The 60,948-nt window shown below is 52.5% G+C and overlaps 1 protein-coding gene and 1 pseudogene across 1 annotated transcript; one reads left to right on the top strand and one right to left on the bottom strand.

Moving 5' to 3' along the window:
- Nucleotides 1–5,792: 5,792 nt before the first annotated feature.
- On the bottom strand, nucleotides 5,793–28,404 carry LOC134433340 (serine/threonine-protein kinase pim-1-like). The gene is given in 7 exon segments (XM_063182197.1): nucleotides 5,793–5,899; nucleotides 6,142–6,318; nucleotides 6,934–7,300; nucleotides 7,505–7,555; nucleotides 7,678–7,851; nucleotides 7,854–7,893; nucleotides 28,223–28,404. Coding segments are annotated over 7 exon segments (1,098 nt in total).
- Nucleotides 28,405–48,313: 19,909 nt separating this feature from the next.
- On the top strand, nucleotides 48,314–50,963 carry LOC134433339 (serine/threonine-protein kinase pim-1-like; annotated as a pseudogene).
- Nucleotides 50,964–60,948: the final 9,985 nt, after the last annotated feature.

Here is a 60,948-nt window from a genome sequence, read left to right as displayed (position 1 = left end):
CCCCTCATCCAGCCACGCTGGGGAGGGGCTGGGGCTGCGGGGGAGCTGGGCAGGGGACACAGCCAGGACAGGGGACACCAACTGACCCTGGGCATAGCCCAGACCAGAGCACATCATGCTCAGGGTGTGAAGGGGGGAACAGGGAGGAAGGGGGGAATTTTGGAGGGAGGGCTTTTGCCTTCCCAGGGAACACTTAGGCAAGAGGGGGCCCTGTTTCACCAGTGGGCAGGGTCACTACCAAAGATACAGAAACCAACTGAAGGAATTGTAATTTATATCATGCACAGCTGCAAAGAATTACAAAAGGATAAGCTCAGCAATCCATCATAACTCATCATTACATTTTGATGACCAATCCCTTGGTAAAACACCAGAGGTGTTTGTGGCAGACAAAGATTCTGGCTGACTATCAAGGTACACCTTACAGACATCAGTCGTACTTTAGTGACACCGTTCTTCATTCTTTTTTCTCAATCTCATTCGAATTAGGAACAAGAATTCTGTTGTCCATGGAGCTGGCACCTTTTTAATTCCAGAATAATGCCCCCAGGCCCTTTGCTGTTCAGCTTTCCCATGCTGTCTGTGGCTGACAAGGCTTGGGGGGGCCCTTTCCACTCTGGCTGGAAGGGGCCGGGTCCCAGTCCCTGAGGGGCACCCAGGCTCCTGGATGGAATTCCTGTGCAAGTCCCCCAGTGTCACAGCAGCCTTCACATGGAGCCCCATGGATCAGAGCATTTTCCACAGGGGCCTTTGGGGCAAACAGGGAGATCTGGTCTGGCAGGATGTGTAAAACAATCTCCTGTCAAATCTCCTTGTTCTCACACAGAATCCCTGGCTGCAGGGACACATTCCCATTGTTCCTGCCCAGGTTTCAGGACTCAGAGTTGTCTTTCTTAGGAGCTGCTCCTTCAGCTGCCTCGGGAGGGCCATTTGGCCTCTGGACCCACACTCTGGCTCCATTATTAGGGCTGCTGGATCCAAACCCTTTATCTCCACAAATGGTGGTGACTGGAGGTGGATCTCCCTTTTTCAATATCGTTCTTAAAATTGCAAGATCAGTAATTGTGCTACCCTGTCATGGGGCTGAATAATCCAATCCTGGTCACTATTGTTTACAGAATTACTGCAATTTCTCCTGGATATTCTGCATCAATTCCTCCTGCTATGACAGGAACACTTTGCAAGGCCAAGCTCCAAGGGAGCAGTCACCAAAGCAAAGTGTCCTGGAGGAATCTAAATTCCTGTTTCAGTATTGACAGCTCTCATTTGCTTTGAATTTCTCCTCATTAATTCCAATGCATGAAGGCCCAGCCCTGCAGCCTCTGGGCTGGCCCTGCCAGGGGCCATCACAGCCAGAACAATTTCCCAGGCAGCCCAAGTCTCACTGCCCATGGTTGGATTTGCAAACTGGGGGCAGCCGTGCACAGCCAGGGGGTTTCCATTTTCCCAGTGGGCCATTGTGAAGGGCATGGAGCACATCTGAGAGATGGGTTCTCCATGGGGAAAGGTTCCATCTCCTCATTTTTTCAACTGCTCTTTTAACAACCCATTCAACCAGTCCTGCAGCTTGTGCATAGTCTGGTACATGAAAAACCCTGCAGGCAAAATCACTGTATTTTTCACAGGAACAGACAAAGCACTCTGCATCACAGTATCAGCAAACCCTGTAAAAATAGCCAATTTCCTCCCTTCCTCCTTTTTCATTGTATACAGTCTCACAAAGTTGGCCACTGACATTAGGGTCCTGGCCAATCCAGTTCTGTAGGGTATTTAGTGTTACATCCCTGAACAGCCAAAGCTACAAAATTAGTATTGTCAGCACTACTTCACATTACTATTATAATTTTATACATAGATAGTGATATAAAAATATAGATATAGGTAGATACAGACATGTATAAATATATATATTGAGGTCTGATTATACTATAAATACATATATATTATTATGTATATAGATATTTCACTTGCACAAATGCATCTGAGCTCAAAATTAAAACCTTCTTCTCTTGCTCCATGTGGGAGCATTCCAACAATCATTGTTCCTTCTGAAGGTGCTGTTTCCAATACATCCTTAACAAATTCATCTTTGTCTGCCCAAACCCACAAGGTCTTTTCCATATGCAATTTTTGGATGCATTTAAAGCCATCCAGGGGGGCAGCTTCTTTTACCCGACTGCCCCACTGCTCCCACAGGGCTCCGACATCAGCCCACTCCAGAGCCAGGGAACTCCAGGGAAGGGCTTCCCAGCTGGGAATTTCTGATGGCACTGATTATTCACATTTACATTTAAAAAGTGACATTTTGTTGGGATCTGGCCAGACTGTGACAGTTTTGTTTTACCAGTGGGCAGGGTCAACACCAAAGACACAGACTCCAACTGAAGGAATCAGTGTCATTTCCTGCAGTTCAGAGCAGCAAAGAATCACAAAAGGAGCAGCTCAGCAATGCACCCAACCATCCCCACCAAAGATTGCCTGCAGAGATTAACAAAGATCCAGCAGCATTTACCCTCAGCCTTTACCATCCCCCAGACCCACACAGCAGCTGGGGAAGCTGTCACAGCCAAGGGCTGCAGAGCCACTCCTGGGCACTGGCAATTCCTGCAGGTGCCTCCAGCCCCAGGTGAGGCTCCAACCCCGCTGGGAGAGGGCCCAGCTCTGACAGTGCTGAATGAACAAACTGACAGCACTGCTAGAGTGGCAACATCTGCTTTCATGCTCCTCTTGGGTCCCTCCCAAAGCCTGGCCAGGGCTCAAGGAGGAACCAAGGGAGCTGATTTTGACCATACAGCCCCAAACAAGGCCAGATGTCAGATTTCATGGCCTTGTCTGGCTTCTAAATACACAAAGGTCAATGTATGTTTCACTAAGGAGTGGCTACATCTATCACAGTGTTAATGACCATGTATATTTCAACAGGGAGCAGATACAAAGATAACCTTTGCTTGGAAGGTTCATCCAGAGGCCACCTTTGGCTCAGGGCCTGCTGTCCAGGCCTCACTCAGGATTGGTGTCCAGGCCTTGGCACTTCAGGGACGTGGTTTAGTGCTGGGCTTGGCACTGCTGGGTGAGCGGCTGCACTGGGTGAGCTCAGAGGGCTTTTCCAACAGAAAGGATTCTGTGATTCCATGATTATATCCACTGCATTCAGCTGGGTCTATTTTAGCAGCGTTCCTTTGCTCCAAAAGCTCCCTCTTGCCCAGCTCATGTGGCCTGAGGCTTCAGCTCCTTCAGCTCCTGGTGCTGAGCTGCTCATGCTGAACGAGTCGGCTTGGAGAGAAGAACACAGTCCATGCAATTCCTTCTGGGACACGGAGAGGGGAGGCTGTGCAAACAGGAGCATTGTTTGCTGTGGCCTCCTCTCTGCCCTTCACGCCTTTCACTGCTTTGAACCAGCCAAGAGCTTTCTCCAAGAGTGCAATGGAGCAGCTGCTCCTGCTCCCAGGCCTGGCTCTCTCCAGTCTCTGCCCTTGCCTGGTTCTGTCCCTCTTGCTGTGCCCTCTGTTCCCCCAGGGCTCGCTGGCTGCTGCCCAGGACTGTGGCACTGGCACAGATCCAGTGCTCCAGAGCCTCCTTTCTGTGCCCTTGCAGCTGCCTGGGCACAGCAGCCTTTTCCATCTGGAAGCTCCCCATGGACAGGGAGTGCCCAGCTCCGTTCCTTGCACAGCCTCCAGGAGCCCAGGGCTGCCATCTCCAGTCCCTGCTGGCACTGGGGGCTCCCAGGTGCCTCAGGCTGCTGTGACACCGCTGCACACGGGAGGGAAGAGGGGCAGGGGCTGTGCTCAAAGTCAGCTCCATCTGCTGCTGCTGCTGCTGCTGCTGCTGTGGGGTCATTTGTGCAGCCCTGTCTGCCCAGAGTCAGGGATCAGATCCTGCCAGTCTCTTCCAGCCCTGGCTGCTCAGAGTTTGGGCCTTGGAGCCTCAGGTGGCCAAAGGCAGCTGCTGCTGGTCCCTCTGTGTGCCCGAGTTCAGCAGTGCTGCTCCATCAGTCTGTGCCCAGCAACGGGGAAAAGCCTCAGCCCTGCAGGGCCAGGAGCTGCCGGGCTCTGCCTGAGCAGCTCAGCCAGCAGGAAGGAAGCTGCTCCACATGGGAACCAGGAGCAAAGGACATTCTTTTTGTAGGACATGTTTTCTATTGACAGGAAAAAAAAGGAAAAAGTAATCAAAAACTATATAAAATGTGAAAGATAAAAAAAACCCCCAAGTGTGCAGTGAAAAATCATCTCTAACTTTGAATTAAGAGGCAACTGATCTTTTGAAAGAGAACTCAGTTATTTACTTTGTAAATGTGCTGATGGCATGGATCCATCTTACTGACTTCAGCAGTCTTTTCAAAAAGTTTTTGAGGATTGTTTCCAATATTGTTATTTTAAATTGTGGTCGAGGCAACAGGAAATTGCTTTGTGCACTTCCAGCTTCAAGCAGGACTGGGAATGGAAACTCTGTCAAAGCCCAAATCCTTTACAAGACAACCTTCCTTCTCAGCCTGGGAATGAGCGGAACATTCCCATTGAAACTTTCAGGGATTTCTTAGAGTCACAAAGTCCCACTGACAGCTTTTTGCTCTGGTATGGCAGTGCAGAAGGGCAATTCTCCATCCACCAGCTCCAGACTGCACTGCCTCAGGAGCACAGCCCACTCGCCAGCTTTGGCCCACTCGTGGCACTTCTAGAGGAGGAACAAAGTGCAATTGCACAATTCCAGCCAATCAAGAAGGAAGAACGGGACAGACAAAACATCCTGTACAGATCCAGGCATTCAGCTGGGACTGTGGAGAGTTTGGGTCCTTGCCAGTTGGATGTGTGTCCCCAGCTGCAATCTCTGGGCCTGCAGCACAGTCTCACTCACCTGCCAAAGCAGAAAGCTCAGGCGCTGTGCTCGCAACGGGCTCGTCTGATGCAGAGCTGTCAGAGCAATGTGAGGGCAGAGCCAGCCCAGCTGGGCCCAGGGCTGAGCCCAGCAGAGCCCTGGCAGAGCCCAGAGCAGCCTCAGCACCCGCAGAGCCTGGCTGCAAGGAGAGAAAGCAGAAAGTGCTCATCAGCTGAGGGCTCCTGTGCCCTTGTGCCAAGGCCTGCGGTGCCCAGGACATGTTGGCCGTGCCCAGAGCTGTGCCCAGAGCTGCCCATCCCTGCTGCCTTTGGCAGCAGAGCAGGAGGGCAGGACACGTGCCAAGCCTGCAGCCAGCCAGGGCACATCCAGCCCTCAGCAGCTGCCCAGAGTCAAAAAGCAGCTGGGCAGCTGACTGAAGAATTCATTGCGTCTGCCCCAGCTAAGGGGGAACCTTTGGTGCCCAGCTGTGCCATGCCCAGATCTGGGAGCAACCCCCTGCCTGTAGACTCACCTGCAAATTGGACCTGGAGCCTGGCTTTGAAGAAGGTGCCAGAATCCAAGTCCATCATCTTCAGCTGGCCAGGCCAAGGAAGAAATTATCATCCTTGAGGTTGTCCTTGGTGTCTCCAGCAGCAGCCCCATTTGGAACAGCTTCTCCAGGGGCTCCTTCTCCTTCCCTGGGGTCAGACCAGGCTGTCAGGGCTCTGCCTAGGGCCCCAGCCATCCATGAACCATACAAACAAAACCAGAGGGATGGCGGCCACCAGTGCTTGTCACACCGGGTCTCCAGCTCAGCTCCAGCCCAAGAGCTGCATGCTCCCTTCTGCTGACCCCTGCTCGGAGCTACAGGCAGGACAAAACCAGCCTGGTTTGCTTTGCCACTGATTGCCAAGAGATGCGTGGAGCTGGTACCTGCTAGGTCCCTGGATCCAACTGTGCATGTGGATTTCTTCAGTCTTCTAGGGCAGGGAAACACCCTTCACCCAAGGATGACAGAAAAGCTCTTCTAAGGATGGCCTGTCCGAGGGTTGCATGGACAAACACCTCTTAATAACATCTTGGCACTCTGGGGAGAGAAACCAGAAATCACCAGTCAGTTGGAGAAGTTGCCCTCCTGTTCCCATGCCCAGGTCATGCTGGGTGTGACCAGAGCTGGGCCTAAACTTCCCCATGGATGCTCTGTTTGGAGGACAGCAGGAGAGCAGGACATGTGCCACCTCCTCAGCAGCTGCCAGAGTGGTTTGCCCATGAGCCCGCTGCTGTCTCCCAGCACTGGTATTCCCCCCGTGCCCAGAGATGAGGATCCACCTCGAGAGAGCCATCGTGGGAACAAGATTCGCCCCCGGATGATCTCCTGGCCCCTCCTGAACGGGTGCTTCCCCATGACCAGGTGGCACAGCAGGAGGCCCAGGGACCAGATCGTGGCTGCCTCGCCGTGGTAGCGTTGGTGCTGGATCCACTCTGGTGGGCTGTAGGACAGGGCTCCTGTGGAACACACAGACACAGCTCAGCAGGGGGTTGCTGCTGCGTCCAGAGCCCGGCCCCAGCATCCCTGGGCATGTGGGGGCTGCCCCAGAGGCACACGGGGTGAGCACTGCCCTCTCGCCAGCACCTGGGACTTGTGCACAAACTCGCGGCTGGAAAAGAAGCCACTGGACTGGAAGAGGGCAGCACAATCCCTGGGAAAGCCCAACCATGACACACAAAGGAAAAACCCACTCAGTAGTGGAGAAAACCCACTCTCCTCCCCACCCGCATGGCCCCCAAAAATGTTAATAAGCCAAGGTGAACAAGGAGAGCGGAGCAGTCCAGCCCTTCCTTGCCTGAACACCAAACCATCCGGGGAATGGGGTCAGACCCCCCTCTCTGCTGCCCCCATGGGGGTTTGTGTTGGGCTGGCTGCCCCAGCTCCAGCCCCAGCCCAGGGCACAGTGGGTGCTGAAGGCTGTCAGCAGGGCTGGGAGCCGGCCGCCCTCACACCCCACCCAAATCAACTCGGCTCTAGCATCAATCCCATCCCGGCTGCAATAGGGGGAAGCCCCAGTGCTGCACCCAGGCTGGGCCACGAGATGCCCAGGAGCACCCCCTGCGAGGCCTCACCTGCAAACTGGGTGTAGGCTGTGTCTTGGAGGAAGGCGCCACAGCCAAAGTCGATCAGTTTCAGCTGCCCGCTGGCCAGGTCGACCAGGACATTCTCAGGCTTAATGTCCCGGTGCAGGACCCCGCAGCTGGTGCAGTGCCGCACGGCCTCCAGCACCTGGCGGAACAGCTCCCGCGCCTCCTCCTCTGGCAGGAACCCCCGCTCTGCCAGGAAACCAGAGAGCTCCTGGCACCGCTCCGGACGCTCCAGCACCAGCAGGAAGCTGTCGGGGAGCTCAAGCCACTCCAGGAGCTGAATGACACCGCCACAGCCACAGGACACCTTGGCCAGCAGCACGATCTCCAGGGGTGCGCTGGTGCCGTCGGGCTGCGGGAGGAGCACGACGCCGTCAGTGGGGCCGAGGCTGTGCCAGGGCTCTGGGAGCCCTCAGCCAGGCCGGGATGCTCTGCATGCCCCGCTCAACCCACGCCCGCTCTCCCCGCAGGGCTCACGGCGTCTCCCACCCTGCCGGGCCCCGGCTCCTCGCCGCCCGGCACGGCCCGGCTGCTGCCGCTGGCTCCGCTCACTCACCAGCTCGCCCCAGTGCCGGATGCGATCCCTCGGCACGCGTTTGATGGCCACCTGCGAGCGAGGGAGAGCAGCGGGCTGAGCTCGCCGCCCGTCCCGCCGCACCCCGACCTTCTCCTCCTCCTCCCTCCTCCTCCACCCCCTCCGCCTGCGCCGCCGCCGGCCCCGCCGCTCACCGGGGCGCCGTCCGAGAGCCGCGTGGCTGCGAAGACGCTGCCGAAGCCGCCGCGCCCCAGCAGCGATCCCAGCCGGTACCGCTCCTGCAGGGCCTCCTGCGCCTCACCTGCGGGCGGGACGCGGCTGTCAGCGCTCGGCCCGGGGCCAGCCACGGCCCCCGAGCGCTCCTCACCCGCCCCGGGCCCGGCATCCCCACCCGCCCCCGACCCCGGCGGCTGGGGGCCGAAAGCCGCGCTGCCAAGCGGCGGAGCTCGGGCCGGGGAAGCCGCAGCGGGAGCGGCGGGAGCGGCCGCGCCGCGGGTGTGCTCCGCGGGCCCCGGGAGAAGCCGGGGCCGGGGCCGGGACTGGACCCTGCGTCGGGTCCGGGGCCGGGCTCGGGCCAGGCGGAGCCGAAGGGCGGCGATGCCGCCCCCGCACCAGGCACTGATGCCCGCCCAGCAGCGCCACCGCCAGCACGGCCAGAGCCGGGTGGAGGCGAGACCGCGGCGGGACGGCCGGGACCGGGCTCGGGGCAGCCCCGCCCGGGGCCGGGGGCGGGCCGGGGGCATGGCCCGGCCCATCACGGGGAGAGGGAGGCGGGGAGAGGAGAGGGACGCCGGGCAAGGGACCCCGAGAGAAGGGTGCCCGACAGCGGGAAATGGAGAGAAAGAGAAATAAAGGGACAAAGAGAAAGAGAAAGAAAAATAGGGGAAAGCGTATTTTGAATTATCTGTTTTGCTGCTCTCGCCGCTGCTGCTGACGCTGCCGCCGCTGCAACGTAAGCACCGGGGCCGTTCGTCCCCGTATCCGTTCCCCGCTCGCCCCACGAGCCCCACGTTCGAGCCCCGCGTGCCCCGGGGACAGCCCCTCCGTCTGCCCAAACACGGGAACTTTGCAGTGCTGGGCCCAGATGCAGAGCCCTGACTCCTGCACTCTGGCACAGCGATCCCCTCGCTTGCTGCTGTGCATTGTCCTTGCTGAGGGTCAAACATTGTCGGGGCACCTTCCCCTGGGGAAGGATTCCTACCTGACCCGAGCACTGCACTGACACCTCCAGTGTTGCTTTCCAGTAAAAACAGGGGAAGGAAAACTGTGTGTGGCTCATGGTATTTTAGAGTGTCGAAAAATCACTAAATCATCGATCCTAGAGGTGAGATGCATCTGGAATTACTGGATGCAACATAGAAAAGGGGAGCATAGAAATAAATAGAGGAAAACACCTTGGATTGTTTCTTTTATTTCACATCTGGAAAGCTGTTTCAGTTTTCCAGGAGTCTTCTCCTGTCTGCTCTTCCCAAAAATCTCTCATGGAGAACAAGGTCAAGCTTCTGTCCCAAGATTTGCCACCAGGAAATTACGCCACTGGTGAAATTTTCATTGTGACTGTTTGTGCTGGCTTAGGGCAAATTTGGGGAGGAAACCTCCTAAAGGGGTCTGTCTAGAAAGCAAGTTCAAGCGGCCCCTACCCCTACTAGTTCAGGAAAAGACTTCCCTTGAGAAAAGTGAAAAAAAAAACCCAGTTTTTTTAACGAGTAAAGTATTCACAAGCATGAAAAATGAATAATATTAAATAAAATCTCTGACAGTGCTGAAGAGATGGCAAATTCAGAAAGTCCTTTTTTTGGGTTGTAGTTGGCTCACTCGGTCTCTCCTGAGTCCCTCTGCTGCTGGAATGCAGCGTCCCAGAGCTCGGGGGGCCACAGGTGTGAGCTGCAGGTGTTTGTCTGGGTTTTCAGTCCAGAGCAGGTTTAAACAGTTCCAAGAAAAAGGAAAGTCACAGTCCGAGGAACTTCTCTTCCTGAGGTGGCTGAAATCAAATTGCTGGACCTTGGCTGTGAAGGCATCGGGAAATTTCCAAATCTGGGCACTGGCGGTCCCAGCAAACACCAGATCATGGTGGCGCTGGAGCCAGAACCTGAAGATTTCCAAACTTTGGCTTTCTGTGCCAGCAAATCACTGGGCTTGGGCTGTGCCAGCACCAGGAAGTTTTCAGATCTGGGCGCTGGCACTGCCAGCAAACACCTGATCTGGGTGGTGTCGTTGCCAATGACAGAAATCTGCCGGATTTGGGCTCTGCTGGCATCAGGAAATTTCCAAATCTGGGTTCCTGTGCAGGAAACACAAGATGTGGGCAGTGCCAGACCCAGCAGCAGGAAGTTGCCAGGTTTTGGATTTCTGCGCCAGCAAATTGCTGCACTTGGGCTGTGTCAGAATAGGGAAATTTCCAGATCTGGGCACTGGCAGTGCCAGCAAACACCAGTGAAACCTTCTGGTCCTCGTCTGCACTGTTGACCAGTGGTTTCCCTGAGAACCAGCTCTGGCAACTTTACAGACAGCGACTGCTTTCATCTCGTTGTCTGGAAACAGAACTTTACTGAAGGCAAACACAACAAACAGGACAGCGTACACAGTACAGAGAGAGAAGCAGAAAAAGGCCTGGGTCCAGGGTCTAGCAGGAATATTTATACATTTATTTATGGGGAGGGGTTAAGGTGGGATCTGAGGGAAGGATCCAAGAGGAAGGAAGGATTAAGAATATTACAGTTTTTGCAGTATAAAGTAACCAATGGTAGCAAAGAGAACTCAGAACTTTCTAGTAACAATTGCATAACTGAACAAGAGGATCATGGGCGCGAGCTCCTGCTGACCCCAACTAAAGAGGGCCTTAAGCCGAGGTCTCCCTCTTCTTTTAAACCAACCCCAACACACCAGATCTGGGCAGTGCCGGGTTTTGGCTTTCTTTGCCAGACAATTGCTGCATTTGAGTAGTGCCAGCACCAGGAAATTGCCAGATCTGGGCACTGGCGGTGCCAGCTAACCACAGATCTGGGTGCTGCCGGTGCTATCACCAGAAAATTGCAAGGTTTTGTCTTTCTGTGCCAGCAAACTGCTGGACTTGGGCTGTGCTGCCACTGGGAAACTGCTGGATCTGAGCACTGGCAGTGCCAGCAAACACCAGATCTGGGTGGGGCCAGCACCAGGTATTTGCAAGGTTTTGGCTTTCTTTGCCAGAAAATTGCTGGACTTGGCTCTGCCAGAACAGGGAAATATCCAGATCTGAGCACTGGCAGCTAACACCAGGTCTGGGCACCTGTATTGGCATCAGGAAATTGCCAGATTCTGGCTTTCTGTGCCAGCAAATTGCTGGACTTGGGCTGTGCCAGCCCTGGGAAATTTCCGGATCTGGGCGCTTGGGCAGCAAACACCAGATCTGGGTGGTGTCTCGTAGTGTGTTTTTATACTTTGTAATACTTTGCAATACTTTTGTTTTTGAATCCCCGTATTTTTCCCAAATGGTTCATCCCAGATGGTACCTCCCTCCCTTTACCTGTATAATCCCTTTCCCTTGCTGAGATCATCCCCAAATCCCCACCCTGGCTCTCTGTCAATCACCCAGCATCCCATCCCCTCCGTCTAGAAGCTTTGGTCCAGGATGTCGAGTGATTAGCCAGCGGCCGGGGGTCAGTGCCCCAAACCTTGCCCCATATGCTGTCCTAAATGTCTGTCCCCCAGTCCCCATGCCTTAGGGTCACTTATTGGTTAGTATTGGCAGGGACAGTGTGTGTGCCAGGGACCAGCAGGGAGTGGAGCTCACTGGGCACAGGCCTGGCCAGGGTGGGGTCACCCTGAGATCAGGGACTGAATGTCTGCTGTGAGCCAGGAGAGCTCTGCAGCCCAGGGACACAGCAGGCACAGGGAAAGGGGTCTGGGCACTGACTCCTCTGACCCTCAGGGAGCTCCCCCAGGAGGATCCAGGGCAGCCCCGAGCCCCTCTGGCAGCCCTGGAACAAGGCAGGCACCTCTGAGCCCCTCCATGGCCGTGCAGAGCCTGTGTGGGAGGGGGTCAGTGCAGGGAGCACCATCAGCTGTCTCTGTGTGCCAGGCTGAGCAGCAGAGCCCAGCAGAGGCACCCAGGGCCCCAGGCAGCACAGCCCCCGTGCTCTGCGGAGCAGCAGCCCCAGCTCAGGCTCTGGGGAGCAGGGCAGGGGCTGCAGCAATGGCTGCTCAGGCCAGCGCAGACGTGTTCCCCTGGGAAGGGCTCTGGGGGCAGCTGGCATGGGCCAGGAGCAGAGCAGGAGCCCGTGGGGGTGCAGAGGAGCCCTGGCAAGAGGCTGCCCTGTCCCTGGGCCAGCAGGAGCTGCCTGAGGAGCCCTGGGGCCAACTCTGCGCTGTGCTGGGCAGCAGGGCTGGCCCTGGGACAGCAGGAGCTGCCCGAGCTGAGCATCTGCTGAGCATTCCAGACACAGAGTGGCTGTCCCTGACCTCCAGGGCCTCCAGTTCCTGCTGCCGGGCCAGACCTGACTCTGCTGCTCTGCTGGGCTGGGGCAGGGCCAGGGGCAGGCTGAACTGGGCGGTGCCACGGAGAGGAAAACAATGGAGCCTGTCCCCACAAGTCCCCACAGTGTCAGAATGGTCTCCATGGATCCATGAGGGCTCACAGTGTCACAATGGCCCCTTAGTTCTATGGAGTCCCACAGGGTCACCATGGTCCCCGGGTTACACAAGGCACAGCAGTGTAACAAGGGCCCCTTGGTTCTGTGGAGCCTCACAGGGTCAGTTTTGCCAGTGGGCAGAGTCAGCACCAAAGACACAGACTCCAGCTGAAGAAATTGTGTAATTTATATGATGTATGTCTGCAAAAAATTACAAAAGCAGAAGCTCAGCAATGCACCCAACCATCCCCACCAAAGACTGCCTGCAGTGATTAAGAAAGATCCAGCAGCATTTACCCTCAGGCTTTACCATCCCCCAGACCCACACAGCAGCTGGGGAAGCTGTCACAGCCAAGGGCTGCAGAGCCACTCCTGGGCACTGGGAATTCCTGCAGGTGCCTCCAGGCCCAGGTGAGGCTCCAACCCCGCTGGGAGAGGGCCCAGCTCTGATAGTGCTGAATGAACAAACTGACAGCACTGCTAGAGTGGCAACATCTGCTTTCATGCTCCTCTTGGGTCCCTCCCAAAGCCTGGCCAGAGCCCAGGAGGAACCAAGGGAGGTGACTTTGATCCTTCAGCCCCAAACAAAGCCAGATGGGGCCTTGTCTGATTTTTAAATACAGAAAGATAAATCCACATTTCACCCATGAACACTTACGGAGATCACATTGCTAATAATATTAGCAATATAAATATAAATTTATTAAGATAAATTCATTAATGAGCAGACACAAATATAACCTTTGCTTGGAAGGTTCATCTGGAGCTCAGCTTTGCCTCAGGGCCCGTTGTTCAGGCCTCAGTCAGGGCCTGGTGAGGCCTCAGTGCTTCAATCAGTGCTTTGACCTACAGATGAAGTGCAACCTTCAGAACAATTTCAATAACACCGTTTAGATTTAGGTATTAGGTATAAAGGCATTGCCTCTTGTTCTTCAATTAAGTGCTGTTCAAGTTCATTACTCAGAGCTATAATTTGCATTCCTTTTAAAACATGCCTAATTAGTTGCTATTCTCTGTTCTTTATCAAATGCCTCTGATTTTTCTTGAGACTGTGTCTCTCTTTAGACAAGTCTCAGTACTCCATTTCCAGCACAAGGTGCCACAACAACTCTAACATTAAATCATAACACACCAAGTGCTCACACTGCAATGATCACAGTGACTGCCGCAAATTTATTTCACAGCAGCCTCTAATTTGGGAGCCAATCCCACCAGGAAGAATTTTCTTCCTTCTGCCACTGTTCTCCTGATCTTTCTGTCGAGGTGATTCCTGATTGTTGGACCTCAAACCGAGCACTGATAGACATTCCTGCCACATTCCTGTCCTGGAATAGCCCAGGTTCCTCCCTGGCCAGCAAGCAGATAATCCAAGGCCGTGAGGTTCTGCAGAGCCCCATTTGTGTTTGTTGGAGCTCACAGCATGTGCTACTGAATATCTTAACAGCATCACTTATTATTTCTTCTAATAATTGATTTAGCTCATTAATGTAAATTGGGTGCAGCCATGCAGGGGGTTTCCATTTCCCCATGGGCCATTGTTAAGGGCATGGAGCAAATCTGGGACAGGTTCCCATCTCCTCATTTTTTCAACTGCTCCTTTAACAACCCCTTCACCTGTTCAACCAGTCCTGCAGCTTGTGAATTGTCTGGGATATGAAAAACCCAGTAGTCTTAATCACTGCATTTTTCACAGTAACAGACAAAGCATTCCACATCACAGCATCAGCAAATCCTATAAAAATAGCAAATTTCATCCCTTCCTTCTTTATTCCTTGTATACAATCTCACTAAGCTTACCACTGACATTTGGGTCTTGGCCAGACCTTTTCTGTGGGGTTTTCAGTGTCACAGGGAGCGGCTAAAGCTGGCATATTATATTTGTCAGCCATATTTCACTGGGTCAACTTTTAATTACATAGATAAAAATATAAATTACTGTCTTATATATAACTATTAAAATCAATTATAGGTATTGTTATTGTTATTGTTATTACTAGTAGTAGTAGTAGTAGTAGTAGTAGTATTGCTATTATTATTAAACTTGCACAAATGAACCTGAGCTCAAGATTTGAACCTTTTGTCACTCTGTGTGGGAGTATTTCAATAACAGTTTTTCCTTCTATTGGTGCTGTTAATAAAATTCACCCTCGTCTGCCCAAACCCACAAGGTCCTTCCCTTTTCCATGTGCAATTTTCGGATGCATTTGAAGACATCCAGGGGTTCAGCCTCTTTAATCCGACTGCCCCACTGCTCCACTGGGGCTCTGACCTCAGCCCACTCCAGAGCCAGGGAACTCCAGGGAAGGGCTTCCCAGCTGGGAATTTCTGATGGCACTGATTCCTCACATTTACACTGAACAAGTGACATTTTGTTGGCATTTGGCCAGACTGTGCCAGTTTAGTTTTACCAGTGGGCAGGGTCAGCACCAAAGACACAGACTCCAACTGAAGGAATCAGTGTCATTTCCTGCAGTTCAGAGCAGCAAAGAATCACAAAAGGAGCAGCTCAGCAATGCACCCAACCATCCCCACCAAAGATTGCCTGCAGAGATTAACAAAGATCCAGCAGCATTTACCCTCAGCCTTTACCATCCCCCAGACCCACAGAGCAGCTGGGGAAGCTGTCACAGCCAAGGGTTGCAGAGCCACTCCTGGGCACTGGGAATTCCTGCAGGTGCCTCCAGCCCCAGGTGAGGCTCCAACCCCGCTGGGAGAGGGCCAAGCTCTGACAGTGCTGAATGAACAAACTGACAGCACTGCTAGAGTGGCAACATCTGCTTTCATGCTCCTCTTGGGTCCCTCCCAAAGCCTGGCCAGGGCCCAGGAGGAACCAAGGGAGGTGACTTTGATCCTTCAGCCCCAAACAAGGCCAGATGTCTGATTTCATGGCCTTGTCTGGCTTCTAAATACACAAAGGTCAATATATGTTTCACTAATGAGTGGCTACATCTATCACAGGGCTAATGACCATGCATATTTCATTAGGGAGCAGATACAAAGATAACCTTTGCTTGGAAGGTTCATCCAGAGGCCACCTTTGGTTCTCGCCCCCGCCTCTCTGCTACCCCCACCCACGGGGGTTTTTGTTGGGCTGGCTGCTCCAGTCCTGGGCAGAGTGGCTGGCAAAGGCTGCCAGCAGGGCTGGAAGATGGCTGCCCACCCAGCCCCGCTCTAATGCAACTCAGCTGAAGACTCAGTGCCCTGACTGGCAGCAAAAGGGAGAATTCCCGCTTCCACAGCCAGCTTGGGCTGGGAGATGTTGGGCCATGAGATGTCAGCAGCGGGAGCACAGCCCTGCGTGGGCTCACCTGCAAAGTGAGTGTAAACTGTGTCTTGCAGGTAGGTGCCACAGCCAAAGTCATGAGTTTGCCTGGCTGGTGTCCAGGTCAACCAGGATATTCCCTGGTTTGATGTCGCGGTGCAGGACCCCGCAGCTGGTGCAGTGCCGCACGGCCTCCAGCACCTGGCGGAACAGCTCCCGCGCCACCTCCTCGGGCAGGAACCGCCGTGCCCGAATGAAACGCTGCAGGACATGACACTGCTCTGGCCACTCCATGACGATGTAGTTGGGGAGCCTGAGCCACTTCAGCAGCTAGACCACACCAGGGAAGCCAGTGGACACCTTGGCCAGCAGCACGATCTCCAGGGGTGCGCTGGTGCCGTCGGGCTGCGGGAGGAGCACGATGCCGTCAGTGGAGCTGATGCCGTGCCAGGCCTGGGGAAGCCCTCAGCCAGCCCGGGATGCCCTGCGCCCTGTGCTGGCCCCACGCCTGCTCTCCCTCGGGGCGTCCTGCCGTCTCCCACCGTGCCGGGCACTGGCTCATCCCCGGCAGGCAGCCTCGGCTACTGCCGCTGACTCCGCTCACTCACCAGCTCGCCCCTGTGCCGGAAGCAGTTCCGTGGCACCCTTTTGATGCCCACCTGCAAGCCAAGGGCAGCAGCGGGGTGAGCTCGCCGCCAGCACTGCGAGCCGCATCCTCCGCCCTCCTCCTCCTCCACCTGCAACCCCTCCGCCCTCCTCCTCCTGCATCCCCTCCTCCTCCGGCCCCTCCTCCTGCGTCCGCCGCCGGCCCTGCCGCTCACCAGGGCGCCGTCCGAGAGCCGCGTGGCCGCGAAGACGCTGCCGAAGCCGCCGCGCCCCAGCAGCAAGCACAGCTGGTACCGCTCCTGCAAGGCCTCGTGCGCCGTCCCTGCGGGTGGGACGCGGCTGTCAGCGCTCGGCCCGGGGCCAGCCACGGCCCAAGAGCGCCCCTCACCCGCCCCGGGCCGGCCATGCCCAGGCCTTCGCTCCCGGAAGGCGGCACGGGAGGCTCGGGGCCGGCGGCCGCGCTGCCGAGCGGCGGAGCTCGGGCCGGAGAAGCCACAGCGGAGGCGGCGGGAGTGGCCGCGCCGCGTGTGTGCTCCGCGGGCCCCGGGAGGAGCCAGGGCCGGGACCGGGGCCGGGACTGGAGCCTGCCTCGGGGCCGGGGCCGGGCTCGGGCCAGGCGGAGCCGAAGGGCGGCGGTGCCGTCCCCGCACCAGGCACCGATGCCCGCCCAGCAGCGCCACCGCCAGTACAGCCAGAGCCGTGCGGAGGCGAGACCGCGGTGGGACGGCCGGGACCGGGCTCGGGGTAGCCCCGCCCGGGGCCGGGGGCGGGCCGGGGGCATGGGCCGGCCCATCACGGCGAGAGGGAGGCACGGAGATGAGAGGGACGTCGGGCAAGGGACCACGGGAGAAGGGTGCGCGACAGTTGCAAAGGGAGAGAAAATTAAAGAGAAAGAGGAAGAAAGAGAGAAAGAGTATTCAAAACTATCTGTTTGCTGATGCCGCCGCTGATGCTGCCACTGCCGCCGCTGCAACTGAGGCACCGGGGCCGTTCGTCGCCGTGTCCGTTCCCCGCTCGCCCCACGAGCCCCACGTTCGAGCCCCGCGCGCCCCGGGGACAGCCCCTCCGTCTGCCCAAACACGGGAACTTTGCAGCCTTGAGCGCAGGTGTAGAGCCCTGACTCCTGCACACTGGCACAGCGATCCCGTCGCTTGCTGCTGTGCATTGTCCTTGCTGAGGGTCAGAAACTGCCGGCCCACCTTCCCTTGGGGAAGGATTCCTACCTGACCCAAGCATTGCACTTACATCTCCAGTGTTGTTTTCCAGTACAAACAGGGGAAGGAAAACTGTGTGTGGCTCAAGGTATTTTAGAGTGTCTAAAAATCCCTAAGTCAGCGATCTTAGAGGTGAGGTACATCTGGAATTACTGGGTTGCAACATGGAAAAGGGAAGCACAGAAATAAATAAAGAGAAACATCTTGGATTGTTTCTTTCATTTTCATTTTGCTTCTGGAAAGCTGTTTCAGTTTTCCAGGAATCTTCTCCTGTCTGCTCTTCCCAAGAAGCTGTCCTGGAGAACAAGGTCAAGCTTCTGTCACAAGATTTTCCATCAGGAAATTATGCCACTGGTGCAATTTTCATTGTGACTGTTTGTGCTGGTTTAGGGCAAATTTTGGGAGGAAATCTCCAAAAGGGGTCCATCTAGAAAGCAAATTCAAGCGGTCCCTCCTCCTACTAGTTCAGGAAAAGACTTGAGAAAAGTGGGAAAAAAACAGTTTATTTAACAAGTAAAGTATTCACAAGCATGAAAAATGAATAATATTAAATAAAACCTCTGACAGTGCTGAAGAGATGGCAAATTCAGAAAGTTCTTTTTTGGGTTGTAGTTGGCTCACTCGGTCTCTCCTGAGTCCCTCTGCTGCTGGAATGCAGCGTCCCAGAGCTCGGGGGGGCGACAGGTGTGAGCTGCTGCCGGTGTTTGTCTGGGTTTTCAGTCCAGAGCAGGTTTAAACAGTTCCAAGAAAAAGGAAAGTCACAGTCCAAAGAAACTTCTCTGCCTAAGCTAGCTAAAACCAAATTGCTAGACCTAGGCTGTGAAGGCACCGGGAAATTTCCAAATCTGGGCACTGGCAGTCCCAGCAAACACTAGATCTGGATGGTGCTGGAGTCAAAACCTGAAAATTTCCAAAATTTTAGATTTCTGTGCCAGTAAATCACTGGACTTGGGCTGTGCAGGCACCAGGAAATTTCCAAATCTGGGTACTGGGGCAGCAAACACAAGATGTGGGAGGTGCCAGACCCAGTAGCAGGAAGTTGCCAGGTTTTGGATTTCTGTGCCAGCAAATTGCTGCACTTGGGCTGTGCCAGAATAGGGAAATTTTTGGATCAAGGCACTGGCAGTGCCAGCAAACCCCACATTTCAGGAAGGATTGGATCTGGACCCTTCCCTTCCTTTCCCTTCCCTTCCCTTCCCTTCCCTTCCCTTCCCTTCCCTTCCCTTCCCTTCCCTTCCCTTCCCTTCCCTTCCCTTCCCTTCCCTTCCCTTCCCTTCCCTTCCCTTCCCTTCCCTTCCCTTCCCTTCCCTTCCCTTCCCTTCCCTTCCCTTCCCTTCCCTTCCCTTCCCTTCTCTTCCCTTCTCTTCCCTCCCTCAACAAGGTGCCAGAGGGGCTGGACAGCAGCCAGGCAGAAAGGGACCTGCAGGGACTGATGGACAGCAGGCTGGAAATGAGCCAGCAGTGTGCCCAGGTGGCCAAGCAGGCCAGTGGCTCCTGGCCTGGATTAGGAATGGTGTGGCCAGCAGGAGCAGGGCAGGGATTGTTCCCCTGTGCTCAGCACTGCTTGGGCAGCACCGCAAGTGCTGTTTGCAGTTCTGGTGCCCCCAATTTAGGAAGGACATGGAGGAGCCGGAGCGTGTCCAGAGAAGGGCAACAAGGCTGGTGATGGGTCTGGAGCACAAGTCCTGTGAGGAGTGGCTGAGGGAGCTGAGGTTGTTTATCCTGGAGAAGAGGAGGTTCAGGGGAGACAAGGCAGTGTCAGGGCACAGGTTGGACTTGATGATCTCCATGGCCTGTTCCAACATTGCTGATTCTGGGATTCTCTGAAATCACCCTTGGAGCAGTTGCAGGATGAGCCCTGGGCCTCCTCTTCAGAAGCTCCAGCAGCCCAGGTCCCTCAGCTTCTCCTGCCAGCCCCAAAGCCCATCCTGTCAGTCCTGCAGAGCCTCTGCAGCTCCTCCTCACTGCCCAGAACAGGGAGCCCCAGAGCCAGACACAGCAGCCCAGATGTGCCCCCCTGGCCTGGGGTGCCTCTGGCAAGGGAGCAGCACCAGGCATTGCAGGAGCCTGCAGACAATTCCTGCAGCACTTGCAGGATGATCCTGCTGCCCAAGGGACGTTCCCATGGTGCCAAGTCAGGAACTGCAATGGGGAGTGGGGCCAGAGAGGAAAGGGCAAGAAAGAATGGGCTGTTTGCAGAGCAGGGAACAGGGGTGGGCAATCGGAAGACATTTGTACAGGAAGAGGAAAGAAAGCAAAGGTGAAGCCAAGGAAATGCTCAGGAGAGTTTGGGGGTGGCTGCCAGGCAGCCCTGGCTCTGAGCAACAGCGTCTGCAGTGGGACAGGAAACTCCCAGCTGATGGGAACAAACTTTCTGGCTGACTGCAGAGGCCAGGACAAAGCTGAGTGGTTTCCCTGGTGTCCCCCAGCCCTTGCTGGCCCCAGAGGCTGATGGCATTTGTGCTCCCTCAGGTTCATGTCCCCACACCAACAGCATGGGGGTTGCTCCTGCCTGCTGTGTGCAATGCAAACAGGGGCTGCTGAGCCAGTGCTGCCGTGTCTGTGCCTGCAAGGATGGGGCAACTGTGTTAGCTGAGGGAGAGGCCAGGGCTGCAGAGGGGGGATGTTGTTGGCAGCTCCATCAAGACGCTCTGGGATGCTGCCCTGGGCTGTGCAGCGCACTGGGAATAGATCAGCCCCTGCTCTGCTGCTCCTTCCCATCTGCCCCAGGGCCCCTTGCAGAGCCCCAGCCATGCTGTTTGCCCCCAGCCTGCCCATGGCCAGCCTGGGCTGCTCACAGGGGTTTTCTGTGCTGAGCATCGGCCTGGGTGTGTTCTTGAGAGAGCCTGGGCAAGGAGCCTGGAGCCCCAGGGCCTGGGCTGAGGCGTCAGTGCTGCCCCAGCAGTGCCCATGGCCTGTCCCTGCTGCAGCCCCGGCACTGCCACCCCCAGGGCTGTGCCCGGTCCTGAGAGCACTCAGGCCCTACAGCAACACCAGGACCACCAGGGCAGCCAAGGGAATCTAGATAGCCCTGGCAGCTTTTGCCTGGGAGGTACCATTGGAAAACCATATAAAGAATTTTGGAGGTGGATTCTCAATTTTGGCCATGGATGGCTGGACTTGAAAGTGTTTTTTTCAATGGGAAGAAAAGAACGGGCCCCCAGTGTTTTGAAGGCACATGAGGGGTGGCCCCTAAGAGGCCAAGGCCAGCCAGAGCAGTCTGTCCTGTCAGGTTTCATATGGGAATAATCCTCGGATATAATCAAATTTGGGGGAGGAATCTCAATTTCAGCCTTGAACCCCTAGAGGAGAAGGACAGTTCTTTCCCACAGGAAGGAATGCACAGAACTCCAGGGTTTCAGAGGATGATAAGAAGCAACTCTCAACATGCCAAGGCCAGCGGGACCAGTCAAGCAGCCCCCAGGAGGCCCAGCCACCCAGACCTGTTCCATGTTCCTGGATCCTTGGGGCCCTGCAGCATCAAAATTGCCCCTTGGTTTAATGAGGCCCTGTAGGATAACCACAGATCTTTGTTTCCATGAGGCCCAGTGATATAACAATGGTCTCCTTGGCTCTGCAGTGGCACAATGGCCCCTTGCTTTCCATGAGGCCTTGCAGTGTCCAAATGGTTTCCTTCTTGCCATGGGACTGCACAATGCCACAATGGCCCCTTGCTTCCATGAGGTCACAGTGTCTCCAAATGGCCCCTTGGTTCTATTGGGTTCCCCAGGATCACAGTGGCCCCTTGGCTCCAGCAGGCCTGGATGTGTTACACTGGCCCCTTGTTTCCATGGGGACCCACAGTGTCCCAATGGCCCCCTGCTCCCATGAGGCCCTGGGATGTCACAATGGTCTCATCGTTTCCACGAGGCCCTGCTGTTCCACAATGGCCCTTGAAGTGTCACAATAGTCCCAGTGGATTCCCCTGCTGGTTCACAATGGCCTCCTTTGTTCTGTAGTGTAACAATGGTATCCTTGATTCCACCGTCAGAATGGCCCTGTGGTCTCATGGAGCCCCCACAGCCCCTTATGGAGCTCCACAGCCCTTTATGGAGCCCCACAGTGTCACTTTAATCCCCTTGAGTCCATGAGGCCCTGCCATGCTACAAGGACCCCTTGGTTATACAAGGCCCTGCAGTGTCACAATGGCCCCTTGGTTCCAGTGGTCCTGAAGTGTCCTAATGGTCTCCATGGTTCAATGAGGCCCCACAATGTCACAATGGACTTTTGGTTCCATGAGCTTTCGTACTGCCAACAACAGTCTCCTTGGTTCCACAGTGTCACAATGGACCCTTTGCTCCATGAGGTTCATTGGTGTAACGTGGACGCCTTGATTCTGTGAGGTTGTGTTAGTGTCACAATGATCTCCTTGGTTCTGGGGCCCTGCTGTGGCTGCTGTGTAACAATGGACCTGTGGTACCATGAGGTTCCATAGTGTCACCATGGTCCCTTTGGTTCCACAAGGCCTTGCTATGCCACAATGGCCCCTTGGTTCCATGAGGTTCTGTACTGTCAACAATGATCTCCTTGGTTCCACAGTGTCACAATGGATCCTTGGTTCCATGAGGAGCCTGGCCTCCCACAGCCCCTCACAGCTCCCCATGGCCCCTCATGGCCCCTCACAGCCCCTCATGGCTCCCTCACAGCTCCCCATGGCCCCTCACAGCCCCTCATGGCTCACTCACAGTTCCCCATGGCCCCTCACAGACTCTTACACACCCTCTCAGCTCCTTGCAGCCCCTCATGGCCCTTCACAGTCCCTCATGACTCCCTCACAGTTCCCCATGGCCCCTCACAGCTCCCCATGGCCCCTCATGGCCCCTCACAGCCTCCCACAGCTCATGGCTCCCTCACAGTTCCCCAAGACCCCTCACAGCCCCTCACTGTGGATGCTCTGGAAGAGAGAGAGAGAGAAACAGCAAGTGTTTCTCACAGCAGCATGTGAGAATTTTTAGGGTGTTGTAGGGATGTGATAACTTGTTAAGTATAAACAATCTGCAGGTGGTATTCTTCTACTTTGTCTTTCTGTTCTTCTCAAGCACAGTGTAATGTATTTTTGTTAACCAGCCAATCAAACAGAATAAATCATCTCACGCTATAGAAACCACAAGGTTCTCTTGAATAAAACCTTCTTTCACTCTCTCTACAAACTGCCTCCCGCCTGTTCCTGTGTCATTCTCGACTCAAGAGTGACACCTCACAGCCCCTCATGACCCCTCACAGTTCCTCACAGCCCCTCACAACCCCTCACAGTTCCTCACAGTTCCTCACAGCCCCTCACGGCCCCTCACAACCCCTCACAGCCCCAGACGCGGGGCGCCTCCCAGAGAAGGAGGAGTCGGGCCCTGCTTGTTTTCCTTTCATTTCAGTCCCTTCATTACAGCGACAAGTAAAGAAAGGCCGAAATGGAGCCTTTCCCCAGCGTTTCCCTCGGGGTTAACTGTGGCCTGAAGCTCTGTGCTGGCTCTGGCCCCAGCGCCACCATCCGTGCAGCTGCCAGGCCTTTGCTGTCCCCCCTGTCTGTTCCCTGTCCCCGAGTCCCGCCCGGCTCTGGCAGCAGCAGCATCCGCAGCGCAGGGGGCGCCGGCGCGGCCCAGCCGGGGCTCCCGGCCAGGAGCAGCAGCAGCACCGGCCCCTTCCCGCCTGCTCCTGCCTCGGCTCCCAAGGGCTTTTTCCAGCTCAATTCTGGAGCAGAGCAGCCAGCACCCACACACAGCCCTGACTGCTCAGGGCCCGACTGTGCTGCCCCGAGCCAGCCCTCAGAGGAAGAAAGGGTCGGATTCCAGAGCTGTTTACAGCACTGTTTTACTCACCCTGGGGTGGCAGCAGGAGGCTGCTGGTGCCTTTGCCTTGGGAATTGGGGATCATGGCTGCTCTTGCCACTCTTCTGCTTGCCACCTGAATTTTATCCATGAAACTGCAAGTGCCTCTTTCAGTTGGTGCTACCCACTGTGCTTTCATGACAGTGAAGTCAGTATTTTTGTCGCAGGCATAAAGATCAACAGATACTGGAATGCTCACCAACCTCAAGCTCTAAGGTGAGGGGAATTAAAGCCTCGCAGGCCACATTTGCAGTGCTCATACACAGCCCTGTTGCTGGCACTGATGAAATAGAATAAGCTGACAGAGGCCATCACAAAAATTGCCTCTGCAGTGTGGAATTAAACTAAAAAATCCACCAGGAGAAACAGAAACCAGAACTTCTCAACTCGCTTCATGGCTCCTTCCCAGCAGCAGGAAACAGAGATGCCCAGAGGTGTTTTGCAGTGCTGCTGCCCCCAGTTTACAGCCAGGCTTGTATTCCCTAACAATTCCTGGTACCACCTCCTGTTTTCTTAGCCTGGAACAGTAACAATGAAAACCTCACCAATGGCACAACTCCCCAATCCACCAGCAAAAGAAAAGACAAGTTGTCAAGTTCTCCAAACCTTTGTCCTGCTTTGCTGCAAGAGTCCTGCTGCAGGCACAGTGTGGAAAGCCAAGAGAAGCCGCAGGTGGTGGCACATCTTGTGACAGGAGCTCGACCTCATTCTCCAGGAAATGTTTTTGAAAAGAGCAGACAGGATTACAGAGAAGATTCCTGGGAAACTGAATCAGCTTTCTAGAAGTGAAATGAAAATGGAAAGAAATAATGTGAAATGTTTTCCTCAATTTATTTCTGTGCTCCCCTTTTCCATCTTACACTACTTCTCCATGCCATTAATTCCAAATGCATCTCACCTCTAAGATCAATGACTTAGCAAGTTTTAGACACTCTAAAATACCATGAGCTGCACAGTTTGCATTCCCCTGTTTTTGTTGGAAAGCAACGCTGGAGACACAAGTGCAGCGCTTGGAAGCCTGCAGGCAAGGAATGTGCCCCGGCAGTGTGTGACCCTCAGCAGGGACAATGCTCAGCAATCCTGCAGGCAGGGAATGTGCCCCAGCAGTGTGTGACCCTCAGCAGGGACAATGCTCAGCAATCCTGCAGGCAGGGAATGTGCCCCGGCAGTGTGTGACCCTCAACAGGGACAATGCTCAGCAATCCTGCAGGCAGGGAATGTGCCCCGGCAGTGTGTGACCCTCAGCAGGGACAATGCTCAGCAATCCTGCAGGCAGGGAATGTGCCCCGGCAGTGTGTGACCCTCAGCAGGGACGATGCTCAGCGGTGTTGCTGTGCTCGGTCTCCATGGAACCATGCCAGGAGCAGCTGCTGAGCTCAGAAGCCATCGCAGCCCCCGCCCTGCCCCAGAGCCCCTTGGCAGGGTGGGCTCCTGCCCTGGCTCTGTGTGCCAGAAGCCGGCAGCGCTGGGTGCAGGGAGCCCAGGGAGGGTGAGAAATGCTGGGGCACAGCGAGATGGGCGAGTGCAGCCGGCCAGGGCAGAGGAGCAGCATGCACAGGGGGCACAGCCTGCAGGACACATGGCCAGGGGGAGAAAACAGCAAACTTCTCAGGAGGGTGGAGAACAAACTTTTAGTTGCAAACTTCAGAGAATGAGGTATTTGGGAGATCTGAAACAGCATTGAATTACAGTAAATCACTTGACAAAGCACTGACTGAGCAAACTCTAACTTGTCCAACTTCAAGTTATCCAGATTTCGATAAAAGGAAGTCAGGAAAAGAGAGAGAGGGAGAGAGAGATCCACAGTCAGTCTTGGATCTCAGCTGCTGTGAGCTCCAGGGCCGTGGGATGTGTCAGTGTCACACCCGTGTCACAGCCTGACCTGCTCTGGTCCCTCTCTCAGGTGGGTGACTCCTGAGGGTGACTTTTGGGGTGCCAGGGGCTTGGCAGACAGCTTGGGGCTGGGCCAGAGTCTGCAGTGGCTGGGGTGGGACAGTGACCACCCCACCTATGCAGAACTCTCCCTGACCCCAAACACACACTGGAGATGTCTGGGGCCATTCATCATTTCTCTGCTTTCCAGCACTGAGGCAACGGACTCTGGCTACAGCTCTGAGCTCGTGCCCAAGGCCACCACCCCTGGCAATGGGGCTCCATGGAGCTGCTCTCAGGAAACCCCCAAGAGCTGGGGAGTGCCCCAAAACCACCTCAGAAATGTGAGATACCTCAAAATCTCTTCAGGAATGTGGATTATTCAAAAACTCACTCAGTAACAGGTTCGCCCTCCCTTCATCATCCCCAAACTCTGGCTGTCTCATTCCAGACCCCAGCCCACCTCCCCAGTCCTAATCCCAACCCCAACCCATCCCACTCCTCCTGGACATCAAGACGCCCTTCTCAAGCTGTACTTCCCCCATTTCCCACCTCCCAAACCCCATCCCACCCATCCTGCCCCACCTAATGCCCATCTCAACCCTCCTGATTTGAAGCCCACTTCACCCAATCCCCTTCCAACGCCATTCCACCCTGAGGGGCTGTGGAATCGAGGAATTCTAGGATGGGATTGAGTAGTTTTCAGTGGCATTGAGCAGTTTTGAGCTGACAGATCAATCCCTCTCGTCTTTTGGAGTGCCAAGAAATAAAGACAATTAAACCAAATACCCCAAACCTCCCCGCCATATCCTCCCAGATGTCTCCCAGAATCCAATATTTCCCCAAAACACAAGGAAAATGTGAGGCTTTAAATGCCTTTGATGAATTTGTTGACTTTTACTCCAACTTTCTGTGTTTTGAAGGGAGGAAGATAAATCAAAGATAATTAAAGGCAAAATAAAAGGAACACCAGCCACTTCTGACTGTATAAAAGGGAATGTGGGTCACCAGGGCTCTGACCATTGTGGGTCCTCTGATGAGGATGGAGTTGGAGCAGTGCATGAATCTCTTCCTGCAGTCGGGGCATTTGCAGGACTTCCCTTACCAGTACTTCCATTGGTGTCGGGTAAAGAATGACCGGTCTGAGAAGCTCTTCCCACACTGGGGACACTCGTAGGACCTCTCCCCCGTGTGGATGTGCTGGTGGGTGACGAGGGTGGATTTGTGCCTGAAGCCCATCCCGCAGTTGGGGCAGCAGAAGGGCCTCTCCTCTGTGTGAATTCGTTTATGTACAAGGAGGTGGGTGCTGGTGTGAAACCTCTTCTGACACTGGGGACACTCGTAGGGCCTCTCCCTGGTGTGGAACCTGTGGTGGACGACCACATTGGACCTGTGGCTGAAACTCATCCCACATTCCAAGCACTCGTAGGGCTGTTCCCCAGTGTGGATCCTCTGGTGGCTGATCAGGTTGAATCTCTTCCTGAAGCTCTTCCCACACTCCAAGCACTTGCAGGGCTTCTCCCCATCATGAAGCTGCTCTGGGGCAACCAGCTCTGAGCTCTGGCTGAAGCTCTGTCCACCTTCTTGGCACAGGGTGGGTCTTTCCTCCTCGGAGCACCCTGGGCTGGCTTTGGAGCCCATCCTCATGGGGGATTTCTGGGGATTTTCCTCCCCAGTGGAATTCTGCACTGTGGAGTCACTCAAAACAGCCTCTTCCACGAGGTTCTGCTGTGGGGATTTGTCCTCTCTGGTCTCCATCCTCAGCTTCTTCTCTGGGGGAGTGTCAGGATCCGTCCTAGTGGACAGACACCCTGATGGTTTGTAGGAATGATCTCAGGGTGCATAAACCAACACGGTACAAGGGGGTTTGCAGTGATAATCAAAACAAATGCAATTTTATTAAAATAATCACAGCAAAAATGCGATAGAGGGATTAAGGGAGAGAAAAAGATAGAGAAAGAAAGAGAGAGAGAGAGATCGGGGATATAGCTACCAACGCAGAGACAAAGTCTTTGGGTCCTTTGGTCCAGTCCAGTCGAGGTCCGCCTGCTACGCTGGGGAGATCTCAAAGGCTCTAGATAACTCAGAGGTTTTTATTACTGAAAATTGCGAGAGGGGGGAAACAGATACAATAGGGAACAGATGTAACAGGTAGTCTATGTTCTCAGCAGTAAATTAGAGGCATTGTTTTCTTGCTCCAGTGGTCAAAATCTGCAGGCAAACATCTTGTTTCGGTCAGCTTGCCTCCCCCACACACCTCCCCGGGCTGGGGGTTTCAGTCCCAGTCCTTGGAAGGAGCAGAGGGGCCTTTTTAGGAGTTTCATGTCTCAGTCCTTGGTGGAGAAGCTTCGCACATCTCCGTCTGTCTGTCACGGTGATTGTAAAACAGGTGAGGGTCCACCCAAAACTCAGGAGAAGTGCAGCCAGGCCGAGAGGTGGGACAGCTTCCAAAGCTGCTATTGTTGCAAACGGGGCACGGTGCCCTCTTCTTAGCATACAGCAAACACACTTGTGAAAACAATATCTTAACACTGAGCTTTCAGGTCTCAGGGCCTATGGCGTGTGACTTTTCTCCTTCAGAGCCAGATATAGACGGGGGGGTCTTCTCTTCAGTGGTCTCTCAAGGACGATCGTGAGGCAGATGAGGGAAAATTCTGACAGACTCTCACACGACCCCGTGACTCACGATTGTCTTGAAGGGATCTTCATCAGCAGAGCTCTAGAATGTCGCTGATCAGTCTTGCCGTACTGTCTCTGCTGGAAAAGCAGAGACAGTATGTCAGAGAGAAAAGAGAAAAGGAGGAAAAGAAAGGATAGGAAAAAGAAGGGGAAAAAGGGAGACAATAAACAAACATAATTAATATTGATTATCATAACAATTTTCACAAAGGATTAATTAATTAAAACAATATTCTTTTTATAACAATTTCAAAGAAATGGTTAAAACAATCACAAATAATCAAAAGCAAAGCAATAAAAAAATCACCATATAAGCATTAACCTTCAAATAATTTTCTAAAAGAATTCACTAAAAATCAAAAGCAATTTTCACAAAATCATAAAAGAAAATCTGGATTACTCTAACACACATATGCTTAATTCATAATTGCTTTGTGTCAAATGTCTTGGGGATTTCCACGGTGCAGGGGACATCAGCCAAATTGTGTGCAGCAACTATAGATATCATCAATCTTGTCAGCTGTTTCATCGTCTTCTAATTTGTAACTATTAGGATTGCTGAGAAAAATAAAACCAAACAGAATTAAAATCAAAAGGATTAAAAGGATAACAATGGGATGACACACACTGTTAGGACACTCATAACAGTAGGAGACCACCCAAAAAGAGTATCCTACCACCTGTGCTCAGCATCTTTCTTCACTCTTTCCATGACACGGTGTATCTGTCTCATGGTATGATGAACAGTCACCAGGGTCTCCTGTCCGCTTTCCTTGATCTTCTCCAGGATTTCAACCAAGTTCTGGTGGAGCAGCAGTTGTCTTACCAAAGTGAGATTCAGCTCAATAGGAGTAGGCATCAGTTTGTGAATCAGTGTGTAGTTAGATTGCCATAGGTAGTGAGAAGTGACTGGAGCTTCACAAGAAAAAATCACATCCTGAAATCCTAGTAAAGATACAAGCACAAAATTTTGAATGATTTTTAGTATCTACTATAACATTTTATATGAGCACAAAATCACAAATAATTCTAAAACATGCACATCTACTGTCTACGTATATAAGAACTGTTTCAGAAGTCTCATTAGGACAAATCTCAAAGTGACAGATATTTTGCTCTATGTCTTAACAAATGTCTTGAGCTATGATTGGATTGCTTTCACAGATGAACTCTTATTGTTCTCAGGCAATACAAGATTCCAAATTACCAGTTTGCCATTTCTTATTAATTTGACGGGCCTATTCCCTATGTTCAGAAAGATGGCTCAGTCGTAATTCAGTTCTAATGCTATAACAGGGAAAATTAAATGCACTAAGGTATTGCATATGGTTAACACGAAAACTGTGGCTGTATTTAAAATGGGGTCACAGGTAAAAATTCAGTAGGTTTCACCAGGATTGGAATTCTCTTTCAAAGTCAGTGGCACTGTCCCAAATTATTTTCTAAATTTGTGTGGGAAAAGTGCCTTCTTCACCTTCTCTTATAATTGAAGCAAAAACTGTCTGCATCTACAATTGTGTCTGGATACAGCTGAGAGCCAAAGAAACATTGTTTTGTGTAGCACAAAGTGCATCAATTATCAATTTGTGATCATTTACATTTACCTTCTCCCAATTTGGTAATATGTTTGATAGCAACCACTGGTGTGTTCACAAAAGCCAGTAAGAATGACTGCAGTGGTTGCTGTAATTTGATCAAATCTCTAATTGTGACAGCCAATTTATTCAAGTTGAAGTAATTTACATGTTATGTATAATATCATCACCTGGTGTTACCGTAAAGGGAAGGGAAAACATTATTTCTGTTGTCCATCACTAGTGTTATCATGGTTTATCAGGTCTTCTTGTCCCTCGGAGTTCTTCTGAAAAAGTAAACACAACAGACTGCCATGAAGAGGCAGAAAAAGTTAGAACAATGGAATTTTCAGAGAGGTTTTGAACAGCAGTGGTACTTCCCCTACAGCAGCAGAGGGTCCACCAAAAACAGGTTGTCCAGGGTAATGTGCTGGGTTCTTGAAATCATCTGGTCCCTGTAGTGAGGGAATTATGCTTGGAGCTGTCGGGCAAAAAGCAGTGATTTTGGAACACTCATTTACCCCCCATCTATAGTAAGAGATGTGAGAAGTCCATTCAATCTTTTCACCTTCTGCCCAGTCCTGCACACTTTTGACAGTAGAGTGAGAAACATTGTCAGATTGAATTTCCTGTGGCTTTAGGAAAATTCCAAACCATCCCTGCATTGCTTTTACAGTATTATCTCCTGTATCTCTTTTAAAAGCATCAGCCTGGAGCAACCCAAGTATAAACATAGCATAGGACTTGGTGTTAATACAGACAAGAAAGCAATTCTGTCCCTCACTTTGGAAAATGCTCCAAACAGTTAACAGTTCCCCAACCTGGGCATTGTCCTGTTCCTCTCTGTTAGCAGAAGCGGTGGAGAGAGGAGGGGTTGCTTTAGTCACAGAGGCAGGTTTATTTTGTCTGCTACCCAAGCTCCCAGTTTCTTGGATTGCCCAGTTCTCCTCCATCTCCCTGGGAGCCAAGCCAACCACAAACAACCCCCCTTCCCAGGTAGTGTACCTTTTCTCAGCATCTTTGAAACCACGGGAATAAAAACCAACAGACTTTGTCAGACCCTCAGAACCCCTCCGACAAATGTGTACTGAAGGCTGTGAGGAGGCAAATCCCCACTCCACCTGAAAGGGGTCTGTAAGATGGATAGGGTCCAGTGCCTGATGACCTGTCACTTCAAGAATCAGCAATTGCAATGTTTCCTTCTGAGAAGAAGTCCAATCCCATTTTATTCTTTTTCTCAGCAAGTTATAAAGGGGAAAAAAGGGTCATTCTGGCTACTAAGAAGTTTCTCTGGTCTTGCCATAGGAGACATAGCTACTAAGGCTTTCTGAAGGAAAATTGCTGTAGGTTTAAGTGTTCCTGGAAGCCCTTGAGTTAAGGAGGTCATAATTTCAGGCTTTACAGGTGATTGGATTGATGACTCAAAATCAGGAATTAATTTACTTTCACGAATCAATTGCAGGCAGCCGGATTTGTGAATGTTTTCCAGGAGTTTGTCGGGGGTACCAACCAAAGGGTCTCTCCTTTCCAAGGGGTTGAGCCCCTCTGCCCAATGAGCTGTGTGCTGAGTTAGGGACCATGGGATGCATCTGTCTCCTGTTGTTAGGAACACCCCATTTCCCCAGTACCCACCAGCTCCTTGTTCTGACAAAAGAATCTGGTTTCCCCCAGTGAGAGACACTTGACAAATGTGTTCTGTTTCAGATTTTTGGAGGAGAGGCCTGTACTGTTTTGTAAGTTTTGTTAATTCAAGGGATTTCTTGTTAATGTAAGGGATTTCTTTAGTGGTTATGTGCAGGTCAAGATTTTCACTATTGATATAGTTGCATTCTGTTTTACTTAGAGGTTTTATGTTGTTACAGCAGTGCTTCCCGCAATTTTTCATCAGGGCTGATAATGTTTGAGAACAATTTTGATTAATGTCACGAGTTTCTTTCTCCTCTGTTTCTTTTGAGGAATCAGAGTTCTGTGAATTTTTAACATGTTCCTCTCTCAGAGCAGTCCGTAACAAGTTATTTACATTTCTTTCCTCATCCAATTGTTTTTGCAAAATTTCAACAAGGTTTTGGAGGGAGTCAATGACAGCATTTTCCTCACTTTTTTGCTTAAAGTAAGTTTCTATGTCTGCTGTGAGACAAGCTCCCAAGACTGAGCAGAGGATGGTTTTATTTGTGCCCAGTTTGAATTTTGATTCATGTTGCAAAGAAAATATTCTATCAATAACATTTTCTAAGTTAAACCAATTGCAGCTTGCCCATTCTTCTCCCCCCGGAGAAGGTGTGGCATTGTATTTAGCAAGCAGAGCATAAAATTCAGCTTTACGTTTTGCACTGAAGTTTTTAGTCATTTTGTGAGGGGACCAAAGCTACACCAGGGACTTAAGTTACACAAATCACACAGCCTTTCACTGTCCCCTTGCTTCCCTGGGTAGTTGAAGAGACAGAATTAGTCTGGGAGGCTCTGTGAGGTTGCTTCAAATTTGTCTCTTCCTTCCCAGACAGTACAGATACGCACTCACATGAACACAGGCACACAAATGTTTTCTTTGTGAGGGGACCAGAACCTAGAACAGGGGGAAAGCCACTCAGCCTTCGCTGGGCTGCCCCTCACTCCCCTGTGTAGGTGAAGGGACAATATCTGGCTAAAAGGTATGGATTAATTTCCTCAGGTCTGTCCCTTCCTTTTTAGACAGTCCAGGTACTCAAATACAACAGTAACAGGTTCGAATTCAACTCAAATACAACAGTAACAGGTTTATGTTCATTCAAATATAACAGTAACAGGTTCAGATTCAACTCAAATACAACAGTAACAACATCAGTATCAGGATCAGGATCAATATCAGTGTCTGTGTCAGTGCCAGTATCAGATCAGCAACAGTAGTGACAGTGACAGTTACCCCTGTTTTGCACTGAGAGACCTTTTGTGCCAATTCCAGAGACAGAGCACTCAATTTAGCATGAGATTTGCCTGCAAATCCCTCTGTCTATCAGAATCATTTCCGTGACGCCAATTTAATGTCAGGGTCCGTCCTAGTGGACAGATGACCTGATGGTTCATAGGAATGATCTCAGAGTGCAAAAACCAACACGGTACAAGGGGGTTTGCAGTGATAATCAAATCCAATGTGGTTTTATTGAAATAACCACAGCAGAAATGCGATAGAGGGATTAAGGGAGAGGAAAAGATAGAGAAAGAGAGAGAGAGAGAGGGAGAGGGGATATAGCTACCAACGCAGAGACAAAGTCCTTTGGTGCAGTCCAGCCGAGGATCCGCCTGCTACGCTGGGGAGATCTCAAAGGCTCTAGCTAACTCAGAGGATTTTATTACTGAAAATTGTGAGGGGGGGGGGGGAACAGATACAATAGGGAACAGATGTAACAGGTAGTCCACGTTCTCAGCAGTAAGTGAGAGCCATTGTTTTCTTTCTCCAGTGGTCACAATCTGCAGGCAAACATCTCGCTTTGGTCAGCTTGCCTCCCCACACACCTCCCCCGGGCTGGGGGTTTCAGCTCCAGAGCTGCCCGCGGCTCCTGGCCGGGCCCGGTCCCGGGGAGGCGGCGCCTGAGTGGGGCCTGGGGGACACCGGGGAACACGAGGGGGCCCTGGAGGAGCTCTGCGACCTCTGTGAGAGCCTGGACAATGCCAATGGTGAGGTTAAAGGTCATTGGGGTCACTCTGGGGTCATTCACGGGTCATTCAGGGTCTGGGATGGGCAGTCAGGGTCACTGGGGTCATTGAGAGGTGATTTGGGTCACTCAGGGTCACTTAGGGGTCACTCTGGGGTCACTCTGGGGTCACTCAGGGGTCATTTTGGTCACTCAGGGTCACTCAGGGGTCACTCTGGGGTCACTCAGGGTCATTTTGGTCACTCAGGGTCACTCAGGGGTCATTGGGGTCACTCAGTGGTCACTCAGTGGTCACTCAGGGTTCACTCTGGGGTCACTCAGGGGTCATTTTGGTCACTCAGGGTCACTCAGGGGTCATTGGGGTCACTCATAGCTGGTTTGGGGATGGATTTTGTGCCATTTTTTCCCCATTTAGCCCCACATTTTCCTGTTTTAACCCTGTTTTTTTCCCATTTCTGTCCCATTTCTCCACAGAATTCTGCTCTTTAGGGGGCCTGGAGGTGGTCCTGGACCTGCTGGGTCACCGCTGGCCCCCTCTCCGTGCTGGGGGTGCCAGGGGCTGAGTTTGGGGCCATTTGGGCCATTTGAACCCCGTTTTCTCCCACTTTCACCCATTTTAACCCATTATTTCCCATTTTAACCCAAAGTTTCCATTTTTCTCCCCAGAATTCTGCTCTTTAGGGGGCCTGGAGGTGGTCCTGGATCTCCTGGGTCACCGCTGGCCCCTCTGAGCCAGGGCCGCTGGGCTGGGGCTGAGTTTGGGGCCATTTGAAGCCCGTTTTTTCCCATTTTAACCCAAATTCTCGGTGTTTCTCCCCAGAATTCTGCTCTTTAGGGGGCCTGGAGGTTGTCCTAGACCTGCTGGGTCACCGCTGGCCCCCTCTCTGCGCCAGGGCCGCGCGGCTCCTGGGCTCGTGTGCCCAGAACCTTCCGGCAGCGCAGGGCCAGGCGCTGGCGCTGGGGGCTCTGCCCGCCCTGCTGGGGGCACTGCGGGGGGACCCTGACCCGAGGGTGGCTCCTGCTGCGCTGTTCGCCGTCTCCTGTGAGTCTGGGGGGAATTTGGGCATTTTGGGGTTTTTTGGGATCTTTTAGGGATTTGGGGATTTTTTTGGGATTTTTTTTCAGGTTTTTTTGCCTTTTTTGTGATATTTTTGTGAATTTTTGTGACTTTTTTGTGATTTTTTGAGGATTTTTTTTTTTTTAGGGGAGGATTTTAAGGGTTTTTTTGGGAGGGGTTTTAAAGATTTTTGGGGGGATTTTTAAAGGGTTTTTTTTTGGGTATTTTTTGGGATCTTTTAGGCATTTTTTAGGGAATTTTTCTGATTTTTAAGGGATTTTTTAGGGTTTTTCTGGGATTTTTTAAAATTTTTTTCTGATTTTTTGCCGTTTTTTAGGGTTGTTTCAGGTTTTCTTGTGAATTTTTTGTGATTTCTTATGTGTTTTTTTGAGATTTTTTGGGGGATCTTTTTTATTTTTAAGGGACTTTTTTATTATTCTTTAGGGATTTATGAAGATTTATTTGAGATTTTTTGTGATATATTTGGGATTTTTGGGGGATTTTTTTAGGGTTTTTAGGAAGATTTATTTGGTTGGTTTTTTTTGTGATTTATTTGTGGTTTTTTTTGATTTTTGGGGGACATTTTAGGGTTTTTTTAGGCATTTTTTGAGATTTTGGGGGATTTTTAGGGGATTTTGGGATTTTTTTGAGGGGAGATTTTTTTAAGGAATTTTTTGGGAGACTTTTTTGGATTTTTTTTTTTTTTAGTTTTTGGATTTTTTAGGGATTTTTGGGGGATTTTGGGGTTTTTTTGGGGAAATTTTAGGGGATTTTTGGGGCATTTTTTGGAGGTTTTTTGGGATGTTTTTGGGGGGAGGTTTGGGAAATTTTTAGGGGCTTTTGGGGTGGTTTTTTTGTAAATTTTGGTGCTATTTTGCCCATTTTTCACTGTTTTAACCCTGTTTTTTCCCCTCCCCAGGCCTGGTGCGGGCCCAGCCCGAGGGTTTGCAGAAGCTTGAGGCCCTGAGCTGGATTTGGCGTATTAGGGATGGATTTTGGGGCGGATTTGGGGTTTTTGGGGTTTTTGGGGTGTTTTTTTCACGTTTTTGGTACTATTTTTCCCATTTTTGGCTGTTTTAACCCCATTTTTTCCCCTCCCCAGGCCTGGTGCGGGCCCAGCCCGAGAGTTTGCAGCAGCTCGAGGCCCTGGGGGGGCTGAAGGTGCTGGGGGGCCCTGCAGAGCCCCCACCCCCCCGAGGGCCCGCGCCGCCTTCCTGCTGCACTGCCTGCTCAGGGAGCACCCCCGGCTCAAAGGTCAGCCCCAAACCGCCCAGATTCACCCCAAAAACTGCCCTGGGACCCCCTCAGTAACACCCGGCAGTGAGACCCCAAAAATCCCCGAAATTCCCACAAAAATCCCCCAAAAATCGCCCAGATTCACCCCAAAAATGCCCTGGGACCCCCTCAGTAACACCCCGGAAGTGAGACCCCAAAAATCCCCGAAATTCCCACAAAAAATCCCCTCAAAATCACCCAGATTCACCCCAAAAACTGCCCTGGGACCCCCTCGGTAACACCCCGGCAGGGAAACCCCAAAAATCCCTGAAATAACCCCAAAGTTCCCACAAAAATCCCCCCAGAATCACCCAGATTAACCCCAAAAAATGCCGTGGGATCCCCTCAGTACCAGCACAGCAGTGAGACCCCAAAAATACCCAAAATAACCCCAAAATCCCCCCCAGAAAACCCCAAATTCACCCCAAAAAATGCCCTGGAATGCCCTCGGTACCAGCCCAGCAGTGAGATCCCCAAAAACCCCCAAATTCACGCCAAAGCCAGCCCCAAAAGCCCAAAACTCACCCCAAACCCAGCCCTGGAATCCCCTTAACACCAGCCCAGCAGGGAAACCCCAAAGATCCCATAAATTCCCAAAAAAATCATCCCAAATTTTACCCCAAAATCCCCCAAAATGGCCCCAAAATCCCCGAATTTCACCCCAATTCCCCAAAACTTCCCAGTTTTCCCGTTTTTCACCCCAATTTTCCCACAGCCCCCTGGTGCAGCAGGGCCTGGTGCCGCAGGGTTCCCCACATTTCACCCCAATTTTCCCGGGTTTCACCCCAAATCCCCCTTAATTTCTCCCCAATCTCCCCAGATTTCCCCCCAGTTTCCAGGATTTGCCCAATTTTCCCGTTTATCACCCCAATTTCCGCAGCCCCCCTGGTGCAGCAGGGCCTGGTGCCGCGGGCGGCGGCACTGCTGTGCTTCGAGCACGACGGGGCCCACGAGCACGGCCTGGGGGTCCTCTGCAGGTAAAAGGAGGGGAGAGACCCCTCCCCAAATTAACAAAAACCCAAAAAACCCAAAATTACCAAAAAACTGAAATTTGGGGAAAAAAACCCAAAAAAAACCAGGGAAAAAACATCAAAATTTGGGTGGAAAATGAACGGGAAAGGGCAAAGGGGAGGGCCCCACGAGCACGGCCTGGGGATCCTCTGCAGTTAAAAGGGGAGGAGAGACCCCTCCCCAAATTCATAAAAACCCAAAAAATCCAAAAAAACTGAAAGTTGGGGAAAAAACCCAAAATCCCGGGGAAAATCCATCAAAATTTGGGGCAAAAATGTCCAAGAAAGGGGGAAAGGGGAGGGGCCCATGAGCACGGCCTGGGGATCCTGTGCAGGTAAAATGGGGGGAGAGACCCCTCCCCAAATTAACAAAAATCCTAAAATCCCAAAAAAACTGAAATTTGGGGAAAAAAAAAAAAAAAAAAAAAAAAAAAAAAAAACAGGGAAAAAACATCAAAATTTGGGTGGAAAATGAACAGGAAAGGGGCAAAGGGGAGGGGCCCATGAGCATGGCCTGGGGATCCTGTGCAGGTAAAATGGGGGGAGAGACCCCTCCCCAAATTAACAAAAATCCTAAAATCCCAAAAAAACTGAAATTTGGGGAAAAAACAAAACAAAACAAAAAAAAAAAAACCAGGGAAAAAACATCAAAATTTGGGTGGAAAATGAACAGGAAAGGGGCAAAGGGGAGGGGCCCATGAGCACGGCCTGGGAATCCTCTGCAGGTAAAAGGGGGGGAGAGACCCCTCCCCAAATTAACAAAAACCCTAAAAACCCAAAAAATGGAAATTTGGGGAAAAAACCCGGAGAAAATCTAAAAATTCTGAAGAAAAATATCAAAAATTGGGGGGAAACACTCAGGAAAGAGGAGCGGATAGGGGCAGTAAAGGAGGGCGGAGACCCCTCCCCTAATTACCAAAAACCATAAAAATCAGAAAATCCCAAAGAAACTGAAATTTGGGGAAAAAAACCCCAAAATCCTGGAGAAAAAGCATCATAAATTGGGGGGAAAATACAAAAAAATTCTCGGGAAAAACATCAAAATTCAGGGGGAAAAAAGGGGAGGGGGTGGGGACCCCTCCCCAAATTAACAAAAACCCCAAAAATCAAAAAAATTCCATTAAAAACCCCCAAACTTCAGGGGGAAATCCCAAAATTTGGGGGGTCTTGGGATGGTTTAGGGAGGTTTTGGGTGATTTTCGGTGAATTTTGGGCAATTTCTGGGGGATTTTTGGTGGATTTTTTTGGGTGGGTTGTGGGGCAGATTTTTGGGAGATTTTCAGGTGATTTTTGGGCATTTTTGGGTGATTTTTTTGGGTCATTTTTGGGTGTTTTTTGGGGGAGTTTTGGGTGATTTTGGGGGAATTTTGGGGCAGGTTTTGAGGGGAATTTTGGGGGAATTTTTGGGCTGTTTAGGGTGATTTTGGGGCAGTTTTTTGGGGGGATTTTTGGGTTATTTTGTACTATAAATATTGAATTTTCCCAAAATCACCGTTTTTCACCCGAGCCTGGCGTCGGGCTGCCCCGAGGGGCTCCGCAAGTGCCGGGACCCCATTTTGGGGGAGTTTTGGGCTGTTTTGGGTGATTTTGGGGCAGTTTTTTTGGGGGGGTTTTGGGTGAATTTGAACTATAAATACTGAATTTTCCCAAAATTGAGGAAAATTCGGAGATGAGGGAAAATTCGGACAGACTCTCACACTGGCTCAGTGCCTTTCTGTGACCCAAGTATGGGGCTCGGGCTCTTCCTTTTTGCTCTGGGATGCAAAACCTTTTCACTGCTTCCATGTGACTGAACTCTCGAGGTCCCTGATGTGAAATGTTTTAACACAGTTCCTGCTACAGCAGACAAGTTTGGATTTACAAATGTGAAAGGAGAGCTTTTCTTTTGGAATTTAAAACCCGGCCAAGTAGGCTGGAAGGAAAGAAGAAAAGGATTCAAAAACCAGGAGAAATGTACTTTATTTTATGAAATGGGTTGGCCCTGCCCTTTCTCCTATGACCTGAGAAAAGTGAGCAGAAACATGTGTTTCCCTTGTAGATAAAGTGTCACTGCTGAAACAGCTCAGCTACCAATGGAATCCCCTGAGTGGCCAAGCCCTGCTGGATGTCACCGAGCGTATCACAGGCATGGCCTCCCCTTCTGAGCCAAGAGCTCTTCCCAGGGAGCATTTACAGGGAATGCCTGTGAGCACACAGCAGAGCAGCTCCTCCAAACCAGGAGGTGCTGAGCTTGTCCCTGCTGCCCCATGGCCAAGGCAGGTGGGTTTGGCAGGTTTTCCCTGGCTGCTGCAGAGCTGGGCAGCACCTGAGATGGGGGCAGCGCTCGGCCTGGGGCTGAGCTCTCACTGGGGCATCTCAGAACCACCTCCAGCAAAGGGAGGGCTAAAAATGCCCCAGCTGGCTCCTCTCTGGGGAGCTCAGGGACATCTGTGATCTTTGATGGGAAATGGTGGCCAATGCTGTTTCAGGGCATCAGTTTGTTTTGTCCTCACAGAATTCTTGTTTTTCTCTTGGAAAGTTTTGAGGCTGAACTGTGCAGAGCCTGGGGGTCACAGCTTAGGTCAGAACTCAACAGAGGTATCAGAGGCACGGGTTTAGTGCAAGGCAGCCTCTGGGGCACATGGACAGAAGCAGAGTGCTGAGGCTCCTGCCTGTGCTCTCAGAGGGGCCTTGGACTGAGCCTTTCAGGGTGTGCAAACAGTGTCTGCCTGTGTCAGCACTGCCCAAAATGCTACAAAGGCAGCTGATAATTGATTCATCAGAGGAGCTTGCTGTGTCAGCAATAGCCAAGGAATGGAAAAAGGATAATCACAATATATAGCAGAGAAGATGATTGATAGCCTTGCTTTAACTGGGGCTAAATCCACTGCTAATTATGCCAACATCTTGAAATGCAAGGTTTAATACACTTTGTGTCTTCATTAGGAATCTCAAAAGGGCATGTTCAGCGATTGGGAATGTCAAAGGCCCTTTAAAGAGCATTTGAAAAATATAGATCTCCAGCAATAGGGCATTTAGTTTAGCACTTCTTTTGATCTCTTTTTCAAATAAAGGAATTAACCATAAATTAGGACTACTTTAGAAAAAGCAGATGTTCTCTCTGAGATTTAGCAGGACCAGACAGCTGTTCCTCACATTCAGTAGTCACTGATGTCTTTAATTGCATTTAAATTCAAATGAATTCCCATTTTAAAATGGGTACCATAACCCTTTCTTGCTTAGCAGAATTGGTTTTGGGTACTTGCAGGAGGTCTTTCAATGTTGATGTCTGCTGGTGGATTAACATCATAGAGAAAATCAAGTCTCTTCCGCCACAGAATATTAAATTGCTGCTGAATAGCATTTTGTCCGATCAGAAAATAAGATTGGTCTCCAGAGCATTTCAGGTTTTCATCTCTTAGCCAAATCTGCCTGTTGCAAGGAGCCTGTTGCTAGTAAACATTTGTCCATGTTTGATACAGTTCAGTTCAGAAAATGGGCAGAGAGATTTCAGAGACAATATGAGAAAACACTCGTGTTTTGGTTACATTTCAGTCCCCTGTGTAGCATTTTTCTTTCTCCATGCCCCTATTTCAGTGGACATATAAGAAAAAGTGCCATTAACATTGGGAGGGGAAGTGGCATTAAAATGTGGAGATGCCCAAATGCCAAGACAATGGGGTCTGGGTAATTCTCTAGAGATGCCCTGAGGTTTGAAACAGCTCTTTGTTGGAAGCCCCAAAAGCATTCTGCCAAAGACCCCAGCTGGTCACTGATGTTTCTCATCCAGCTGTCAGGCAGCAGCCCATCTCTGGTGGGCTGGAGTTTTGAGGTGTGTTCTAATCCTGCCCTTTGCTGCGTGCCATTGAGCAAAGGGAGGAGCCAGATTAGGCATCTGGCACTTGACATCAAAGTTACAAAAATGGAATCATCCCTTTTATTAGAAATCTCTCCATTTCCTCTCTATGGTACATTTCCAAATCTTCAGTGCGGGTTTAGACAACTTCTTAATGGAAATCAAAGGCAATTGGACATTTCATTCATTGTTCATGCAGAGATTGTGAAATAATTTAGTAAAGGTAGGAAGTCTGCTGCAGGGCCAAGGCTCTGGTTGGAGCAGTTAGTGCTGAGGGGTGGGTGGTTCTGTTTCCAGGATGATCAGCTGCTTTGCCCGTTTCTGGGCCAAGGGGCTCTGGGTGCTGTTTTGCTGCTCTTGGCCAGAGAGGCTGGCAAGAAGCAGAAGCAGAGGCAGATCCTTGTTTGCAGTGAGGCTGGTGGGTAAGGAGCTGTGTCTCTGTCCCAGCAGTGCTTGTGCAGGGGGTTCATGCCAGGAGCCCTAAAGTCGCCCAGCGCGACGTCCTGCCCGTGCTCTGGCCCTGCCTGGGGAACAAGGCGCTGCCTGTGCGGAGCGCCAACGTCCGCACCGTGGCCACCAAGCTTGCCTCTGCCCTCTGCAAGGTGATGGGCACCCAGCTGAAGAAATGTGCTGCCAGCAAGCCTCCACATGTGCGGGAAAACCTCTCCAAAATGCTGGGCTGGTGAAGGCAAGATGTTCTCCAGAAAGCTGAGGAAGCGCTGAGTTGGACACCTCTGGATTTGCCTTTTGTGCTGTGCCAAAAATGACAAAATCCTAAGGAAGGTTGTGTATCTGCCCCCACTCTCTCCATAACATTTCCTAGTCATGGCATGGGGGGCCTGAAGCAACTCCAGATGGAACACAAGATGAAGGGCAGTCATGGCTCAGCCTCACACAGAGGTGAGGGGGGAGCTGGGCCAATCTCTGCTGGCAGGAAGGGTCTTGTGGCAGCCCAGAGAGGCTGTGCACATTGCCAGGGAACAGCTGTGCCCTGCACATGCCCCTGCAAGGAGCTGTGCTGCTGCCAGTGCCCCTGGAGCTGTGGGGCTGCTGAGCTGTGGGGCAGGCAGAGGAGCAGGAGGGTGCATGTGCAGCTGAGCCATTCCTGGGGAGCACAGGGCTCTGGGCTCCCTGCTGTCCCAGGGCAGCCCAGAGGCCAGGCTGGGCCTGTGCTAGCTCTGGGCAAGTGGCTCAGGGTTTGCCCTGGCCTGCCTCAGTGTCTGCCAGCAGGAGCATGTTTCCCTGTGCAGCTGTTTACACATCTCCAGGAAATGTGTCCCAGGAAATATGGAGCTTCAGATGCTTTAGGTTTGCATGGTGTCCTCTGTTAAACTTTGTGTCTGCATTTTGCAGATCTGACTGGTTACAGTCTTAAGGAGAAGTTTTCTCGGGACACTTCAGATGTTCCCTCACCCACAAAGTCCTCGCCTCCCGTCCAGAAGAGCTCTCTGTCCTCCAAGCTCAGGAAGAAGCTGCCACCTGTATGAAGTGTGTTTGAAGAATAGGATTGATGTGTTAGGCTTCATAGTTAGAGCTGTACATATGTTCTGATCTTTAGATGCAGTTTTGAATTATTGAGTTTTGATTCTGTCTTTAAGTTTTGATGACACATTTTTAATTCTATATATTTTATTTTGATGATGAAAAAAAGTAAATAAATAAACAAAATTGAAAAAACCAAAAGGAGAATGTGAGACCATGACCTGCTAGCCTAGAGATTATGGGAGTGCAGCTTACTCAGTGTGCCAGTGTCTCACCACATCCTTTCCTCATTGGGCCTCTCCTCTTCCTCTTTGGCCATGGTTTCTTTGTGTCATTTGTGCTGCTCTTTGTTACTTGGCATTACAACAGGGCCACACATTGACCTGTTTGGGGGACAATGGATCCAAAAGATCCTGTCTAGTCAAAGGTTTTCTACCTAGGTGTGTTCTGTGCTCACCAACGGCCTGAGCAAAGAAACCAAGAGAAGTGTGCCCAAATCCCAAAGCTTTGCTTCTTTGCAATCTCCCACAGATCTGGCTCACAGGTGTCTTCAATCACAATTCCATAGGTAAGAAGAGGTCATGAATTTCACTGGGAAATGATGCACTGCTTTGGCAAAGTCACCTGTATGTATATTTACCCAGGACAGCAGTCCAGCTGTGTTGTTTGCACCTTGTTTGCAGAAGGATGAGTGCACTGGGAGGCCAATAACAAGTGACAAGTGTTCCTCAAATCTGCACTGCAGCCTGGGTGCCATTCAGCCCAGAGCTAGGGGATCATTTTTTCCCATGGACCAGTGCTTGCCAGTGGAATGAATTCCTGCACAGCTGGAAGAAGCAATTCTGGATTCAGCTCCAGCTGTTGGTGGGCTGCACGATCATTGACAATGCTGCCCTTCCAGAAATTATTCTGCAGTTTCCTTTCATAGTCATTTGAAGCTTTCAAACTTCACATTTCAATTTGCTTTGCCTTAGGGAAAAACACTTCTGGGCCCGGTGCAAACTGAAACCTTTTGGCAGCAAAGTCCTCATGGTTGCCAGCTTCTGATGTTACACAATGTCACCTGGCTGCATGTGTTTGCTTATCTCTGGGTCTAGTCCCAGCCTAGTAAAGCCCAGGCAGGGTGGAATGTTGCAGAGAAAATTGGTCCATGAGCTTATGGGGTTGCCATCAGCAGCAGCGTGGATGTGCCCTTTGGGGACTTCTCTGGAGACAAAATTAGGGACCTACTCCATGCCACAATATTCTCTTAGATCTTTCTGAAATATCCTAGAAAAGGCTGTGAAACTTCACATCTCCTTGCACACCCACTGTTTGAAGAGGGGCATTTTTGTTCCTCCTCAAAGTCATTGCTCTTGCACACCAGAAACATGAACATCCACCAACAGGAATGATGCATGGTCCTGCTGCTTCTGCTGCTGCTGGAGAGCACTGGGCAGTGTAAACCTGGATGTTACCAATATGAGCACTTAATTAGCATTTCATGCTCCTTCAAGCTATCCAGATCTCAGGGCTTTTTGTTTCAAAGCAGCCACTGGATCATCTCTAGGGAAGAACAGGAAATGGGAAACAGTGAATACCAGCCTTGCAGGAATGTGGGGGAAAATCTGAGGTGTCTGCACCAAAAGATGAATGGGAAGAGTGTAATTGCCAAAGCAAACGCTTCGTTAGGATAGCAGGAGCAGTTCTTTACTGCATGCTTGCATGAAGATCATTCGGGATCTCCTTTTCGTGTCTCATGGAGAAAAAGAGCTCTTAATAATACCACGCCACTTAAACCAGATTGGGATGCAGCTCTGTAGTGGTTCACAATGAAGCAGACTGCTTCTGTGTCACTGCCAGCCCTGCTGAACCTGTGAGGGATTGTAGTGTATCCCATGCCTGTTTTGGCTCCAAGAAGTTTGGAGCCAAAAGTTTTGGTTTTCCTTATTAGTGTGGAGTAAATACAGGAGTAATAAAATGGACAATTAAACTGGTCACTTTGGAGGATATGCTCATGCTTTCGCATGTCAGTCCTGTACCTCAATGTCTCAAGGCTTGTTACTCATCATTGAATATTTTAACAAAAAAATCTCAGCTCTGCTGTTACATCTGAATAAAATTGCACAAGATCATCAAGAATTCTGCTGTCAGAACCAAGACAAGAGCCTTCCGACACTCACTTGCAGCTGTCCTGGATTTCTGCAGCCCTTTGTGAAAAGCTGCTGCAGACAGAGAGTCTGGAGTTGGTTTGGGCCTTTATGAAAGATCTGTGGAGCAGTGTGCAGGGCTCTCCTGGCAGGAAACTGTTTGTCCAAGCCCCGGGACACGGTGCCGGCAGGAGCGGAGCGGCCCCGCTCCCAGCCCGAGAGTCTGTGAGCTGAGCCACGCCGGGGAGAAAAGGCAGCGAGGGGCTCCAGCCCAGCTGCTTCACTGCCCTGCCCGCCCCATGGAGCTCTGCCACGGGAGAAAGCCGACATCGGATGAGTCCCCGAGCTTCCATCAGCTGCTGGAACTGCTCCGTGACAGCTCCTGTTCTTCCGAGAGAGACCCCGGCGCCTTCTTGTGACACCTGTCATGGGGGGATTCTGTTTGTTAATAAACTGTTGGGGGTTTTCCACTTTCATCTATCAGTAATAATTTCCTATTGCTGGAAATGGACTGTTGGAACACTTCAGAGGAAATGATTTATTGCACAATATCCTGTTTGAAGTTGTCTGAGACTGTGTGAGACAGATGGCTTCACACAGGAGCATCCCCAAGGCTGCTGAGGGGAAGGCACAGAGGAAGACAAACCCAGTATTTCTGAGGGAACTCCTTGACACCAAACCAACCTGAGCTGTCAAACAGCAGACCTGATGTTTCGAGACATGGGCCACAGGGGAAACCTTTCAGTGTGTTTGGTCCAGGCTGGGTTATGCTCGAGGCAAATGTGTTTCAGTGTGTTGGATAATACTCTTTTCTTGACCTAGAGATGGGGACACTGAGAGGTGTTTTAAAAACTTTTATTCAATTTTCAGTCTTATGAGAAGGGTGAGACAATACAGATGTTATAATTCACGCCATCACAATCAGAAGCCAACTATTTCCTAATTATAATACATTATAATTAGTTTTTTTGGTCTATCAGCCTTTTGCCATGCCACGTTGTGAATGCCTTAAAGCCAATTATTAAAACTGCCCCTCGTGGGTCTCATTACAATGCATCTTTCATAGCTCTGTTTTTCCAAAATCTTATTTGCAAGGCCATCTTTTGGAACTTTTTTTCACGTCCATTTCTCTCTCAACAATATCTGTCCTATTCCATGGCATTTTTAAGTTAGCATTTCTTGTCTCAAGGTTTATTTACAGATTCATACTCTGTGGGCATTCTACTAGGCCCTAAAAGATTTCTAGATATCCATTTCCCACATCAGTGCACTTGGCTCCTTCTCTCCTCATTGTGCCTGGCAAGCACAGGAGCCCAGAGCTCCTGCAGAACCCATCCCAGCACTCAGTGGGAGCAAACTTGTGTCCAGTCCTCACCTGGAGCTGTGGTGCCCAGCATTCCACCTCATTGCAATGAGGAACTGTTCCTGCTCTTTCAGAAGGAGCTAAGGAGGTTTGGCCTTCAGACCAATTGTCTGCAGGCTCCTGCAGTGCCTCCTGCTGCTCCCTTGCCAGAGGCACCCCAGGCCAGGGGGGCACATCTGGGCTGCTGTGTCTGCCTCTGGGGCTCCCTGTTCTGGGCAGTGAGGAGGAGCTGCAGAGGCTCTGCAGGACTGACAGGATGGGCTTTGGGGCTGGCAGGAGAAGCTGAGGGACCTGGGCTGCTGGAGCTGCTGAAGAGGAGGCCCAGGGCTCCTCCTGCAACTGCTCCAAGGGTGGTTTCAGAGAATCCCAGAATCAGCAAGGGTGGAACAGGCCATGGAGATCATCAAGTCCAACCTGTGCCCTGACACCACCTTGTCTCCCCTGAGCCTCCTCTCCTCCAGGATAAACAACCTCAGCTCCCTCAGCCACTCCCCACAGCTCTTGTGCTCCAGACCCCTCCCCAGCCTTGTTACCCTTCTCTGGACACGCTCCAGCCCTTACATGTCCTTCCTAAATTGGGGGCACCAGAACTACAAACAGCAATCAAGGTGCTGCCCAAGCAGTGCTGAGTGCAGGGGAAGAATCCCTGCCCTGTTCCTGCTGGCCACACCATTCCTGATCCAGGCCAGGAGCCATTGGCCTCCTTGGCCACCTGGGCACACTGCTGGCTCATGTCCAGCCTGCTGTCCATCAGTCCCTGCAGGTCCCTTTCTGCCTGGCTGCTCTCCAGCCACTCTGGCACCTTGTTGAGGGAGGCGGGCAGGGATGGAACGGGTCCAGATCCAGTCCTTCCTGAAATGTGGTGTTTGCTGGCACTGCCATTTCCCAGATTTTGATATTTCTCTATTCTTGCACAGCCCAAGTGCAGCAACTTGCTGGCAAAGAAAGTCAAAACCAAGCAAAGACCTGGTACCTACAGCAAGCCGATCTCAGATTTGCTGACACCACCAGTACCCAGATCAGGAATGTTTAAGATGCCTGCGCAGCCTAATTCCAGCAATTTGCTGGCACAGAAAATTACCATCAGGAAATTTCTCAGTGCCGCCTCATCCCTCACCCAGATCTGGTGTGCGCTGGCACTGCCAGTGCCCACATCTGGCAATTTCCCTCTTCTGGCACCACCCATGTCCAGAATTTGCAGGCAAAGAAAGCTAAAACCTGGCAATTTCCCCTTGCCAGCACCGCCCAATCTGGAGTTTGTTGGCAGCAGGATCCCAAGAAAGATGGAAGGAAAGAAGGAAAGAAAAGAAGAAGGCATCCAGACCCAGTCCTTCCTGGAGCCTGGAGCCTGAAATGGGCTGAATGCTGGCACTGCCAGTGCCCAGATATGGAAATATCCCTATTCTGACACAGCCCAAGTGCACCAATTTGCTGGCACAGAAACCCAAAACCTGTGGCAGCTTCCTGCTACTGGGTCTGGAACTGCCCCCACATCTTGTGTTTCCTGCACCAGAACCCAGATTTGGAAATTTCTCAGTGCCAGCAGAGCCCAAATCTGGCAAATTTCTGTCATTGGCAATGACACCACCCAGATCTGGTGTTGGCTGGCAGTGCCAGCGCCCAGATCTGAAAACTTCCTGGTGCCGGCACAGCCCAAGTCCAGTGATTTGCTGGCACAGAAAGTCAAAATTTGGAAATCTGCAGGTTCTGGCACCAGCATCATCCAGCTCATGTGTTTGCTGGGACCGCCAGTGCCCAGATTTGGAAATTTCCCGATGCCTTTACAACCCAGGTCTAGCAATTTGGTTTTAGCTAGCTTAGGAAGCGAAGTTCCTCGGACTGTGGCTTTCCTTTTTCTTGGAACTGTTTAAACCTGCTCTGGACTGAAAACCCAGACAAACACTGGCAGCAGCTCACACCTGTGGCCCACCAAGCTCTGGGACGCTGCATTCCAGTGCCAGAGGGACTTAGAAGAGACCGAGTGAGCCAACTACAACCCAAAAAAAGGACTTTCTGAATTTGCCATCTCTTCACCACTGTCAGAGGTTTTATTTAATATTATTCATTTTTCACGCTTGTGAATACTTTACTTGTTAAATAAACTGGGGTTTTTTCATCTTTTCTCAAGGGAAGTCTTTTCCTGAACTAGTAGGGGGAGGGGCCATTTGAACTTGCTTTCTAGACAGACCCCTTTTGGAGATTTCCTCCCAAAATTTGCCCTAAGCCAGCACAAACAGTCACAATGAAAATTTCACCAGTGGCGTAATTTCCCGGTGGCAAATCTTGTGACAGAAGCTTGACCTTGTTCTCCATGAGAGATTCTTGGGAAGAGCAGACAGGAGAAGACTCCTGGAAAACTGAAACAGCTTTCCAGATGTGAAATAAAAGAAACAATCCAAGGTGTTTTCCTCTATTTATTTCTATGCTCCCCTTTTCTATGTTGCATCCCAGTAATTCCAGATGCACCTCACCTCTAGGATCGATGACTTAGTGATTTTTAGACACTCTAAAATACCATGAGCCACACACAGTTTTCCTTCCCCTGTTTTTACAGGAAAGCAACACTGGAGATGTAAGTGCAGTGCTCGGGTCAGGTAGGAATCCTACCCCAAGGGAAGGTGCCCCGACAGTGTTTGACGCTCAGCAAGGACAATGCACAGCAGCAAGCGAGGGGATCGCTGTGCCAGTGTGCAGGAGTCAGGGCTCTGCATCCGGGCTCAAGGCTGCAAAGTTCCCGTGTTTGGGCAGACGGAGGGGCTGTCCCCGGGGCGCGCGGGGCTCGAACGTGGGGCTCGTGGGGCGAGCGGGGAACGGACACGGGGACGAACGGCCCCGGTGCTTCAGTTGCAGCAGCGGCAGCAGCAGCGGCAGCAGCAGCGGCGAGAGCAGCAAAACAGATAATTTAAAACACGCTTTCCCCTATTTTTCTTTCTCTTTCTCTTTGTCCCTTTATTTCTCTTTCTCTCCCTTTCCCGCTGTCGGGCACCATTCTCTCGGGGTCCCTTGCCGGCGTCCCTCTCCTCTCCCCGCCTCCCTCTCCCCTGCCGGGCCGGGCCATGCCCCCGGCCCGCCCCCGGCCCCGGGCGGGGCTGCCCCGTGCCCGGCCCCGGCCGTCCCGCCGCGGTCTCGCCTCCGCCCGGCTCTGGCCGTGCTGGCGGTGGCGCTGCTGGGCGGGCATCAGTGCCTGGTGCGGGGGCGGCATCGCCGCCCTTCGGCTCCGCCTGGCCCGAGCCCGGCCCCGGACCCGACGCAAGGTCCAGTCCCGACCCCGGCCCCGGCTCCTCCTGGGGTCCGCGGAGCACACCCGCGGCGCGGCCGCTCCCGCCGCTTCCGCTGCGGCTTCCCCGGCCCGAGCTCCGGCGCTCGGCAGCGCGGCCTGCGGCCCCGAGCCGCCGGGGCCCGGGGCGGGTGGGGATGCCGGGCCCGGGGCGGGTGAGGAGCGCTCGGGGGCCGTGGCTGGCCCCGGGCCGAGCGCTGACAGCCGCGTCCCGCCCGCAGGTGAGGCGCAGGAGGCCCTGCAGGAGCGGTACCGGCTGGGATCGCTGCTGGGGCGCGGCGGCTTCGGCAGCGTCTTCGCAGCCACGCGGCTCTCGGACGGCGCCCCGGTGAGCGGCAGGGCCGGCGGCGGCGCAGGCGGAGGGGGTGGAGGAGGAGGGAGGAGGAGGAGAAGGTCGGGGTGCGGCGGGACGGGCGGCGAGCTCAGCCCGCTGCTCTCCCTCGCTCGCAGGTGGCCATCAAACGCGTGCCGAGGGATCGCATCCGGCACTGGGGCGAGCTGGTGAGTGAGCGGAGCCAGCGGCAGCAGCCGGGCCGTGCCGGGCGGCGAGGAGCCGGGGCCCGGCAGGGTGGGAGACGCCGTGAGCCCTGCGGGGAGAGTGGGCGTGGGTTGAGCGGGGCATGCATAGCATCCCGGGCTGTCTGAGGGCTCCCAGAGCCCCGGCACGGCCTCGGCCCCTCTGACGGCGTCGTGCTCCTGCAGCCCGACGGCACCAGCGCACCCCTGGAGATCGTGCTGCTGGCCAAGGTGTCCTGTGGCTGTGGCGGTATCATTCAGCTCCTGGAGTGGCTTGAGCTCCCCGACAGCTTCCTGCTGGTGCTGGAGCGTCCGGAGCGGTGCCAGGAGCTCTCGGGTTTCCTGGCAGAGCGGGGGTTCCTGCCGGAGGAGGAGGCGCGGGGGCTGTTCCGCCAGGTGCTGGAGGCCGTGCGGCACTGCACCAGCTGCGGGGTCCTGCACCGGGACATCAAGCCCGAGAATGTCCTGGTCGACCTGGCCAGCGGGCAGCTGAAACTGATTGACTTTGGCTGTGGCGCCTTCCTCCAAGACACAGCCTACACCCAATTTGCAGGTGAGGCCTCGCAGGGGGTGCTCCTGGGCATCTCGTGGCCCAGCCTGGGTGCAGCACTGGGGCTTCCCCCTATTGCAGCCGGGATGGGATTGATGCTGGAGCCGAGTTGATCTGGGTGGGGTGTGAGGGCGACTATCTCCCAGCCCTGCTGACAGCCTTCAGCACCCACTGTGCCCTGGGCTGGAGCTGGAGCTGGGGCAGCCAGCCCAACACAAACCCCCATGGGGGCAGCAGAGAGGGAGGCCTGACCGTGTGCCCTGGATGGTTTGGTGTGCAGGCAAGGAAGGGCTGGACTGCTCCGCTCTCCTTGTTCACCTTGGCTTATTAACATTTTTGGGGGCCATGCGGGTGGGGAGGAGAGTGGGTTTTCTCCACTACTGAGTGGGTTTTTCCTTTGTGTGTCATGGTTGGGCTTTCCCAGGGTTTCTGCTGCCCTCTTCCAGCACCAGTGGCTTCTTTTCCAGCCGCGAGTTTGTGCACAAGTCCCAGGTGCTGGCGAGAGGGCAGTGCTCACCCCGTGTGCCTCTGGGGCAGCCCCCACATGCCCAGGAATGCTGGGGCCGGGCTCTGGGAGCAGCAGCAGCCCCCTGCTGAGCTGTGTCTGTGTTCCACAGGAACCCTGTCCTACAGCCCACCAGAGTGGATCCAGCACCAACGCTACCATGGCGAGGCAGCCACGATCTGGTCCCTGGGCCTCCTGCTGTGCCATCTGGTCATGGGGAAGCACCCGTTCAGGAGGGGCCAGGAGATCATCCGGGGGCGAATCTTGTTCCCACGATGGCTCTCTCAAGGTGGATCCTCATCTCTGGGCACGCGGGAAATACCAGTGCTGGGAGACAGCAGTGGGCTCATGGGCATCCCACTCTGGCAGCTGCTGAGGAGGTGGCACATGTCCTGCTCTCCTCCAAACAGAGCATCCATGGGGAAGTTTAGGCCCAGCTCTGGGCACAACCAGCATGACCTGGGCATGGAAACAGGGGGGCAACTTCTCCAACTGACTGGCGATTTCTGGTTTCTCTCCCCAGTGTGCCAAGATGTTATTAAGAGGTGTTTGTCCATGCAACCCTCGGACAGGCCATCCTTAGAAGAACTTTTCTGTCATCCTTGGGTGAAGGGTGTTTCCCTGCCCTAGAAGACTGAAGAAATCCATGTGCACAGTTGGATCCCGGGGCCTAGCAGGTACCAGCTCCATGCATCTCTTGGCAATCAGTGGCAAAGCAAACCAGGCTGGTTTTGTCCTGCCTGTAGCTCCGAGCAGGGGTCAGCAGAAGGGAGCATGCAGCTCTTGGGCTGGAGCTGAGCTGGAGACCCAGTGTGACAAGCACTGGTGGCCACCATCCCTCTGGTTTTGTTTGTATGGTTCATGGATGGCTGGGGCCCTGGGCAGAGCCCTGACAGCCTGGTCTGACCCCAGGGAAGGGAAAGGAGCCCCTGGAGAAGCTGTTCCAAGCGGGGCTGCTGCTGGAGACACCAAGGACAACCTCAAGGATGACAATCTCTTCTTGGCCTGGCCAGCTGAAGATGATGGACTTGGATTCTGGCACCTTCTTCAAAGCCAGGCTCCAGGTCCAATTTGCAGGTGAGTCTACAGGCAGGGGGTTGCTCCCAGATCTGGGCATGGCACAGCTGGGCACCAAAGGTTCCCCCTTAGCTGGGGCAGTTGCAATGAATTCTTCAGTCAGCTGACCAGCTGCTTTTTGGCTCTGGGCAGCTGCTGAGGGCTGGATGTGCCATGGCTGGCTGCAGGCTTGGCACATGTGCTGCCCTCCTGCTCTGCTGCCAAAGGCAGCAGGGATGGGCAGCTCTGGGCACAGCTCTGGGCACGGCCAACATATCCTGGGCACCGCAGGCCTTGGCACAAGGGCACAGGAGCCCTCAGCTGATGGGCACTTTCTGCTTTCCTTGCAGCCGGGCTCTGCGGGTGCTGAGGCTGCTCTGGGCTCTGCCAGGGCTCTGCTGGGCTCAGCCCTGGGCCCAGCTGGGCTGGCTCTGCTCTCACATTGCTCTGACAGCTCTGCATCAGACGAGCCCATTGTGAGCACAGCGCCTGAGCTTTCTGCTTTGGCCGGTGAGTGAGACTCTGCTGCAGGCCCAGAGATTGCAGCTGGGGACACACATCCAACTGACAAGGACCCAAACTCTTCACAGTCCCAGCTGAATGCCTGGATCTGTACAGGGTGTTTTGTCTGTCCCACTCTTCATTCCTTTTTGGTTGGAATTGTGCAATTGCACTTTCTTCCTCCTCTAGCAGTGCCACGAGTGGGCCAATGCTGGCGAGTGGGCCGTGCTCCTGAGGCAGTGCAGTCTGGAGCTGGTGGATGGAGAATTGCCCTTCTGCACTTCCACACCAGAGCAAAAAGCTGGCAGTGGGACTTAGTGACTCTAAGAAATCCCTGACAGTTTCAAAAGGAATGTGCAGCTCATTCTCAGGGTGAGAAGGAAGGTCATCTTCTAAAGGATTTGGGCTTTGACAGAGTTTCCATTCCCAGTCCTGCTTGGAGCTGGAAGGGCACAAAGCAATTTCCTGTTGCCTCGACCACAATTTAAAGTAACAATATTGGAAACAATCCCCAAAAACTTTTTGAAAAGACTGCTGAAGTCAGTAAGATGGATCCATGCCATCAGCACATTTACAAAGTAAATGAGTTCTCTTTCAAAAGATCAGTTGCCTCTTAATTCAGAGTTAGAGAAGATTTTTCACTGCACACTTGGGTTTTGTTTTTATCTTTCACATTTTATACAGTTTTTTCTTACTTTTTCCTTTTCTTCCTTTCAATAGAAAACATGTCCTATCAAAGGAATGTCCTTTGCTCCTGGTTCCCGTGTGGAGCAGCAGCTCCCTTCTGCTGGCTGAGCTGCTCAGGCAGAGCCCGGCAGCTCCTGGCCCTGCAGGGCTGAGGCTTTTCCCCGTTGCTGGGCACAGACTGATGGAGCAGCACTGCTGAACTCAGGCACACAGAGGCACCAGCAGCAGCTGCCTTTGGCCACCTGAGGCTCCAAGGCCCAAACTCTGAGCAGCCAGGGCTGGAAGAGACTGGCAGGATCTGATCCCTGACTCTGGGCCAGGGCTGCACAAATGACCCCACAGCAGCAGCAGCAGCAGCAGCAGCAGATGGAGCTGACTTTGAGCACAGCCCCTGCCCCTCTTCCCTCCCGTGTGCAGCGGTGTCACAGCAGCCTGAGGCACCTGGGAGCCCCCAGTGCCAGCAGGGACTGGAGATGGCAGCCCTGGGCTCCTGGAGGCTGTGCAAGGAACAGAGCTGGGCACTCCCTGTCCATGGGGAGCTTCCAGATGGAAAAGGCTGCTGTGCCCAGGCAGCTGCAAGGGCACAGAAAGGAGGCTCTGGAGCACTGGATCTGTGCCAGTGCCACAGTCCTGGGCAGCAGCCACCGAGCCCTGGGGGAACAGAGGGCACAGCACGAGGGACAGAACCAGGCAAGGGCAGAGACTGGAGAGAGCCAGGCCTGGGAGCAGGAACAGCTGCTCCATTGAAATCTTGGAGAAAGCTCTTGGCTGGTTCAAAATGCTGAAAGGCATGAAGGGCAGAGAGGAGGCCACAGCAAACAACGCTCCTGTTTGCACAGCCTCCCCTCTTCATGTTCCAGAAGGAATTGCATGGACTGTGTTCTTCTCTCCGAGTCAACTCGTTCAGAATGAGCAGCTCAGCACCAGGAACTGAAGGAGCTGAAGCCTCAGGCCACAGGAGCTGGGCAAGAGGGAGCTTTTGGAGCAAAGTAATGTTGCTAAAATAGCCCCTGCTGAATGCAGTGGATAAATCATGGAATCACAGAATCCTTTCTGTTGGAAAAGCCCTCTGAGCTCAGCCAGTGCAAACACTCACCCAGCAGTGCCAAGCCCAGCACTAAAGCACGTGCCTGAAGTGCCAAGGCCTGGACACCAGCCCTGAGTGAGGCCTGGACAGCAGGCCCTGAGCCAAAGGTGGCCTCTGGATGAACCTTCCAAGCAAAGGTTATCTTTGTATCTGCTCCCTGATGAAATATGCATGGTCATTAGGCCCTGTAATAGATGTAGCCACTCATTAGTGAAACATGTCTTGACCTTTGTGTATTTAGAAGCCAGACAAGGCCATGAAATCTGACATCTGGCCTTGTTTGGGGCTGTATGGTCTAAGTCAGCTCCCTTGGTTTCTCCTTGAGCCCTGGCCAGGCTTTGGGAGGGACCCAAGAGGAGGATGAAAGCAGATGTTGCCACCCTAGCAGTGCTGTCAGTTTGTTCATTCAGCACTGTCAGAGCTGGGCCCTCTCCCAGCGGGGTTGGAGCCTCACCTGGGGCTGGAGGCACCTGCAGGAATTGCCAGTGCCCAGGAGTGGCTCTGCAGCCCTTGGCTGTGACAGCTTCCCCAGCTGCTGTGTGGGTCTGATGGATGGTAAAGGCTGAGGGTAAATGCTGCTGGATCTTTCTTAATCACTGCTGCAATCTGTGGTGGGGATTGTTGGGTGCATTGCTGAGCTGCTCCTTTTGTGATTCTTTGCTGCTCTGAACTGCAGGAAATGACACTGATTCCTTCAGTTGGAGTCTGTGTCTTTGGTGCTGACCCTGCCCACTGGTAAAACTAAACTGGCACAGTCTGGCCAGATCCCAACAAAATGTCACTTGTTCAGTGTCAATGTGAGGAATCAGTGCCATCAGAAATTCCCAGCTGGGAAGCCCTTCCCTGGAGTTCCCTGGCTCTGGAGTGGGCTGAGGTCGGAGCCCTGTGGGAGCAGTGGGGCAGTCAGGTAAAAGAAGCTGCCCCCCTGGATGGCTTCAAATGCACCCAAAAATTGCAAATGGAAAAGGGAAAGACCTTGTGGGTTTGGGCAGACAAAGCTGAATTTGCTGAGAGCACATAGGAAACAGCACCTTCAGGAGGAGCAATTATTGTTGGAATGCTCCCACATGGAGCAACAGAAGAAAGTTTTAATCTTGAGCTCAGATGCACTTGTGCAAGTGAAATATCAATATAATAAATAAGTATATACGTATTTATAGGATAATAAGACCTTCATGTTTATATTTATAGATTTTTATAGATATATATTTCTATATCTAGATATCTATATCTACATTTCTATATCAATATGTACATGTAAAATAAAAATAATGTGAAATATTGACAATAATAATGTGAAATGCTGACAATACTAATTTGGTATCTTTGGCTGTTCAGGGATGTAACACTAAATACCCTACAGAACAGAATTGTTCAGGACCCTAATGTCAGTGGTCAACTTTCTGAGATTGTATACAACGGAAAAAGGAGAAAGAGATGAAATTGGCTATTTTTACAGGGTGTGCTGATACTGTGATGCAGAGTGCTTTGTCTGTTCCTGTGAAAAATACAGTGATTAAGCCTGCAGGGTTTTTCATGTACCAGACTATGCACAAGCTGCAGGATTGGTTGAAAGGGTGAAGGGGTTGTTAAAAGAGCAGTTGGGAAAATGAGGAGATGGGAACCTTTGCCCATGGAGAACCCATCTCCCAGATGTGCTCCATGCCCTTAGCAATGGCCCACTGGGAAAATGGAAACCCCCTGGCTGTGCACGGCTGCCCCCAATTTGCAAATCCAACCATGGGCAGTGAGACTTGGGGTGCCTGGGAAATTGTCCTGGCTGTGATGGCCCCTGGCAGGGCCAGGCCAGAGGCTGCAGGGCTGGGCCTTCATGCATTGGAATTCATTAGGATAAATTCCAAGCAAATGAGAGCTATCAGTTCTGAAACAGGAATTCAGATTCCTCCAGGACACTTTGCTTTGGTAACTGCTCCCTTGGAGCTTGGCCTTGCAAAGTGTTCCTGTCATGGCAGGAGGAATTGATGCAGAATATCCAGGAGAAATTACAGTAATTCTGTTAAACAATAATGAACAAGATTGGATTATTCAACCCCATGACAGGCTAGCACAATTACTGATTTTGGAATTTTGAGAACGATTGTGAAAAAAGGAGATCCATGTCCAGTCACCAACATTTGTGGAGATAAAGGGTTTGGATCCAGCAGCCCTAATAATGGAGCCAGAGTGTGGGTCCCAAGGCCAAAAGGCCCTCCCGAGGCAGCTGAAGGAGCAGCTCCTAGGAAAGACAACTCTGAGTCCTGGAACCTGGGCAGCAACAATGGGAATGTGTCCCTGCAGCCAGGGATTCTGTGTGAGAACAAGTAGATCTGACAGGATATGGTTTTACACATCCTGCCAGACCAGATCTCCCTGTTTGCCCCAAGGGCCCCTGTGGAAAATGCTCTGATCCACGGGGCTCCATGTGAAGGCTGCTGTGACACTGAGGGACTTGCACAGGAATTCCATCCAGGAGCCTGGGTGCCCCTCAGGGACTGGGACCTGGCCCCTTCCAGCCAGAGGGGAAAGGGCCCCCAGGCCTTGTTAGCCACAGACAGCATGGGAAAGCTGAACAGCAAAGGGCCCGGGGGCATTATTCTGGAATTAAAAAGGCGCCAGCTCCATGGACAACAGAATTCTTGTTCCTAATTGGAATGAGATTGAGAAAAAAAAATGAAGAACAGTGTCACTAAAGTACTACTGATGTCTGTAAGGTGTACCTTGATAGTCAGCCAGAATCTTTGTCTGCCAGAAACACCTCTAGTGTTTCACCAAGGGGTTAATAATCAAAATGTAATGATGGGTTATGATGGATTGCTGAGCTTCTTTTGTAATTCTGTGCTAATGATGATGTGCTTTGCTGAGCTTATCCTTTTGTAAATCTTTGCAGCTGTGCATGATATAAATGACACAATTGCTTCAGTTGGTGTCTGTGTCTTTGGTAGCGTCCCTGCCCACTGGTGAAACAGGGCCTAGGTGTTACCTGGGAAGGCAAAAGCCCTCCCTCCAAAATTTCCCCTTTCACACAATAAGCATGATGTGCTCTGGTCTGGGGTATGCCCAGGGTCAGTTGGGGTCCCCTGTCCTGGCTGTGTCCCCTGCCCAGCTCCCCCGCAGCCCCAGCCCCTCCCCAGCGTGGCTGACGATGGGCAGGACAGGCCTTGGCTGTGCTGCAGCTCAGCAAGAACAAAACCATCTCTGCGTGCTCAGCGCTGTGCTCAGCACCCGGCCCAGCAGTGTCTCAGTGCCAGGGGCTGTGCCCTCAGTGCCTGCCAGGGGTTTCCATGGCAACTGCCAGGCCAGGTGACCCAGGTGTCCCCCCAGTGCCGGTTGCCATGGAAACAGTGCCCAGCCCCGCCCCTTTCTGTCTGGCTGAGCTGGCCTTTGGCCCTGGCAGTGCCGGTGGCTGCTGGTTCCTGGTGCCAGAGCGGCCAGCGCGGCACAGGGCAGGTGGCCATGGCACAGCCCCCAGCAAGGGATCCCCTCTGGCTCTGGGCACTGACACCAGCCCTGAGCACGGGCCCAGGGCAGCTTTCCATGGCCACCAACCATCACAACGGCTCTGGGCATTGGTTGCCATGGCACCAAACCAAGGAACGGGTCCCTGTGGCCGTTGCCATGGCACCTGGTGGCACCAACGAGTGTCACTGCAATTGTACCTGGAACAGCCCTGGCACCGCTTTTTCCTGAGGGTTGCCATGGCAGCTGAGGACAGCAACAGCTGGTGCTCTGCAAAGGCCCTGGGGCAGATGGGAAGGAGCAGCAGAGCAGGGGCTGATCCATCCCCAGTGTGCTGCACAGCCCAGGGCAGCGTCCCAGAGCGTCCTCATGGAGCTGCCAACAACATCCCCCCTCTGCAGCCCTGGCCTCTCCCCCAGCTCACACAGGTGCCCCATCCTTGCAGGCACAGACATGGCAGCACTGGCTCAGCAGCCCCTGTTTGCATTGCACAGAGCAGGGGGAGCACCCCCATGCTGCTGGTGTGGGGACATGAACCTGAGGGAGCACAAATGCCATCAGTCCCTGGGGCCAGCAAGGGCTGGGAGACACCAGGGAAACCACCCAGCTTTGTCCTGGCCTCTGCACTCAGCCAGAAAGTTTGTTCCCATCAGCTGGGAGTTTCCTGTCCCACTGCAGACGCTGTTGCTCAGAGCCAGGGCTGCCTGACAGCCAACCCCAGACTGCCCTGAGCATTTTCTGGGCTTCACCTTTGGTTTCTTTCCTCTTCGTGATGCAAATGTCTTCCCATTGCCCAGCCCTGTTCCCTGCCCTGCAAACAGCCCATCCCTGCTTACCCTTTCCTCTCTGGCCCCACTCCCCATTGCAGTTTCTGACTTGGTCCCATGGGTGTTGTTTTTATATTTCTAGAGTCCCATACTGTTGTTACCATATTTCTAAAGTCCCATACCTCCTTAGTGTTTACTTATGGCTAAAGATCTTCAAAGCACAGACTCCTTCTTCCGCATGTCATTCCTTCTTAGTCAGGGCACCTTCAGTGCTCTCCCTGACTTGCCAACTCACCCCCTTTTATCCCAGTTATCTTCACTAAGCCACAGCTGCAGCCAAATGAAGGACATCGCAGCTGCAGCCCGAGAACAACAGGGACATACCGAGGCAAGGCCTATATACAGATATTCAAGTACAGTACAGATATTTTACTAGGACTCAAAAGCCACCTATACTATACATGGAAACGTCCCTTGGGGAGCAGGATCATCCTGCAAGTGCTGCAGGAATTGTCTGCAGGCTCCTGCAGTGCCTCCTGCTGCTCCCTTGCCAGAGGCACCCCAGGCCAGGGGGGCACATCTGGGCTGCTGTGTCTGGCTCTTGGGCTCCCTGTTCTGGGCAATGAGGAGGGGCTGCAGAGGCTCTGTAGGACTGACAGGATGGGCTTTGGGGCTGGCAAGAGAAGCTGAGGGACCTGGGCTGCTGGAGCTTCTGAAGAGGAGGCCCAGGGCTAATCCTGCAACTGCTGCAAGGGTGGTTTCAGAGAATCCCAGAATCAGCAAGGGTGGAACAGGCCATGGAGATCATCAATTCCAATCTGTGCCCTGACATTGCCTTGTGTCCCCTGGGCCTCCTCTCCTCCAGGATAAACAACCCCAGCTCCCTCAGCTACTCCTCACAGGACATGTGCTCCAGACCCCTCACCAGCCTTGTTGCCCTTCTCTGGACATGCTCCAGCACCTCCATGTGCTTCCTGAATTGGGAGCCCCAGAACTGCAAACAGCACTCGAGTTGCTGCCCAAGCAGTGCTGAGCACAGGGGAAGAATCCCTGCCCTGCTCCTGCTGGCCACACCATTCCTGATCCAGGCCAGGAGCCATTGGCCTCCTTGGCCACCTGGGCACACTGCTGGCTCATGTCCAGCCTGCTGTCCACCAGTCCCTGCAGGTCCCTTTCTGCCTGGCTGCTCTCCTACCACTTGGTCCCCAGCCTGTAGTGCTGCATGGGTTGTTGTGGCAAAGTGCAGGACCCAGCACTTGGACTTGTTAAACCTCACCTTGTTGGATTTGGACCCTGGGTTCAGCCTATCCAGGGCCCTCTGCAGAGCCCTCCTACCATCCAGTAGATCCACACTCACACCCAGCTTGGTGTCATCAATGCAGATATTGAAATCCACGCTGGCTGGCTCTGATCCCTCGGCCATCCTGTGGGTGCCCTGTGATGGCACTCAAGGTGATCTGTTCCATAACCTTGCCAGGCACCCAGATCAGGCTGACTTGTCTGGAGTTCCCCAGCTCCTCCTTCCAGCCCTTCTTGGGGATGGGCTCACACTGGCACCTCCAGTCCTCTGGGACCTCCCTGCTGAGCCAGGACTGATGGTGAATGATGGAGAGCAGCTTGGGGAGCTCATCCACAGCTCCCTCATCCCCCTAGGATGGATCCCATCCAATCCCAAACACCTGTGAGCATATGATTGGCTTAGCATGACACCAGCTGCTTCCTCCTGGATTACAGGGGCTGTTCTGGTCCCTGTGCCCATCTACCAGCTCAGCAGAGCACTTGTCCTGAGGAAAACCTGTCTTATTCTTGAAAATTGGGGTAAAGAAGGTGTTAAGTAGCTCAGCCTTTTCCTTATCTTTAGTTAAAATATTCCACACTGCATCCAATAAAGAGTAGAGGTTCTCCTTCTTTCTCCTTTTCCAAAAAAATTTTTTATACAAATTTTTTTTTTACAGAATAGGCCAAGTTAAGTTCTGATTTAGCTTTCACCTCTCTAATTTTCTTTCTGCATAACCTAACAACATTTTCAAACACATCCTGCATTGCCAGTCCATTTTTCCCCTGAGTTCCCACAAAAGCTCCATGGGCAGCCAGGACAGTCATTTTCCGAACCAACTCATCTCTTGCCACACTGGGACAGGCTGCTCCTTTCCCCTTAAGATTACTTTCTTGGAATATGTCCATCTTTCCTCGCCCCCTTTGTTTTTAAGGGCTATTTCCCTTAAAAAATCAGGACCTGATTTGGTACTCCCCAAATCAGCATCCTAAACAGGCCAAAATCTGCCCTAATTCCATTGTAGAAGTTTTGTTGCAGCCCCTCCTTCTTTCACAGAACATTGAAAACTTGATTATTTCATGGTCAGTGTGCCCCAGGTAGCCTCTGAGCCCCACATCTGCCACCAACCCTTCTCTGTTTGTGAACAGCAGGAGACAGAGTGGGAGTGGGAGTGTTACCAAAAGTTTGGTGAAACAGAAAACTCCTTAACCGCCGTGTAGCATTAAGAAGCAGCATTCTTTATTCAGCTGGATGCATGGGGGAGAGCTCCTCCCAAAGCTGTGCATGCTGAGCACAGGAAAGTTTCTGCTTATATTCTGTATTTTGCACACATATTCATTGATTGTCCTGGACTAAACCTATATAAGAATATCATTTTCCTGAAATGATTAACATATTTCCCCTCCCCTTTTGCATGTGTTCTTCTGTCCTGGGGTCTCTCTGGTGTTCCCTGGTGGTCATGGACCCCAATGTTCCAGTGGGCCTGGCTGAGCTGGCAGGGCACTGAAGCTGGTGAACTTCCAGTTCCCCTTCTCACACAATGGGCATTGTGTAGTTTCCATAGGCCTGGGGTTGTGGAGAACAAGCTCCAGGTGTCAGCTCAGCTGGTGCAGACAGTTTATCATCTGGTAACATGTGGTCACAGAGTGGGCTATGACATCAGAGAGTGGGTTATGTGGGGTCATTGAGCAATTCTGACATCATAGACTTCCTCTGCGACATCACAGAGCCAGCTGTGACAGGGCAGAGGTCTGACATTCCAGAGCAGACTGTGATATCACAGAGTTGGCTGTGAAATCATAGACCAGCTGTGTGACATCAGAGAATGGGCTGTGACATCCCAGAGCAGGCTGTGACATCCCAGAGGGGCTGTGTCACATCCCAGCAGGACTGTGTCAGGTCACTGGGTTGGTCACTCTGCCCCAGCTCCCCCTCACAGTTTCTCCCAACAAGTCCAATGCTATTCAGGCCCAGCAGGGTCCCCGTCCCCCGGGATCCCCCCGGCCCACCTGGAGCCACAGCCTCCACCAAAGGATGTTCCACAGGATCCACCCCAGAGCCTGACATGGGGACAAGGGGCCAGGGCTGTGTGACCAGGACATCAAGGACGGGGATTATCCAGGTCACTGTGGCCTGGGTTGTGTTCCCCAGGGCAGGAAAGATGTCTGGCAGCTGGAGCAGGGTCTGGGAAGGGCCTCCAAGGTGGGGCTGGAGCCCTTGGGCTGTGAGCAGAGGCTGAGGGAGCTGGGCTTGTCCAGCCTGGAGCAGGGAAGGCTGAGGGGCTCCTCATCCCAGCCCGGCAGTGCCAGCAAGGAGGGGATGGAGAACACAGAGCCAGGCTCTTCACCAGGGGGCCTGGGGGGAGACAAAA

Source organism: Melospiza melodia, unplaced genomic scaffold, assembly GCF_035770615.1.
Source record: "Melospiza melodia melodia isolate bMelMel2 unplaced genomic scaffold, bMelMel2.pri scaffold_18, whole genome shotgun sequence".
In the NCBI taxonomy this organism is placed as follows: Eukaryota; Metazoa; Chordata; class Aves; order Passeriformes; family Passerellidae; genus Melospiza; species Melospiza melodia.
This window is presented reverse-complemented; position numbering and strand designations above follow the sequence as displayed.